Source organism: Bidens hawaiensis, unplaced genomic scaffold, assembly GCF_021521415.1.
Source record: "Bidens hawaiensis isolate Kalapana, Puna unplaced genomic scaffold, B.hawaiensis_p1.1 tig00025015_1, whole genome shotgun sequence".
NCBI lineage: Eukaryota > Viridiplantae > Streptophyta > Magnoliopsida > Asterales > Asteraceae > Bidens > Bidens hawaiensis.
This window is the reverse complement of record NW_027493978.1, coordinates 180,028-252,116: the sequence shown is the minus strand read 5'-3', so window position 1 is coordinate 252,116 and position 72,089 is coordinate 180,028. Positions and strand designations below refer to the sequence as shown.

Sequence of the window (72,089 nt, the reverse complement as noted above, 5' to 3'; positions counted from 1 at the left end):
TTTCAACAGGAACGCCGGTCGTATGAGACCAAGTGGCAGTGATGATTTGGCGGTTTACAATTTCACTGTCGAAGAGTGGAAGCAGGAGTGTTTGCGGAGGTATGGGACGGTGAAGACGTGGGACGATGTAAAGTTATGGGAGAGGTTGAAAAGGTGTTCCAAGTGGGTTGAGCTGGTGGCGCCGGACCATGATGCGGAAGTAGGGCCGAAACGGACTAAAACTAGTTCGTCTGGAGCGTATAGCACTTCTGCCGGGTCGGATTGCCGCGTTGGATTCGACCTAAACATTGCGGGGGAGGAAACGTCTTCACCGCCGAGGAGGCGGCCATTGGGACGGGACACCAAGGGGAAAAAACCGGCTGAGGGGGGAGCCGTAAACATCGTCGATCTTGTTGAATCCCTCAATAAATTCAACAAAACCATGGAGGTGGTCTCTAATGACAAAAAGGAAAAAAGTCGAATGAGAGATTTGGACTTCCTTACAAGAGACTTCAGTAACCTAAATCCGGTCGATCAAATGCTGATGAAAAAGCAAAAGGAACGTATCCGAAAGAGGTTGATCGAAGAAGACCAAGCCGAAGAATAAGAATAATGTTTTTTTAGTACTTTAAATTTTTTTTTATTTTTAGATATTAATGTGTTTTTTTTTAATGTGTGTTTTTTTTAATAATTTATGAGTTTTTTTAATAATACGTTTTTTGAATATATTTATAAAAAAATAAAAAAAAAAAATCCGCTGGAGCCCCTGCTGGAGCCCCTCCACACCAGGGCCAGGGGCTCCAGCGGGGGCTCCAACACCCATCTTATCCAGTTTCTCTCTCTGCCACACGTCATAATATTATTGGCTGGAGCCCCCACTCACGCCCCCGTTAGACCCCCCCACACCCCTCAGCCTAACACATTACAAATGTTATATATAACTATTTAAAGTCGTACAATTTTAAGTTAAAATAAATATTCTTTTTTTGCTAAAAAAACAAAATGATGAAGTACTGATGGGTATGTATAATGCAGGCTTTTTCAGATCAGCATCAGGGTTCATGAACATATTGGTGGCAGCACTGAAGACTATAGGGGAGCACTATCCTGGTCGCCTACACAAAGCTTTTGTCATTGATCCTCCTTCTATATTTCCTTATCTTTGGAAGGTAAATCACATGTAACATTTAAATAAATTTCACTCTAAATTAATATTCTATATTTCAAGTAATAAAATTTAAACTTATGATTAATTGTAGGGTGTCAAGGCGTTTATCGAGTTATCATCAATCACAACTACGATATCCTCACTTGATTTTGATGATTTTCCTGACTTCAATCACTTTACTCCATACCCTCGAGCTGCATCCCTTCGCTTTAATCCTTCATCAGTACCATCCAAAGGTTCCAAAGTTGGTTCTTGCTCGTCTTCTCGGTTTTCCTTCACGGTTTCCCACCATTTTGACTCGCTCAAACCCTGGTATCTTACTTTGACCGACAAACCATCGTTCAAAGTGGGTCCCACATCCACACCTGTACTGGGACCTGCCCTGATCTCGCCAATCAACGCCCGATCCTATTCATTTGCATCTCCCACTGCAAGGAACGTTAATACATTGAGGAAAAACTTCTTCCCATCAACCCCATTACCACAAAAAACACAAGTGATGGACCACTCGGGTGTCAACCAGCCAAGAACCCCTAAACCATCATTCCTACACTCACCAGCTTTATTTTTCAAAAAAGATAGTCAGTTCAGCAAGACCGAAAAGGGTCGGGAATTGTTTATTCCATTTCTAAGATTCTACCGACGACCATACGATGAAATGATATACAGATCAAAGATGAAGCCTCCACTCGAAGGCCTGATCTCGATTGTATCTCCACAAATTAGGCGCCGCCACATGTCCGTCTCTCAACGGTTTTGATAGCATCTAAAGAGTGGTACATAGAAGATTTCACGTTGACATTGACATTGAGAATATCAAGTGTACTAATCTATCTATATTTATTATTAATAGTTTTGAATTCCTATGTGACAAGGCAAAATCAATGTTGCTTTTAATATATATGTGTGTGTTGTGCATTTATTATTGATCGTGTTACAAATTAATGTTATGGTATAAAAAGAAATAGACGACGTGCAAAGTAGGTTGTGTGTAGGCGTGCAATATAATATATGTATGTGTTATGTGGAATGGCAAAATGCATGGTAGACGGCGTGGTCGAAACGGTGAACACATGATGCATTGGAATCTGTTTGTTGTTTCCAAATTAATAAATAATTAAGTCATTTACCAAGACGAAAGTCAATTTTTCCTTTGTTACTTTCCTACTGTTTCATATATAGATCTTGGTTTGAGTAATATATGTGTGTATGTTAGTGAAGAAACGTGGATCTATTCACTGGTAGCAGATCTACTTTCCTCGGGTTTTGATTGTACTATTTCACCGATGGTTCTTCTGGATCTGTGTTCTTCCACCTACAAAATGAACAACGCCGTTAACTTACCCCTCAGAAAGGGACAGAGGGGTCCTCTTTGGGGTAACCCTCCGGCGTGAGAATAAGTATATGGTGGAGAAGATAATAATGTGAGAGTAAGGGAATCTGGAGAGTATTGCTTAATAGCTGAATACTTTATGATTGTGTGACTGTGTGTTTGTGTGTAACTGACTGTGAGTGAATGTAATTCAATATGATTGAATGTGATATCACTGCCTGTAACTGTCAATGATTGAGTATGAATGTCCATCAAAGTGGAGTTGATGCTGTATTTATAGTGCTAGGGTTTCCACTGATTGGGCTCAGCCTCGTTGGCCTCCTCCAATCGCACTGCGCCACGTGTCCTCTGGGACACCTGGCGCTTTCTCGTTGGTTGTAATCACGTGGTAGCACATGTGTCATGCTGAGTTGTCGACCTTTCATTTGGCAGCTGTCAACATCAGCATATTCTTACTCCTTAAAAAGATACCTTCTGGAAGGTTGTCTGACGTGCACAATCAAGGTTGCCCTAATCCTGATTTGGATAAGGACGAGGTCGATTATGTGCATGTGTGATATGCGCCAATCCTGAGGATGCGCGAGGTCTTCTCTTTATTCTCACGCGCAGATGTTTCATGCGCAGATGTGATATGCACGAGCATGTGATATGCGCCGCGCGCTGATGCGCCGCGCGCATATGTGATGCGCGAGCATATGTGTGCCTGGGCATATGATGCCTGAGCATGTGTGGTGCCTGGGCATATGATGCCTGAGCATGTTTTGTATGCGCCATGCGCATAGGTTTTGGCTTTGTGCCTTCATAATGTCTTTATCTTGTGGGTTGACCCGCCTTGCTCGGTGTTGAGGCGGGTACATACCTCTTCAAGCCCCCCCAGTCTATTGTGTGTCTTATCTCGCGCTAGCGCGGTAAGATAGATATTAGACTTACTGATTTGGTCTTTTTAATGGGGTTTTGTCGTTTTCTTGGTTGTTTCCATCGTTGCGCGAAGTTCTATCCATTTGGTTGAAACGAAGGGTCCAAACACGTGGTTGGTTGGTGGTGACGTGCGCCGTAAACGTGTCAGACGTTTCGTGTGCTCGAGGTGCTACAGTTGCCTTTCATGTCCCCTCGCACAGCTGTCTGGAACACGTGTCGCGCTCGCATTGGTTTGCACCTGCGAGTGGGGGCGCGTCTCTGCTCCGTGGCAGGTCCGTTACGTTTTTATGTCCCCTCAACAGTGTTAGGGACACGTGCCGCGCCCTCGTTGGCTTATGCCTGCGAGTGGGGGCGCGTGAAATCCGATCAGTTGCCACTTTTCTCTCTCCTGGGCCTATAAAAGCAGGCCCTTAGGAAAAATTTTTATCTTCATCTTCATTGTTGTGTACTCCAAAGCTTCTATCTTTCCGATTTTCTGGTTATTGCTTCCAAATACCCTGTTATCTGTTGCTGTTGTTATTGTATGTCTGATAGCTCAGACTCCTCTAACCCCTCAATCACCTCTATTGCCTCTCGAAGACGTCGTGTGAAATCTGTGGTGATGTCGACATTGAAGCAAAAGGGCAAGGGGAAGAGGGTTGTTGAGACCACATCGGAGGAAGTAGGGAGGACCAAGGCCACGAAAATGTGGAATGAAATCCCCTGCAAACTGAGGCAGGCCGATCTCGACAGCCTCATCTCGTTACAGGGTTTTCTCCCTGTGTTTGGCTGCATGTTGCCTGTGGCCGGGCAAACGGCGGCGGACCCGCCTCCCGGCTATATTTCACTGTACACCCATTTTTTCACCCACTGCAACCTTCGTCTTCCGATGACAAGGTTTGTAGGCGCGGTGTTACGGTTTTTTGGGATACATATATCCCAAGTCCATCCGTTTGGACTTGTGCGCATGACTCATTTCGAGTTCATGTGCAAATCACAGCGCGAGGAGCCCACCCCTCGTCGCTTTCAATTTTTTTACAAGCCCAAGATCCAAGATTCTTGGATCTCCTTTATTCCTCGCAGTCAGAAGGTTAAGTGCAGCACCGTGTCATTCAAGAGCCTTCATGACTGGTCTGAGAGGTTCTTCTACATCAGGGCTGGTGTAATCCCCATCCGCATGACGATGCGCGCGATCGATTCTGCGCCCGCGGATGCGGATGTTATTAAGAACCCAACCGGCGCCTGGGTTAAGAAACTGACCGCCGAACCATCCCCCGCCAAGAAAATTCGCGAGGAGGCGCTGGTGGGGGTCGGCATGAGTAAGCTGTGGGCCGACAGCGCGGCGGAGCCTGTCATCCAAGTGGACGGCTTGCGTAAGTGATCGCATTGCTTTATTTCCGCGCTAATAAAATTTGCCTTTGCTGATATTATTTGTCTTGTTTTTGCGCAGTAACCAAGGAGTTTTTCCACGCCGCATACGACGATCAAGTGGAGGGTGGCTCCGTCCCGCTGGGCGCTGGGGAGGTGGGCTTCCCAGATCGCTTCGATGACATGTTCATCCCTGTGGATCTGGAATTTGACTTTGATAGCGACGCGCCTGGTAAGCCTTCGCACTTATGCTTATTCCTTTAGAATACCAAAGTTTATTAACAGTTCTGTTGCTTGTATTTGCAGATGCGCTCGAAAACTACGAGCTGGAGCTCGCGGAAGAGGAGGAGGAGGAAGAGGAGGCGCCCCTACTAAAGCGCAAAGCTAAGGGGAAATCTGGCGCAGGGGGCAGTAAGAGACAGAAGAAAGATGACACCCCTGTCGCTCATCCCCATGCTCAAACGAAGGGACCTGAGGAAACCCAGGTGTTTACCACCAAGGTTTCTTTAGCTTCCCTGCCTGTGAAAGTGGGCAGGCCTCCTGTCCACTTGAGGTATGGTGGCGTGACCTACTCCCTTCGCGCGGCTGAAGAGAGAAGCAGTGTCGCGCCTGCGAAAGGTATACTTTGGTTACCCATAATGGTTCAATGAGGGCGATTCTGATTGAATTATTATTAAATCTTTTCGCCTTTGAATGTTTGCAGGACCGGCGACGGTAGCAGATCAGCCGCAGGCGCAACAAGGTGCTGATGCTGCGCCGGGGGCTTCTTCGAAGCCCCCTGTTCTACCCTCAGAAAAGGGTAGAATGAACTTTATGGCGATGTTCGCTGCGCGAACAGAATTGCGCGAAGGTATGTTTTGCGCCATTGTCTTCTGAATTTTTTGTTTTGATCAAATTATAAACCATTTTTTGTTGTTGATTTGTCCATAGGAGTTGTAGCTGGCGTACCATCTGCTGGTGACACTCCTGGCGCCGTTGCCGGCGCCGCTGGTTCTGCTCCTGCTCCTGCTAGTGCTGAGTCTCCCCTTATTGGGATTACAAAGGAGCAGGAAGCCGTATTGCGCGCCGAACTGGCGGCGTCGAGACCTCCCTCGCCTCCTCCTACGCGCAGCCCTCTCCGCGAGGCTGGTTTGGGGCCCTCCAGGTCGCAGGAGAAGAGGCCGATTGAAGAAGATGAGGAGGATGAGGGAGCTCAAGCTGAAGACTCCTTCGGAGTCCGTGCCAGCCCTGTGATGCCACAAGACCTCGCAGCGCATACTTCTGGTGGGGCTGGCGCTGACTTTTCTGCTTCATCCCCGCAGGTATGTTTTAATTTATTGCTCCGCTGCGCGTACTTCCATATAAGTATGTTTTTATGACTTAGAACATTTCTTGTGTTTTGCAGGAAGGTGACCACGTTTACCGCCCGAGATGGAATATTAACGAAGACAGTTCATTCCAATCCATGGGTGTATGCGAGGACTTCTGGGCTCATGCCGTGCCTCCTACTGAAAGGAGGTATCAGGAGGGGCGCACTCGCGCTGACTTGCTCAACGATCATATTTTCGCTGGGTCGGCTTTCTTTTCTGCCTCCCAATAGCTTCATCGTGATTATATTAAAGTACGCGATGCTCTTGTGGAAGCCCAGCAAGAGGCTAAGGTGGCTGCCTGGAACCTTTCTGATGCTCGCGCACGAGCTGAGAAACTCCAGGCGGAGCTCAGCGAAAACCGAGCAAGTGCCAACACCGCCTTTATTAAGCGCGGGCATGAGCTCCAAGCTGCGCGGGAGAAGCAGCAGGTGGCGGAGGCCGAAGTTGCCAAGTACGCGCGGAGAGTGCGTGACTTGGAACTGGAGGCGGAGGCGCGTGACCAAGCTATCGTCCAGAGTATCACTGAGAAATCATCACTGGAGGGTGAGGTTGCGCGCCTGAAGAAGTATTTGGCGGCCGCGCAGGCCGATAGAGATGAGGCCTTGGCGACGGCAGCGTCTAGCCAGGAAGCACTTGATGCTGCGCAGGCGGAGAAAGAAAAAATTTTGGCGGCAGCAGCGTCTGATAAAGAGGAGCTAAAAAAGGCCAAGGAAACTGTTGAGTTATTAAACTCCCAGGTTCCTGCCCTCGAGACGTCTGTTGCTGGCCTCGCGCAGGATCGCCAATGGCTGGTGTCACAGGGCATGACTCGTTACGCTTTGGCGATGAAATATTCTGGCGAGTTTCAGGCCCTTGTGATGGACTGCAATGCTGCCGCGCGCTTGGTGGGTCGAGCTGAAGGGTTTACGGATGGCTATGAATATGGCATGTTGAAGAAGAACCCATCCGAGTACCCTTACAAGAGCGACGCGGCCTGCGCGGACATGGCCGCGGTGGGGGAGAAGTATATGAATACTCCCATCCCCATCCTTGTGCAGGTACCTTGACCTTAATGAGTTTTTCTTGATTAATTTTCCAAGTGTTTTGTACTCAATACTTTTATAATGATTTGCAGATAGCTGCGCTTGCTGACCAGCCCGACCTCGGCGCGCTAAAGAAGTTGCTCGATGAATGCGAGGGGGCTGGTGGCGCTGATGGTGGCGCGGGGGATGTTGCCCCTGCCAGCGGCTCTGGCGCGGCGAAAGAATCTGCTCCTGACACCGTCGTGATAGAAGACTCCATTGAGGAGGAAGAACTTGACTATGGTCAGTTTGGAGATGAGGAGCGGGCCGCGCCAGATGCTGCGGGAGATGATGAGGGTGATGAAGTGGCTGACGTCGACGTGGAGACTTGAGAAGCCCTTCATCTTTCTAATTTTTTTTTTTTTTTGTTTTTTGTTATACTTGTAATTTGTAACTCATCACACTTGTAAATTTCAATGCTATGGAATGAAATTTGTTTTCCCTTTTTCACATCTTGCGCATTTCCATTCATCTCTTCATGTTTGCTTGTATAGATATAAGATATGCTTGCACGTTAAAATAAGAACAAGGTTGTAAGGAAATTATTTACTTAACCATAGTCCTATTTTGTAAGTGGTTTCGCAGTATCTTGTTTATGCTGACATGCGCGATGACTTTTCACTATTCCTTTTTGCGCGTCGTTGTCGCGCGTTTTTTATATGGAATTATGAGTTTTAGCCATTACATGTCAGCATGTGTTACTCAGATATCCACTATGATTCCGCGCGCGACCTCGACCTGAGACCTTAACAACTATAATTTGGCATGTACTTTGCCTTAGTTGTGTTTAGGGATTTTTATGATCAGGCTGCGCGGGATGTAAGATGGATGTTTGTGAGTGTTTTGAGCTAAGGCTCTTTGTTTTGGGCTAAGGCCCTGACGTTTTTAGAGTTAAGACTCGTTAACGTGTTTGAGCTAAGGCTCGTAGGTTTGGGCTAAGGCCCTGACGTTTTAGAGTTAAGACTCGTTAACGCGTTTGAGCTAAGGCTCGCGCATGTATGTTTTACTTCGTTTTATTTTGTTTTGAAGTCAATATAGTGTTGTCATATTGCTCCAAATTAATAAAGGAAGTGTGAAACATGTATGCAAAGGTAATAGAACAAATATTGAAAGATAGCGCGAATCATCATTCATGATGGCTTAAAATCCTTGATTACATATTTGAATTTTTACATGAAGCATTTTCTAAGCTGTGCTGCGTTCCACGCGCGCGGTATCTTTTTTCCATTCAAATCTTTAAAGTGTACGCGCCTTTCCCCAATTCTTCTGAGATTTGATAAGGTCCTTCCCAATTGGGGGACATTTTTCCTGGGGGTATTGCGCGGCTAGCTTCATTGTTTCGAAGGACAAAATCATTTTTCTTGAAGTGGCATTCTTTAACGCGCTGATTATAATATTTTTCCAGCTTTTTCTTGTATTTGGCTTCATTGATGATAGCCGCTTCTCTGCGCCCTTCAAGCAAGTTGAGGTCCAATCTTCTTTCGCGCTCGTTATCAGTCTTGCTCATCATGAGTACCCTATGGGATGGGCATCCAATTTCTGCTGGGATCATAGCCTCTGTCCCATAGGTTAGGCTGAAGAGGGATTCGCCATTGCTAGTTTTGCTTAATGTCCTGTGCGCCCACAGGACATTAGGTAACTCTTCGACCCAAGAATGGGATTCTCCCTCCAACCTTTTCTTCAGCCCATTTAACAAACTTTGATTCGCGCGCTCCACTTGGCCATTTCCCTGAGGGTGGTAGACCGAAGTGAAGATTTGGTTGATGTGCAATTCTTTGAGCCAGCTGGATATCTTCCTGTCAGTGAATTGTTTGCCATTGTCGCTCACAATTTCCATAGGAAGGCCAAAACGGCAAATGATGTGGCTCCAGATAATTTGTTTCATCGCCTCAGATGTGATTTTTGCTAGTGGCTTGGCCTCAACCCATTTTGTGAAATAGTCTACCGCCACTACCAAAAATTTCACTCGCCCTTGCGCTTGCGGCAGGGGCCCCACAATATCAATGGCCCATTTGTGGAAAGGCCATGCGGAGGTCACTGGAATCAAGTTGTTCTTTGGCCGCATGGTGTTTGGCGCGTAGCTCTGACATGCCTTGCATTTTTGGATTTCTTTTAGCGCATCCAAGTACATGCCTGGCCAATAGTGTAACACCCCGACCAAAGGCGGATTATACATCGGGGCGCCACATATTGTTTCATTACTCGTGACACTATTGGGTGTCAATATTTAATAAATACATTCATTCGCGCACGCGCAAAGCAAACACATAATATAAATCAACATAAATCAATATATTATAAATCAAAATATTCGAACAGCAATAACTTGTCTTGATACATTTTAATCTAGGTCCAAAAGTAAAAACGTCCTATGTGTCCACAAGCTCCAAAACGGCTACTGCAAACCTGAACATGTGTTAAAATAAACGTCAAACACTTGCGTGTTGGTGAGAAATCAAGTTTAATACAATACATAGATAACAATAAATCTGCGCGCAACACGTGTATGTCTGGTGTTTAACAAGGGTGCAATCAGATTGTGATCAAGCCTAAATAGATCATAGCTCATAGTTCATAGTTCAATCCGTGCTCCCAATTGAGCACAAAAACGAGAAAACATCTGTGCAAGTGTAAACAAAGAAAACCGTAAACGATAGGTCTCCCGTGTTCATCTAATGGATCCATGAAAACTGCGGAATAGGCCGAACAAAGCGGTTAATGATACACACATACAAATAAACAGCCAAGTAAACGTCCTCAACACATGGGATACTGCGCGACTAAAGCTCATAAACAAGTTTAAGACTCTAAGTTTGTATGAACACATGAACATCCCAAAACATTAAAAGCAAAAAGGGATTAGGTACGAGATTACTCACTTGATAAAGATGCGATGATAGATAAAGCAAGAACCAACTTTAAACAAGCACAAGTTAACCTATAAACAAGATTATTGTTTTAATGATTTGTTTTAAGTCTTGATTATAAGTTAGCATAATTAATAAGTTATTATATATAATATATTACCGGAAAACAGGGCAGAACAGGGAGGAAGACGGAGGCAAGAGAGGAGGGAGGCGGCTGAAGAACAACGGCAGAGAGCAAAAAGGGAGGAAGAGAATAAGTGTAGTGTGTGAAGTGTTAAGAAAATAGTACTATATATAGGCAAACCCTAGGGGACACAAACCCTAGAAAAGATCTCCAAAAGTAAAAGAAAAGATATCAACAGTAAAAGATTCCAAAAGCAAGATATCAAAAGATATGGCAGCAGGAAAAGAGGAAAAGCAAAAGGGAAAGCTGCCAGGGAACAGTAAAAAGCATGGGCGGATCAGATAAAGGTACTGGATAAAGCATGGAAAAGCAGATCTCAAAAGATAATGTCAGTCACTTTTTCTACCAACCAATGGGGTTGGTACGCATGCTGCGCCGAAAGTAACTATTCAGACATTAGATAGGTTAGGTCAACAGCTCAGAAGATAAGACAACACAAAAGCATACAGGCTGGATAAAACAGAAGACTAGACTAAAGGGTCAAGCGCGAGAAGGCTGAGTGCGCGAGCGCGAAGGCTGGCACAACAAACCTTAGCGTGCTGCGGGAAGAATCACAAATCCTTAGCGCGCTGCGGGAAGGATCACAAATCCTTAGCGCACTGCGGGAAGGATCACAAATCCTTAGCGCGCTGCGTGAAGAACCTAGAATTCTAAGCGCATCGCGGGAAGAACATTCTTAGCGCGCTGCGAGAAGAGTTCTCTTCACGCATCGCAGGAACAAGATGTCTTCACGCAGGCTTCCATGTAAGGAGTCTGGCGCGTGGAGCTGCGCAGACAACCTTAGGTGGGAAGGAACAAAGGACAAGCAAAGAGTTAAAGAGGGAAACAAGGCGTAAGGGCGGGACGGCGACAAGAGGGAAAAGAAGGCGGAAAGAGAGGAGAGGGACGGGACGGCGGAAAGAAAGAGAGAGAAAGAGGCGGGAGGGAAAAGTATATTATTATTATTAAAAGTAAAATATAAGTATAAATATTAAATAATAAAAGAAAGAGATCGGGTCAGAGAAACGGGTACCTGGGTCGGGTCGGATCGGGCAGATGTCACAGTCTCCCCTACTTTAAGAAATTTCGTCCCGAAATTTATCTCGAAGTAGGTTGCGCAGAGAACAGGTGCGGGTACTTGATCTTCATTTGATCTTCCCTTTCCCATGTAAACTCGGCTCCGCGCTTGGACTCCCAACGAACTTTCACGATAGGGATACGACTGCGCTTGGTTTGCTTAACCTCGCGATCCATAATCTCAACAGGCTTCTCAACGAAATGCATAGATTCATCAACTTGAACTTCATCAAGAGGAATGTGAAGGTTCTCGTCAGCTAAACACTTCTTGAGATTGGATACATGGAACGTTGGATGCACATTACTGAGCGCGGGCGGCAGGTCAAGTCTGTAGGCAACTTTTCCCACACGCGCGAGAATCTTGAATGGTCCAACATATCGAGGAGCAAGCTTACCTTTCTTCCCAAAGCGGACAACACCTTTCCAAGGCGACACTTTGAGGAGAACAAGATCACCAACTTGAAATTCGAGAGGCTTCCGCCTACGATCTGCGTAACTCTTCTGTCGGCTTCTGGCAGTCAGCAGATGATCACGGATCTTGGCGATTTTATCGGTTGTCTCTTGAACAAGTTCTGGTCCTGTGATTTGAGTTTCACCCACTTCGCTCCAACAAATCGGGGAGCGGCACTTACGACCGTAAAGTGCTTCAAATGGGGCCATACCAATGCTGGAATGATAGCTGTTGTTATAAGAGAACTCGATCAAAGGCAGGTGTGAATCCCAATTACCTCCAAAATCAAGAACACAAGATCGGAGCATATCCTCAAGAGTTTGAATAGTTCGCTCAGACTGACCGTCAGTCTGGGGATGATATGCCGTACTCATGTCCAAGCGAGTTCCTAGCGCAGATTGGAGAGATTTCCAAAAGCGAGATATAAAACGGCCATCGCGATCGGATATGATGCTCAAAGGAGTACCATGGCGGCAGACAATCTCTTTGACATAAAGCTGCGCGAGTTGCTCAACACGGTAGTTTTCACGAATGGGCAGAAAGTGAGCAGACTTAGTCAATCGATCCACTATTACCCAAATGCTATCATGTTTGCTTGCTGTCAAAGGTAACTTGGTAATAAAGTCCATCGCTACACATTCCCATTTCCACGTAGGAATTTCTGGTTGTTCGAGCAAACCAGATGGGCGTTGGTGTTCAGCTTTTACTTTAGAACAAGTCAGGCATCTAGCTACGAACACAGCAATATCCTTTTTCATACCGGGCCACCAATAAGTAATGCGCAAATCCTTGTACATCTTATCGGAACCGGGATGAACGGAATATCGAGATTTGTGCGCTTCACTCAGGATATCAGCGCGAAGATTCTCATCAAAGGGAACCCAGATGCGATTGAGATAGCAGAGAATTCCACTCAGATTAGGGACAAAATGCGCTTCCGCGCCACACGCTAACTCGGCGCGAAGGTTACCATTACTGATGGATGCGCGCTGCGCGTCGCGAATGCGTGATTCAAGGTTGCTTTGAATCGGCGCGAAGTGAAGCTGGGTGCGCGGCAAGATACAGTTAAGCTGGCAGGGTTTTCGGCTGAGCGCATCGGCTACCACATTAGCCTTACCAGGATGATACCGGATCTCACAATCGTAATCGCTGATGAGTTCGTTCCATCGGCGTTGCCTCATGTTAAGTTCCTTTTGATCAAAGATATGCTGAAGGCTTTTATGGTCAGTGTAGAGGATACACTTAGTACCATAAAGGTAGTGTCTCCAGATCTTCAAGGCAAAAACAACTGCACCTAGTTCGAGATCGTGAGTTGTATAATTCTTTTCATGAATCTTAAGTTGCCTCGATGCATAAGCGATAACCTTGCCTCGTTGCATAAGAACACAACCGAGACCTTGGTTGGATGCATCGCAATACACGACAAAATCATCATTACCCTCAGGTAGCGCAAGAACAGGAGCTTCACACAACAAACGCTTGAGCGTTAGAAAGGCTTCTTCTTGCTTCGAGCCCCAAATATATGGTTTACCTTTGTGCGTTAGAGCTGTTAAAGGCAAAGCGATCTTCGAGAAGTTCGAAATGAAGCGCCGGTAATAACCAGCTAAGCCCAGAAAGGAACGGATCTCGGAAGGAGAGGATGGCGTAATCCAGTTCTTGATTGCTTCAATCTTGGATGGGTCGACATGAATACCCATCTTGTTTACAACATGACCAAGAAACTGTACTTCATCAGACCAGAATTCACACTTGGAAAGCTTAGCATAGAGTTGCTCAGCTCTAAGCTTTTGCAACACCAACCGAAGATGTTGCTCGTGCTCGGCCTTGGTCTTAGAATACACCAGAACATCATCGATAAACACAATCACGAATTTATCCAAGAAAGGCCTACACACCCGATTCATTAGATCCATGAAAACGGCGGGTGCGTTGGTTAAACCGAAGGACATGACCAAGAATTCAAAATGGCCATAACGAGTTCGAAAAGCAGTCTTCGGAACATCTTCATCGCGGATGCGCAACTGGTGATAGCCAGAGCGGAGATCAATCTTCGAGAAACAAGAGGCACCTTGGAGTTGATCAAAGAGGTCGTCAATACGCGGTAAGGGATACCGGTTCTTAATGGTGAGTTTGTTCAACTCGCGGTAATCAATACACATGCGAAACGATCCATCTTTCTTTTTAACGAACAACACCGGAGCACCCCAGGGCGAAGAGCTAGGGCGAATGAATCCTTTAGCGGTCAACTCTTGAAGTTGACTTGCCAATTCTTGCATCTCAGCGGGCGCAAGACGGTAAGGAGATTTAGCTACGGGGGAAGCACCAGGGACAAGATCAATACGGAACTCGACTTCACGAGCGGAAGGGATACCAGGAAGATCATCAGGAAAAACTTCAGGGAAATCACGCACAACAGGGATATCGCGAAGCTTCTTCTCTTCAGCAGGTTTAACCACATGTGCTAAGAATGCAACATACTTCTTCCGCATGAGTCTTTGGGCTTCGGCGCAAGACATAAGTTTAAGACCACTGGAGGGTTTTTCGCCGTAAATATGAAGATCACCATTTTCTCGAGGTATGCGAATCAATTTCTTGGCGCAAATAACTTCGGCGCGATTCTTCGAGAGCCAGTCCATACCAATGATAACATCAAAGCTTCCAAGAGGCATGGGGATGAGGTCGATCAGAAAATCGTTTTCGTTAAGGTTAAGCGTACAATCTTTAATCACTGAGTTTATTAAAACAGTTTCACCATTAGCCAATTCAACTGAAAAATCTTCTTTTAAGTCATCGCGCGGTCGCGCAAGTTTCTGTTCGAGGGCGCGAGAGATAAAACTTCGATCGGCGCCAGTATCAAAAAGTACAGAAGCATAAAATCCGTTAAGCAAAAATGTACCATTAACTACGTCATTATTCGCTTGCGCTTGGTGCGCGGTTATGTTAAAAGCTCGTCCACGCGTTACTTGGTTTGAAATCTGGTTCACCGGATTCGCTTGTGTAATCTGAACTTGTAGTCTCGGGCACGCGTTCCGGAAATGACTGGGATCACCGCAGTTATAGCACGACCTGGGTCGTGGGTTTTGGTATGTTGGTTGTGGGTTCTGCGGGTAAACTGGTGGTGTTGGCGCAATTGGATTGGCGGGAAGGATTTTACAGAACTCAGCAGAGTGACCAACGCGGCCACATCGGTTACATTGACGACACGGGGTTTGGGTTGGGTGGTGAAGTCTACAGGTTGGGCAAAAGGGTTGATTTCCTGTGTAAGGTTTCTTAGGTGGCGGGGCAGGGAGTGCGGGATTGGTTAAGGCATAGTTGTGGACTACAGGAGGTGTTGGGTAGGCTGTCAGTGGGTTAGGCGCGTAAACTGGAGGTTGATAAATGGGTTGCTGGGCAATGGGCGGGTTGGTAAGCGCATAGGCCTTGCGCCTGCGCTTGAGGTTGTTACGGTTTGAGGGTTCTGGTTTGGTTTCTGTTGGTTCAGGGGCAGTCTTGGTGGGTTTGGTTTTCTCAACTCCCCGCAGGAACAGGGTTCCTGCTCTGACATGGTTGTCGCTGAGCACAGCGGCCAACTCAATAGCGTCAGGGAGGGTTACTGGGTTTCTGGCCCATACAGAATCTTGAATTTCCATGGGGAGACCCCCAAGGAATTTCTCGATTGCTCGGCGTGAAGGAGTAACAAGGTGAGGGACAAGCAAACTTAGTTCATGGAAGCGCGTCGCGTACTCGCGCGCTTCGCCACTGTACTGCTTAAGATTCCAAAATTCTTCCTCCAGGCGCTTAACTTCGTTGGGAGGGCAGAATTCTCGCGTAAGAATTTCCTTAAATTCCTCCCAGAGCATGCTGGAAGCAGCTTCTGCGCCACGCGCATGAGCTACTCCATTCCACCATGTAAGCGCTCTGGATTCCAGGACACTGGAAGCATATAGGGTTCGTCTATCTGAGGGGCATTGGGTGTGAAGGAAAGTGTTTTCTATTTTCTCAAGCCACTGGAGCATCACGGTGGCTCCTTCAAGACCTGTGAACTTTGGAGGGTTACCCGCGTTAAAGGATTTAATGTTGTAACTGGAGGTATTATTTTGGCTCAAGGCTTGGGCTATTGCGGCGGCCATTTCCTGGGAACGTTGCTGTCTACGCATGCGCGAGGCTTCTCTTCTCTGAAATCGGCGAGATAGCGGAGGCATTCTATAAAAATTTTAATTTTAGTTAATATCTTGGTTTTAGCGCAAAGTTTTAATCTTACAAAGCTTGGTTTCACGGAGTCAGTTACTGTCAAGTAAAATAAATGATCCTAAAATGCAGACTTAATAAAGGTAACAAATTCGAATCAAGAATCGACAATTCATGTATCACCATGACTTTCCGAATTCCCAATTTAAAATATACGAGCAAACGAGTATTGGAGATTGATGATTCATGTATCACCATGACTTTTCAAGTCTCCAACCTCAGAACATAATCGTAAATTGGAAATTGAAAATCAACTATTCATGTATCACCATGACTTTTCGGATTTTCAAATCCAACAAACGAATATGTAAGTAAAATCAATAAAAATCGAAATTCAACAAAAATCGAAATATCGCGAAATAAAACATAAAATCATATACTGCGCAAGCGCGAGCATATTCATAAATAACGAGTAATTAACAATAAGCGCGCAAACATGAGATTTCTCTCATGCGCGAGAAGGGACTCTTAGGTATTCTAGGCCGTTACGTCTAACCACCTATCCTAAAGTCAACGAGCTCTGATACCAATCTGTAACACCCCGACCAAAGGCGGATTATACATCGGGGCGCCACATATTGTTTCATTACTCGTGACACTATTGGGTGTCAATATTTAATAAATACATTCATTCGCGCACGCGCAAAGCAAACACATAATATAAATCAACATAAATCAATATATTATAAATCAAAATATTCGAACAGCAATAACTTGTCTTGATACATTTTAATCTAGGTCCAAAAGTAAAAACGTCCTATGTGTCCACAAGCTCCAAAACGGCTACTGCAAACCTGAACATGTGTTAAAATAAACGTCAAACACTTGCGTGTTGGTGAGAAATCAAGTTTAATACAATACATAGATAACAATAAATCTGCGCGCAACACGTGTATGTCTGGTGTTTAACAAGGGTGCAATCAGATTGTGATCAAGCCTAAATAGATCATAGCTCATAGTTCATAGTTCAATCCGTGCTCCCAATTGAGCACAAAAACGAGAAAACATCTGTGCAAGTGTAAACAAAGAAAACCGTAAACGATAGGTCTCCCGTGTTCATCTAATGGATCCATGAAAACTGCGGAATAGGCCGAACAAAGCGGTTAATGATACACACATACAAATAAACAGCCAAGTAAACGTCCTCAACACATGGATACTGCGCGACTAAAGCTCATAAACAAGTTTAAGACTCTAAGTTTGTATGAACACATGAACATCCCAAAACATTAAAAGCAAAAAGGGATTAGGTACGAGATTACTCACTTGATAAAGATGCGATGATAGATAAAGCAAGAACCAACTTTAAACAAGCACAAGTTAACCTATAAACAAGATTATTGTTTTAATGATTTGTTTTAAGTCTTGATTATAAGTTAGCATAATTAATAAGTTATTATATATAATATATTACCGGAAAACAGGGCAGAACAGGGAGGAAGACGGAGGCAAGAGAGGAGGGAGGCGGCTGAAGAACAACGGCAGAGAGCAAAAAGGGAGGAAGAGAATAAGTGTAGTGTGTGAAGTGTTAAGAAAATAGTACTATATATAGGCAAACCCTAGGGGACACAAACCCTAGAAAAGATCTCCAAAAGTAAAAGAAAAGATATCAACAGTAAAAGATTCCAAAAGCAAGATATCAAAAGATATGGCAGCAGGAAAAGAGGAAAAGCAAAAGGGAAAGCTGCCAGGGAACAGTAAAAAGCATGGGCGGATCAGATAAAGGTACTGGATAAAGCATGGAAAAGCAGATCTCAAAAGATAATGTCAGTCACTTTTTCTACCAACCAATGGGGTTGGTACGCATGCTGCGCCGAAAGTAACTATTCAGACATTAGATAGGTTAGGTCAACAGCTCAGAAGATAAGACAACACAAAAGCATACAGGCTGGATAAAACAGAAGACTAGACTAAAGGGTCAAGCGCGAGAAGGCTGAGTGCGCGAGCGCGAAGGCTGGCACAACAAACCTTAGCGTGCTGCGGGAAGAATCACAAATCCTTAGCGCGCTGCGGGAAGGATCACAAATCCTTAGCGCACTGCGGGAAGGATCACAAATCCTTAGCGCACTGCGGGAAGGATCACAAATCCTTAGCGCGCTGCGTGAAGAACCTAGAATTCTAAGCGCATCGCGGGAAGAACATTCTTAGCGCGCTGCGAGAAGAGTTCTCTTCACGCATCGCAGGAACAAGATGTCTTCACGCAGGCTTCCATGTAAGGAGTCTGGCGCGTGGAGCTGCGCAGACAACCTTAGGTGGGAAGGAACAAAGGACAAGCAAAGAGTTAAAGAGGGAAACAAGGCGTAAGGGCGGGACGGCGACAAGAGGGAAAAGAAGGCGGAAAGAGAGGAGAGGGACGGGACGACGGAAAGAAAGAGAGAGAAAGAGGCGGGAGGGAAAAGTATATTATTATTATTAAAAGTAAAATATAAGTATAAATATTAAATAATAAAAGAAAGAGATCGGGTCAGAGAAACGGGTACCTGGGTCGGGTCGGATCGGGCAGATGTCACAAATAGTAGCCTGAGCTCATTGCCTTGGCAACCACCATGCGCGGTCCAGCGTGTATTCCGCAGATTCCTTCGTGAATCTCCCTAATCACATAGCTTGCTTCTTCAGCATCCAGGCATTTCATGAGCGGTCCAAGATAAGAGCGTCGATATAATGTACCATCAAGTAGTTCATAGTTCTGCGCCTTGTGTCTTATCTTTCTCGCCTGTGCGCGATCGTCCGGTAACTTCCCCTCCTTCAGGAATTCCATTATTGGAGTTATCCAGGATGAAGGAGTTGTATGAATTACAAGGACACATTGCGTTTGCACTGACGGGTTGCTCATCACTTCCACCCTGACATCTTTGCCAAAGTGATCAAAATTAGTTGATGCCATCTTACTCAACGCGTCAGCGGCCTTGTTTTCGCTGCGCGAGATGTGTATGATTTTGAAGAAGTCAAACTGCTCAACGAGCTTTTTTGCCTGCTCTAGATATAGAGGCATGGTGTTCTCCTTGGCATCATAAAGGCCATTGACCTGTGCAGCTACCAAGTAAGAATCAACATGGGCCTCTAGCCTTTTAACTCCAAACTTGCGCGCAATGCGCAGACCAGCAAGCAGTGCTTCATACTCAGCCTCATTGTTGGTACTCTTGAAGTCCAACCTAATAGCATAAGTATATTCATGATTATCAGGGTCCACCAGTTTGAGGCCTGCGCCGGACCCTTCGCTGTTGGAGGCTCCATCAGTGAATAGCCTCCAAACATCTTCTTCATCATTTGCTCGCGGAGGGTCTACCTCGCGCTGAGCTTCTTCAATCTTTCCCTCTGGGATTTCCGTGATGAAATCCGCTAAAACTTGACCCTTTATTGCTGGACGGGGCTTATAGGTGATCGTGTGTTCACCTAATTCCAGCGCCCACTTTGTCAGCCTTCCGGAGAGCGCGGGGCGTCGCAAGACTTGCTGGATGTTGTAACCTGTCAGAACTTCAATAGGATGACCATTGAAGTATCTATGAAGCTTTCGCGACGCGTGTGTTAGTGACAAAACTAACTTTTCCATGATGGAATAGGGCGTCTCAGGGTCTGTCAGCACCCGACTCACATAGTATATTGGCGTTTGGATCCCCTTGCGATCCACCAATAATACTGCGCCGATGGCGCGGTCTCCAGCTGACAAGTACAATGTAAGGGTTTCGCCCGGAAGTGGAGCTGTGAGCGCGGGCAGCTTTATGAGACATTCTTTTATCTCACTGAAAGCTTGCTCAGCCTCAGGCGTCCACTTGAATTGGCTCTTCTTCAAGCAGTTCCTCAAAGTGTTAACGAATGGAGTAGATTTGCTGGCGTGGTTCGCTAGGAACCTGTTGATTGACACCAATCTACCATTCAGCTTCTGAACCTCTTTCATGGTGGATGGTGAAGGCATGTCAAGGATGGCTTCCACCTTTTCAGGGTTCACCTTGAAACCATCCTTAGTGACCATTACACCAAGAAATTTCCCCTCTTCCGCGCCGAAAGTACATTTGCTCGGGTTGAGCTTCATGTTGACTTCCGTTAAGCGCTGAAGAGTTTCCTCGATGTCTTTGAGCATTTGTCTCTCCTCCCTGCTCTTGATCACCAAATCATCAACGTAGACCTTTAGATTTCTTCCGATTTGTTCACTGAAAACCGAATCCATAAGTCTCTGATAAGTGGCGCCCGCATTCTTTAAACCAAAGGGCATTTTTGTGTAACAAAAAACACCCTTGTCGGTTCTGAAAGCAGTCTTGTCTTCGTCTTGTGGTGCCATTTGAATCTGGTGATAGCCTTTGTAGGCATCCAGGAAACATTTGAGCTTGAATGGCGCCACGGAGTCCACCTTTGCGTCGATGTTTGGGAGGGGGTAACAGTCTTTCGGACATGCTTTGTTGAGGTCCTTGAAGTCAATACACATCCTCCATGACCCGTTGCTTTTCTTTACCATCACAGGATTGGCTACCCACGTCTGGTATCGGATCGGGCGGATGATGTTTGCGCGCAACAGGTCCTCAACTTGCTCATTCATGGCCTTCGCCTTTTCATCCCCCATGATTCTCTTTTTCTGAGCAATTGGCTCCACCGACTTGAAAGTGTTAAGAGAATGTTGCGCCAAGTCTCGCGGGACCCCAGTCATATCGGAGTGTTGCCACGCGAAGACCAACGTGTATTTTGTGAGCAACCTTTTCATTCTCAATCTCGTTTCATCTGAAATAGTAGCGCCAATTGTGACCGTTTGCTCTGGGAATTTTGGGTTTAAAATCCACTTCTCTGGCGCATTGTCCGCCATTGGAAGTTTCATTCTCCCTTCCCGCGGCGTACTTGTCACTGCGCACAAATGATCGCGGTAAACAAATGTTACGCCTGTTGGTGTAGGGAACCCCAATGCGCCGTGCGCTGGCGACGGTATAGCATTAAATTGGGCAATCGTTCCCCTTCCCAGGATCATATTGTGGCATGACGTGGTGGGCAAGACCAAGAAGTTGACAACTTCGGCTCGCTTGTGCTCATCATCCCCCATAGTTAGTTCAAACTGAATTTGACCTAGGGGATGGATGATTTCATTTGAAACACCACAGATTGGTGCGTTCACCATCTCGAGCCGCGCTTGGTCTGCCGGGTCTAACTTTCTGAAACATTGCTCATACATAATGTCAGATTCGCTTCCAGTGTCCACCAGGACCTTTGACACTTCGTAATGAGCAATGTGTGTGGTGATGACGAGAGGGCTGCTGATTGAAGGGCCTCCCCTGATTCTTGGGAAGATAACTTGCTGCTCGCGCCAATCTCCGCTGATTTGCGCGCTTCTCTTTTTTGTCATCTGCCCTTGTCGTCCCCCCTCAGCCACACAGATTCTTTTGTATTTCTTGCTGGCAGAGGCTCCTTCCGGTTGCTCATCTTCTATTCTTGGGTTTTTCACCAAGTGAGCCAGCCTGCCTGCTTTTACATCCTTCTCGATCGCATCCTTTAAATGATGGCATGCGTCGGTGTTGTGGCCCGGGGACCTGTGAAATTCACAATATTTGCCACTGTTTTGCGGTCCCTTGTAGTGTAGTTGCTTGGGGGGCTTGAATTGGACATTCTCAGTACTTAACACCTGTGAAGGTGTTTTAGTGAGGGGAGTCCATATTCTTGGCAGAGGTCTGCTAGGATCTCTGCCTGCCCTCCCTCTTGTCACCCTCCCCGCGATTACGAACATCTTTTTGGGGCTGGGGTGAGCTTGGTTGCGTTTGCTTTTCTGCGGAAGAAAAACTTGTTGGTTGCAACCTGGACCATACAGAGTTCTGTTTGGCCCTCTTCTCTTTGCTGCGCGGTGATTCAGCCTGATGCGCTCTTTCTCTTGCCCTATCTTGGGCAATCTGTTTTTCATTTCTCGCGAAGACTCGCGATGCTTCCATTAGTTTTGCCCAAGTGGTGGGCATACCATCTCTGCTTACGAGAGCCCGGCGGAGTTGATCACTGCGCGAGCCTTGTATAAAAGCCACGCGCAGGAGTTGCTCAGTTATACCCCCGATTGCCAGAGACTCCTGATTGAAACGAGTGATGTAGTCCTCAATCGTTTCATCATTCCTGCGCACGCAGTGCATGATGTCATCAGGATCGCGCGTGTGTCTGCGCTGCTGTACGAAGTGGGCTTGGAACTTTTCCAATAGTTCCTCGAACCCATCAATTTGCCCAGTCGGCAAGCTCTCGAACCAGACACGCGCCGCGCCCGTAAGGCAGCGGGCAAACATGTGACACCATGTTGGCATCGTCCAGCTCTCTAGGTTTCCCGAGTTATAGAAACCTTGCAAAAAGTCATCTGGATCTGTTGTGCCATCATATTTGCCCAGACCACTTGGCATCTTGGTCTTGTGCTGGATGGGGGCCTTAGCGATGCGCTCAGTAAATTTTGAGTGCTTCACTAAGATGGCCGGCCTGTACGGCGTGGTTACGTCCACTTGCCCCCTCACTGGCGGGCTGTACGGCATGTGCAGATCCAGATCTGCTCTGGCTCCAGGCGCCATGTTCACAGGCGCGCGGAGTTGTGAGCCTCCTGCATGAGTATCTCGCGTCTTCCTCATGCTATGCACTTCTTCATCACTGAACTCAGTGTGTGCAGTGTGAACAGAATGTTCGTCTTCCGGCGCGCGCGGCCTTTTTATAGTCTGCTTATCAAATGCTTGCCTTTGTGTTTGGTCGGCTAGCTTTTTCTGTTTGACCATTTCATTGTACTTTTCCATTAGACGCCGCTGCTCGTTTATGAGCCATTCATTCGGATCATTTCTTTCTTCTTCTGGACCCATTGGTCCTTTCAGTTTCGCGCCAGCAAGATTTTGTAACGTGAGATCGTCTGGAGGAGTTTCAGTCTGGCCGTGAGGGGTTGTGATGAAGGGACGGTTACTGGTGGCGCGCGTAGAATCACGCGGCACCCTCAGAAACTGCTGTCCCTCATTGACACCCTCACGTTCAATATCCTCCAGAGCTTGATCAGCGTTACGAACGCCAGAAACCATGGTGATTGATTTTTTTATGTAGATCTGATGAGATCTGATTGCCGTTTGTAACAGTGGATGGCGCCAATGAAGAAACGTGGATCTACTCACTGGTAGCAGATCTACTTTCCTCGGGTTTTGATTGTACTATTTCACCGATGGTTCTTCTGGATCTGTGTTCTTCCACCTACAAAATGAACAACGCCGTTAACTTACCCCTCAGAAAGGGACAGAGGGGTCCTCTTTGGGGTAACCCTCCGGCGTGAGAATAAGTATATGGTGGAGAAGATAATAATGTGAGAGTAAGGGAATCTGGAGAGTATTGCTTAATAGCTGAATACTGTATGATTGTGTGACTGTGTGTTTGTGTGTAACTGACTGTGAGTGAATGTAATTCAATATGATTGAATGTGATATCACTGCCTGTAACTGTCAATGATTGAGTATGAATGTCCATCAAAGTGGAGTTGATGCTGTATTTATAGTGCTAGGGTTTCCACTGATTGGGCTCAGCCTCGTTGGCCTCCTCCAATCGCACTGCGCCACGTGTCCTCTGGGACACCTGGCGCTTTCTCGTTGGTTGTAATCACGTGGTAGCACATGTGTCATGCTGAGTTGTCGACCTTTCATTTGGCAGCTGTCAACATCAGCATATTCTTACTCCTTAAAAAGATACCTTCTGGAAGGTTGTCTGACGTGCACAATCAAGGTTGCCCTAATCCTGATTTGGATAAGGACGAGGTCGATTATGTGCATGTGTGATATGCGCCAATCCTGAGGATGCGCGAGGTCTTCTCTTTATTCTCACGCGCAGATGTTTCATGCGCAGATGTGATATGCACGAGCATGTGATATGCGCCGCGCGCTGATGCGCCGCGCGCATATGTGATGCGCGAGCATATGTGTGCCTGGGCATATGATGCCTGAGCATGTGTGGTGCCTGGGCATATGATGCCTGAGCATGTTTTGTATGCGCCATGCGCATAGGTTTTGGCTTTGTGCCTTCATAATGTCTTTATCTTGTGGGTTGACCCGCCTTGCTCGGTGTTGAGGCGGGTACATACCTCTTCAAGCCCCCCCAGTCTAATGTGTGTCTTATCTCGCGCTAGCGCGGTAAGATAGATATTAGACTTACTGATTTGGTCTTTTTAATGGGGTTTTGTCGTTTTCTTGGTTGTTTCCATCGTTGCGCGAAGTTCTATCCATTTGGTTGAAACGAAGGGTCCAAACACGTGGTTGGTTGGTGGTGACGTGCGCCGTAAACGTGTCAGACGTTTCGTGTGCTCGAGGTGCTACAGTTGCCTTTCATGTCCCCTCGCACAGCTGTCTGGAACACGTGGTTGGTTGGTGGTGCCTTGCTTGGTGGTGCAACACGTGTTCCAGACAGCTGTGCGAGGGGACATGAAAGGCAACTGTAGCACCTCGAGCACACGAAACGTCTGACACGTTAACGGCGCACGTCACCACCAACCAACCACGTGTTTGGACCCTTCGTTTCAACCAAATGGATAGAACTTCGCGCAACGATGGAAACAACCAAGAAAACGACAAAACCCCATTAAAAAGACCAAATCAGTAAGTCTAATATCTATCTTACCGCGCTAGCGCGAGATAAGACACACATTAGACTGGGGGGGCTTGAAGAGGTATGTACCCGCCTCAACACCGAGCAAGGCGGGTCAACCCACAAGATAAAGACATTATGAAGGCACAAAGCCAAAACCTATGCGCATGGCGCATACAAAACATGCTCAGGCATCATATGCCCATGCACCACACATGCTCAGGCATCATATGCCCAGGCACACATATGCTCGCGCATCACATATGCGCGCGGCGCATCAGCGCGCGGCGCATATCACATGCTCGTGCATATCACATCTGCGCATGAAACATCTGCGCGTGAGAATAAAGAGAAGACCTCGCGCATCCTCAGGATTGGCGCATATCACACATGCACATAATCGACCTCGTCCTTATCCAAATCAGGATTAGGGCAACCTTGATTGTGCACGTCAGACAACCTTCCAGAAGGTATCTTTTTAAGGAGTAAGAATATGCTGATGTTGACAGCTGCCAAATGAAAGGTCGACAACTCAGCATGACACATGTGCTACCACGTGATTACAACCAACGAGAAAGCGCCAGGTGTCCCAGAGGACACGTGGCGCAGTGCGATTGGAGGAGGCCAACGAGGCTGAGCCCAATCAGTGGAAACCCTAGCACTATAAATACAGCATCAACTCCACTTTGATGGACATTCATACTCAATCATTGACAGTTACAGGCAGTGATATCACATTCAATCATATTGAATTACATTCACTCACAGTCAGTTACACACAAACACACAGTCACACAATCATACAGTATTCAGCTATTAAGCAATACTCTCCAGATTCCCTTACTCTCACATTATTATCTTCTCCACCATATACTTATTCTCACGCCGGAGGGTTACCCCAAAGAGGACCCCTCTGTCCCTTTCTGAGGGGTAAGTTAACGGCGTTGTTCATTTTGTAGGTGGAAGAACACAGATCCAGAAGAACCATCGGTGAAATAGTACAATCAAAACCCGAGGAAAGTAGATCTGCTACCAGTGAGTAGATCCACGTTTCTTCAAAAATGAAGGTTGGAAAAACACTTTATACATGTATATTCATAATTTAAAAAGTTTTCCGTTGTTGCGGAGATAAAATAAAAATATATTATATTAAACCGTGTCAAATTTGAATAACATTTATATGAAACCTAGATTGAAGAAAACACATTGTAATGGTGAACTAAAAAATTTATAAAACATTATATTTTAAAAGTTATAAAAGAAAAACAAAACATATTAAAATGTAATTATAATATGAAACTAAAATTAGCTTTAAAAACTTGTGCTTGGAGAGCTTGTACTTAATTCAGTATTTAAAAAAAATATCTAAACTCGGTTATAAGTAAAAATGGCACAACGATGTAATTAGACTCTTATTAAACATTATATCTTAAAAGTTATAAGAGAAACAAGTATGTTTAAACATAATTATAGTATTGAAATAATAGAAGGTTTGAGTAGGTGTACATAAGCTATATTTCATATACACACCTATACAAGCTAACAAACAAATAAGTATCACTGGCGGACATCTACTATTCGCATTTTATGACCATATTAGTTGGGTTGCCCGACTTTGTCTTTTTTGTAATTTAAGTACTCTGTCATCGGCACTTGCAACATCCTATCTTTGATTGAAGTCTTAAACCGAGCTCTTTATTGTTGTGATAAGCCGACGTAATACCCCAACTCTTGAGATTAGAGACATGTTGACACCCGGAGTTGGTTTCTCATTTGTGCATTCTTTAGCGCATGCACATATATAGAGGTAGTTTATTAGCATGTATTGCCACACCTAGCCGTTAGGTCTCAAGGGCACACATATGAATTAGTTTGTTCTTTGTGGGTTCTTCACTTCTTCTTGTTGAGATATTGGGTCTCGTAGTCGTAGGTGCACATGTAAAGTAAGTTTATTTGCAACATGCATGTTGAAATGTAATCTAGTTTATTTATTATTTGTGGAAGTGTAATGTTGCTAATATGTAAGACGTAACCAATGAGGTGGTGGTCCATTGACAAAGGCAAAACCTTTAAACACCTAAGTTTAAGAATGAGAGGTCTTGGGTTCAAGTCCCATAAACAACAAGGTTTAAAGAAGTTCACTTTTCAAAAAAAAAATGTGAAAATGTAATATAGTTTATTTGTAATATGTGGAATTATAAATGTAGCTATTTGTAAAAAATATGGATCGGAATGCCCAAAAAGTCAAATTATTCACCAAAACAACCCGTCAACACATGAAAAGTTCCAAAAGTCATATTACTCATCATTTATGTCTTTTGACGTTCGTTTATGCCTTAAACTCAATCTATTTGTTGCCGTCTATTTATGCATTTTTGGCCTTCATTTATCTATTTTCACCATCATTTATGCCTTTTCGCCACTATTTATGCCTTTTGACGTCCGTTAATGCCTTTTGGACTCAATTTATGCATTGTCGTCAATTTATGTATTTTGGCTCCATTTATGCATTTTTACCATCATCTATGCATTTTGACATTTCTTTATATCTTTTGACGTCCATTTATGTCTTTTCGCTATCATTTATGCCTTTTGACGTCCCTTTACGCCAAACTTTCTCTGAGAAATATAAATTAAATTATCATTATACTATATATTAAAATCCATATGTCGGTGCCACATAAATGCTTCAATTTCTAGAACAACTATTTTAGTAATTATTTTAGAGACAATACCAATTATCATTTGGTAGTGTGGTAGTTGTGCAACATGAACATTTGCTTTGCCCATGTTCGAACCCCTCCCATGTGAATTTTTAGGCTACTTTAGTGTGCTGCCAATATTGCCTTTAGAATATATTTTTCCTTTTCTTTTTTTTATTGTTTTGTTATCATTTTATAAAGTATGTTATATGTTAATTCTTTTTAAAAAATATGTCTTTTAACTTAATAGTTTTACGATTTAGTATCGTTAGCATCGCTACTGGCTACATTCGTGTTCAATGTCGTAGCGCACATGCATTTTTAATATGTTAGTTGTATTTTAGCGTTGACGAATTTAGCTTTTTTAATTTAGTTCCAGTTTCATATTCATATTGATCGAATCCACGACAACTAGTGGTCATATTGTGTGTGCATTACCAACCGACTACACGTGGTTTTAGGCATGTTTTTATCACAACTCTATTCCACATCATGCGGGGTTTTCCAACCGACTACACATCTTTTTAAACATGTTTTTATCACAAGTCTATTCGATTGTCAATGTTATTTTAGCCGTTTACTTATCCTTTTGGGTTTGTCACCGTAATGAATCTAACTAATACCGACCAAACACGTGTCTTGCATCGTCGCAACGCGACGGTTTATTACCTAGTTATATTATTATTATTTGAAATTTTTAACTCCTAGTTTAAAAAATAATAAATTTGATGCTATGAAGACAACTTAAAATGGTGATTTACTGATTTGGTTTGACTTTTATGTTGTGCTTATTCATTTCAAAAAAAGTATAAAAATATATTTTGACACATTTCTAAGATAATAATATTAAAAAAAAAGTCTTTCTGACCTTTAAGCGAACAAAATATGCAAGTGAGTAGGTGTTGAGAATTTAAAGATCGGTGGGTAGAACTGAATATTAAAATATGAGTTTTGTGTAAGATAGTCTTATTAAGTATTTGGTAGATGGCAGAGTGGGTAAGTAGGAATATGTGTCGTGTGATGTTTTTCTATTTTAATCACAAAGTCAATATGGACCCTGTCACACCCGTTTCTACTTGTCTTTTATTCATTGATATTTGAGATCAATTACATAGCCCCGTAAATAAATATATTGTTTATAATAACTTGATCGAATTTAGACTTCTTTATTCACTTTATTAGTTACTTCTTAATTTCTTCACATAATACTCCAAATAAAACTTCCAAAATAACATTTGTTTATCCAATTCTTTTATTTACTCTTACTGTATTTGTATTTTTTTTTTCAAACGGTTTTAATATTAAAATAACTTAAAGATGCCCGTGCGAAGCCCAATCCACAGACCGCAATCCATGCATATCCCATGCCAAATAATAAAACGTCATGAACCCAGAGGTTTCCATTGTTGGATTTACACATGTGACATAGTATTTGAACATAGAATTCACAGTACCATACAAAACATATCCAACATCGGATTACAAATCCTTAACTCCAAACATAAACATTCAAAAATATAAGATAGATAATGGGATGCCAGTCTTAAGTAAGGTAGCCTTCCCCAAATGCCCAAGATGCTCACGAATCCTTAACTCCAAACACAAAAATTCAAAAACATTAACCTTTACATCATATCATATAACATGCATAAAACATATAAAATGTGGGTCACGGGGGTACACAGCATTTAAACATGACATACTCTGAACAAAACTCACAAGTTAACATATTAGTCTCATATTACCTGTACACTGCATATTTGAACTATCGTCATCATTCCATACTATAACCATACACAGTTGTACAACTGTTGGTAAGCCGCAATGACATTTCCTGTACCATAGAGAGAGTCATAGTGGCCAAGCTATCACTCCTTTATCTTAAAGGGAGTCATAACGGGTCAAAGTTCCTTGCGACTGGACTGAGGCTCTATGTTATAAACTCCTTTACCATTCACTCCAGGATACTTTTTTCTGATACTGATGTACAATATTTGGTTCATAATTACTCGTTAGTGAGCATCGATGGATGCATTTGTTTGTGTAAATTATTATTTTTCTACTACTGATTACTTCCATACTTAAGTTTACCACTATTTTCCTTTATTATTCGCAAAAATTAAGTCCTACCATAAGAAAAATGTTTGCATGTGAGGCTGACCTAGTTAACCCATACTCCTATACCAAAGTTACCTATATTCAATCCATCACACAACCTATATATATTTCTTCTAAATTTTGCGACTTAAATGCATCGCTCTTGAAGCTCAACTTAAAGGATATAATCTTGATTACACATATTTATGAGGGTTAAGTATGAGCAACTGGAAATTATAAGGTACGAATTGAATAAAGAGTTTAAAGATAAATTTTAGAGAATAAATTAAATGATTAATTTATTGTTATGTGATAATTGTTAGAGTTAGAGAGAGATTTTTTTATTAGGAAGGAGGGGTGGTCAACCTAAAGTACCCAAGCTTTTCGCTTGTTAGTTTTGTTCTACTCTTTGGGTTTGGCCACGTTATGGGTCAAGCTTTGGGCCTTGTTTATAATATATAGTCGTTCAATATACATACATATATATTTGCCCGATTGAGGGTAGTCGAGGGCACCCCTCTCCTCCTTATGTGTTTTGAGTGTTAGTAGGAATCAGAGTCGAAATAGGATACAAGTTTAGGTTAGCATAAATTAAAGTGTAATGTCATTGTATTTTGTGTGGTTACGTTCTTAGTAATACTAAAAGAGTCGTGTTAAGTTACCACAAATTATTGGTGTTGTTCGATCCAAGTAAGTCAAACACAACTCACCTTAAGCAACAATATGCAATCAAAGCAAAAGTCAAAACACTAAATTAGTTGTGTCCAAATTCATTTTACTAGACTCAGATGGACAGATGGTTACATGTAAATTGCTGTGACATGATCATGATTAATTAGTAGTGATATCATCTTCGGAATTGATTTGATTGCTTCTTGTTTCTATTATAAAATCCAAGATCACCATTACTTAAAAAAGATACCCATTCAAATTCAAAATACGTCCAGAGCATATAATAAGAAAATGGCAGTCAGATATGATCAGTGTTTGTGATTATGATGCATATATGGCAAGTAGGGATAATGCCATTTTGATCCCTTGATAGGGCAGAATATGCTTTGTTCCTATTCTGATAGTGATGTAATTTTAGGGTCTGATGGTACAACTACTTGATACTGTGGGACACCTGAATATTATTATTAGTACATGTATACAGGTTAAAAACATTCAGAATCTCAAAACGTTTTTTGGCTTCAAGCCAAATCTACAAAACATGATATACAAAAGAAACATTTTGTTCATTTCGTAAATTGAGAATATAAGTGTCACTAAGTTTTGTGTATTTGGCCTAACATTATCATTAAATTTGTGCATTCATTGGTTAACGAGAATCAAAACGATGTAACTCTCTTCTTTGTAGTATAACTCATGTACAAATCACAACCAAGGATACAACACATCCACCTATACTCGCGGTTGATACACCCCCATGAGCAATTACTTGTACATTTACGTCGTACTTGAATGATTTGGTGTGTATCTAACTTTAAACTCGTTATAAATGAATGTTATGTCCAACATGAATTACATTCCATAAATCAAACGCAAATCAATAGTCGTATACTTTTTTGTTCGTGCATTACAAGTTTTATATGCTGAAATGGAGATAACTAGTGTTTCGTATGTTATACATTTGATATACTTTCTTGTACGTAGTCACACTAAAATTTATATGCAGAAGATTCATATATTGATCATTCAGTATAATGATTATCAAAGCTGAAGTTAAATAAGAGTACAATATACGTCCTGAAAAAGCTTTGGACCAGAGCAACAGACTCTTTCTCGGGGATATATATGAGAACTTCATTACATAACATATTCATTACATCACATGCTATCTTATTGTAATCACAACTCAAGATTAACTATCATTCTAAGTAAGTGCCAACAGCATTTTATGTCGTACATTGTGTTACTGAAAACATTTTTGCTTGATGTTAAGTTGATATCGCCTATAAGTTATTTTAACATATATAACTATTAACAATCGATTTTAACAAAATAACGACAGTGCTAAATTAGTTTTAGCCAAAGAGTGAAGTTTTGGTGGGATGAAACCCAAGGTATAATTAACTTTGTGCGTTAAATAAGAGATGTATTGTGTTGAGAATCACGCATCACAAGAAGAAACCTGATACAATACGAGTCCATGTCACGTGTAGATAGAAAAATTTCTACTAATACATGAGTGAAAAGTTGACACGCAAGAGGTGGTTCATGAATGATGAATCCCATGACTTTTAGCCGGAATTGGTGATTTGATTGTGCTACTTAGCCCTTTGTTAGGTTACGTATGAGTTCATGAATCGATTTTAACAAAATAACGACAGTGCTAAATTACTTATGAGTTATGGCGAGTGGCGACTGTTACATCTGTGGGCCGATAATTACTATGGTAAATGTTAACAATGAAAGTTGGGGTTGTAAAGAAGGGCTTATTGTTTTATTCAATTGGGCCGCGTTATGCAAGATAAGATGTTGGTATAACTTATAAGTGAAATACAAGTCGGGCCAGACAATAAAGTCTCAGCAAATTCTACATATTGGGCTTACAAAAATGGGATGATTTAAGTGTGGTACAAATTTTAATCTGTTAACCGAAGCAAAACCGGTTGGAGCCAATAACAGTTATTGAGAAATCAGTTTGTAGGTTTGGAGTTTTGAATCTGGAATCAATTTTTTAAGGGAAAATTCTCAAATTAAGCGTTTATGAATACGTTTTTCAGGTTTTAGGTGTCATTTCAAACAAATTCCCAAAATAGGTATTATAAACTAGTCGTGACGAATAGTTTATGATTGTCAACGAGTAGTTTGTATAACCAATAAAAATTTGCCACGTGTCTATAAACTAACCATAACGACCAGTTTCACTAATCATCTACTCGTAAAGATTAAATAAGTTTAAAGCCTCGTAATCAACGCTCACGAGTAAATAAGATATCCTTTAGTCACGACGAGCAGATTATAAAACCTTAAGAGTCGCGAGTAGTTTATCAAACTAACCATGACGATGAGTTTGATAACCAAATGCATCGAACCGGTTTGTTTTTCAAAACACTAACCGGAATGGTTAGTTTGTTTGGTCAACTAGTCATTACGAGTAGATAATGGTCAACGATCACTTTACATCCATTATACGAGTTTTTTATTGGTAATTAACTCGTCTCGATAAGTATATCTAGTTAACTCGTCCTGACTGGTTTACCTTGTTTATATTCCCGATACGAATATTTTATTAGTAATTAACTCGTTCTGATAAGTTTACCAGATTTACATTACCGATACGAGTAATTTATTGGTAGTTAACTCGTCGCGTCTAGTTTACCTTGTTTACATTACCGATACGAGTAGTTAATTAGTAACAAACTGGTCTTGACTAGTTTAATTATGTTTGGTAGTTACCGATGCCTTTTTTGTATCTTCACCATTTACGAACACCTCTCTCCCCGCTGTCAACCTGTCCAAAAAGATGCACGTCCATATTCCACAATCACCCGACCCATCTGCCTGAACCGGAACTTTTTCAGAGATATTTCTTAAAAAGGCGGTTTCCTAAATGTTGGGCCCAGATCATAGCCTACTCCGCATACCCATGTGGGAAAACATGAATCAAGGAAAGACAAATACCCCTCTAGCTCTTGTGGCCGGACACCTGGTAGACTGTTTACAAAAAAAACACACAAACATGAACAAATTATCAAAATTAACATAATTGTTGCGTATTTATTTCAAAGTTAACTACCAAAAATAAGTATACATACATACGTACCTATCGTATACCGTCATCGTCCAAGAAGAGTTTGTTACTAATTAACTAGTCAAGACGAGTTTGTTACTAATTAACTACTCGTATCGGTAATGTAAACAAGGTAAACAAGACGCGACGAGTTAACTAACAATAAATTACTCGTATCGGTAATGTAAATCTGGTAAACTTATCAGAACGAGTTAATTACTAATAAAATACTCGTATCGGGAATATAAACAAGGTAAACCAGTCAGGACGAGTTAACTAGATATGAACTACTCGTATGAGTAATGTTTACCAGGTAAACTTATCGAGACAGAGTTAATTACCTATAAAAAACTCGTATAATGGATGTAAAGTAATCGTTGACCATTATCTACTCGTAACGACTAGTTGACCAGACAAACTAAGCAGTTCGGTTAGTGTTTTGAAAAACAAACCGGTTCGATGCATTTGGTTATCAAACTCATCGTCATGGTTAGTTTGATAAACTAACCATGACGATGAGTTAACTAGATATGAACTACTCGTATGAGTAATGTTTACCAGGTAAACTTATCGAGACAGAGTTAATTACCTATAAAAAACTCGTATAATGGATGTAAAGTAATCGTTGACCATTATCTACTCGTAACGACTAGTTGACCAAACAAACTAAGCAGTTCGGTTAGTGTTTTGAAAAACAAACCGGTTCGATGCATTTGGTTATCAAACTCATCGTCATGGTTAGTTTGATAAACTACTCGCGACTCTTAAGGTTTTATAATCTGCTCGTCGCGACTAAAAGATATCTTATTTACTCGTGGGCGTTGATTACGAGGCTTTAAACTTATTTAATATTTACGAGTATATAATTAGTGAAACTGGTCGTTACGGTTAGTTTATAGACACGTGGCAAATTTTTATTGATTATACAAACTACTCGTTAACAATCATAAACTATTCGTCAACAATCATAAACTATTCGTCACGACTAGTTTATAATACTTATTTTGGGAATTTGTTTGAAATGACATCTAAAATCTGAAAAACGTATTCATGAACGTCTTTTTTCATAATTTTTCCATTTTTTAATCTAAAGGGTATACCCTTCATTCTTCACAAACTCTTTTTTTTGTATATACAAATACTATTATTAATTTTAAAACAATCACCTATTAAAATAATGTTACTACTTTTAAAAATTGCATAGTTTAAAAAGTAAAGAACAAGTATAAAAAAGCAAATATGAAATATATAAAAATATATATAGCAATCAACGTGGTCCTCGGTAGATGAAATAGAAATTACCGCTCCAAACTCATGCCAGCTAAAAAATATTTTATTTTGAATATAACTATAGTTTTAATAAAATGTACATCGTAACCGTTAACAATAAAAGTTTACATAAATGAAAGCGGTTGTGTGACAAATTCTGGTGTGGTGTTCCCAGGCGGCGGCGCAACTTTGCGGTTTTTGTGTACCCGGTGATCTAAGCGGTTTTGTCGATGAATTAGACACCATCAACAACCGGTATATTTAAGAGAAATAGTAACAAAGTGATAGATTTGGGTTCTCAAATGTAGGCTAATAAACTCAAATATCGTCAGAAGATATTGAAGCACTTACTTTTTGGCAAAAAATTGAAAATAAATAATCTCTCGTTTTGTTGTATTGACCGATAATAATCCTATCTTTAAAAATTCATGCCAACCATCCAACCTTTCGACTATATTTTCTACCAATGAACATTCGTTAAAAAACATTTAACGTCGTTAAAGTTTTTTTTATGATTTCAGACCGAAGTTTCAGAGCTTTTGATCGAAAGAATGATACTGTTCGACTAATGTAAATCTAATCACGAAACGGTGATCCAAAAAATGAAATTGTGTTTCAGTTTGGGTGTTCGAAATTTCAATTAACAAAAATCATGTCATTTGAATCATTGTTTCAAGATAAGTTTTATATCAGATGACTCGTATCCTTTTTCTGACATTTAGAAAAACACTTAACGACGTTCGTGTCTTCGTGAGTACTCTTAATGTAAAAGTATTTCCACAAGGGCCACATTTACCAAAAATGAATTGGTAGAGGGACTATTTGGTAATTGATCAACAAACTAGCTTATATAAAGTCAACACAATTCTCATATCATCAATAGCTCTGATTCAAACCCTTTCAACTGAAATTATATCCATCAACCAAAATGAGCACCGATCAAGATTCCGGTGGCTTCTTGCCACCTACAACCACCGTATTTACAAACCAACTCCACCGCCAACCACCCACATCCTCAAGTACCGGATTCATCTGTTTACCACTCCCACAACCATCTCCAACGTCACCCAAAACCACCCAAGAATCAGAGCTCACCGCCGCTATTGACCGTGCCATTATCACGATTCAATATGCAGTAGCATCCGCCACAAATCCACCGCCGTTAATAAATCAGACACCTGTACTGGCCAAGAACACCCAACCAGAACAAACCCACCTCGCCGGACGCCGCGGACAACAAGAAGGCGAAAGGTGTGGCCACCCGCAAGTTCAAGAAACACCGTTCCAGAGTCATCGAATCGAGAAGAAGGTCCCAAACTTAAGGTTGATTACGCATGAGTTCTTGAATGTATATTAATATCTTTTTTGAAGTTTGTTGTAGTTTTTCATGTTTTTAGGGTTTTGTTTATTAATAAAAATGATGGGGTTTTTTTTTGCATGCATGCAGAGATTGAGGAAAATGGAAGAAGTAGTTACTGAGATCGAACAAAGGTTTCGGGATCTTAGACGTGAATCTAAAGACGAAGATGAACAAGAAAATGTTGGAGATGATAATCCATCTAAGGTAAAATTAATCTTTATGTTTTACAGTGTTTTGTTAAATAATTAATGGTTTTTGTAGTTTTGATTAGTATGTAAAAACATAGGTAATGCATGGAATATATACATGAAAATTACATAAATAAAGTAAATGATTTAATTTCACTTATTTTTGGTTAATTCTTCAAAAGTTATGAACTCATCAATCACTCTAGAAAACTTTTGAAGTTTGTAATTTTTCCAATAAAATTCTACAAGTTAGAATTAATGATTCACACATGCATACAAAGTTTACATCAAATAAAAGGTTATATGGTTAGAATTCTAGTTTACTATTCTTGTTGACTTTTGTAAGTTAATACCCGTGTGTGTTGAAATGCTAATCAATACATTAATTCCTAAGGATTTGTTTATGTGTTAAATTTTAAAGGCAACCCTGGAGACCAAAGAAGGCGGAGAAGAATGTGTAGGTTTCAAAACACTTAACGAAGATGAAGAGGAATGTGTTGGATTCAATCGACTTGATGATGGGAGCTTAAGGATCAAGATGCGTTGTTCGTGTCACAAACACTTTGAGATTTTGCATAATCATATTGGGTGCTTCTACCGGTTGATATAGCGTGCATATAGTGAACCGGTGAATAACAGTTGATGGGTTGAGTTGTTATGTTAGTATTTTGATCGATGAAGTTTTCCATGTAGACTACATTTTTTTTTTCTTTTTTCACTCAGTTTGTTCATGATTTGCTAAGTTGGCCGCGGTTGTATCAATAACTAAGTCGTATTATATTGGAGTTGATTTTGTTTGGGTTTAGAGTGTTTATTTTCGAAAGAATACCAATTGCATAAACTCATATTAATTGTATTAGGAATACACTTAGTTGCACCGCTAGAGAACATGTTTTCATAATTTCATCGGGGAAAGAACCATTGAAAGAAGGAAACATAAACGACGAAGAATAAAAAAACTAAAAACTATAGAATTAGATATCGATATTGATGCACCGAAAAGTTTCATCAACCATCTTTTTTTTTTTAATGTAAACTTTTATAAACAAACGAAAACACTAAGAAAACCGCTACCTCCACAAAAGAAGTGCAGCCACCAACAAAACAAAACCAGAAACTACATGATCAAAAATTTACACCACATGGACCGATCAATATATCTATTTTTTGGTCTATTTTTGTACCAAAGTAACTCATTTGACTTTATATCTCCAATTATATCTTCGATTTTCACATGTTTACCTTCAAACATATAATCATTTCTAGCTTTCCATAATCTCTAGCAAGTAATAATAACCAGTGTTTTAAAAACTGGTTCAAACCGGCCGGTTAAACCGGATTTCACACGGTAAGCTGGTATTTTGAGTCCGGTATTTTTGACCGGTTTGTTAGAATATCTTACCGACGGTTTTTGTCTAAAATACCGGTTTTTACAGGCAAACCAGTTTTAAGCCCGAGAAATTTTTGATATTTGTGGCCCATATTTTTTTTAAATTGTTTTTAACCCAACAATTAACATTCAAACGTGTAAACTTTATGACTATGGTTATTTGTTTTAACTCTTGTTTAAGATATAATCAACATCTCCCATTCCCCTCTTTCTTGAACAGAACTAGGATGACTCGACCACTTCCATTTCCAACTGTAAGACCCTCCTTGCCACCAAAATCTATCGCTTACTTTACAATTCTTCAACCATCTTAACATAGTATTTGACCGGCCTGTGTGCTTTTATTATCAATATTAGATACTAAGATTAGATGTTGATGCAACCAAATTTTTTTATAAATAAAATTTTAGATTTTCAATCAAATCAATAGTTAAGGGTAATTAAATTAGTAATGGTAGTATCCTTGCAAATGCAAGGTTTGATGGATTTTATGATGGAATAAAATTGCTGTAAATAATTTAAAAAAGGAAAAAAAAAACAAATTCAGTAACGGTAGTCATAACTCATAACACAATTTCTCCATAAAACTTAATTGTAAAATTGGCCAAAATTAAATGAAAGCTTAATTTACTCTTTTGCACCTCAATCTTATGGATTTTCTCTTATTGCTTGCTTTAGGTCCACACACACACTTTATGAGTTCAATGTCTCTACTTTTTCTTTATTTGCAAAGACCGGCCCAAATGTGGGCAACCATTTACATATCCCATGAATTAAACTTTTATCTCAATAGAAATTCAAGTCCCTGGCCTCATGTGCTAATAATTTGGACTTTAACAAAAGGGTTGTGTACTTTTAATTCTAACCTCAACGGCTCAACTAACTACTTTTGTCTTTTATTCTAGAGTAAAGTGCTAAAATGGTCACTGAGGTTTGATTAATAATGCGATTTTCGTCCAAATAGTTTTCTTTTTGCAACTGGACCCTTAAGGTTTCACATTCGTTGCCAGTTTCGTCCAAATCACCAACTCTGTTAGTTTTTTAAAGTTAAGTTAGGGGCATATTTGTCTTTTCATATTATGTCTATTATATTATTTTTTAACTCAATTATTAATATACCTATATACATGTTTAACTAATTACTTACATGTGGGGCCCACCTTCACCCATCTCCTTCCCATTCGCTTCACTGGTTCTTATATTTTCTTCTCACACCACCATATTCTGCCACCACCTCCGAATGATAGCACTACACCACATCTCTCTCTCTATTGTTGAAAAAAATGAAAAGAAATGGGGATGGAGATTGAACAAATACTTATTCGATGGGTTTTGAACTACCACCCCCTACCTCAATGTTCTTCTCCGGAGATTATAGATTTTGGGCAATGATTTTCCTCCGAACGGAACTGCAACCTTCAACTTCGTCAGGGAACTTAGATCTGGCAAACGGCGGTGGTTTTAGGTGGTGATGCATTGATGTCGACTACCGGTGGTGGCAGGCGGCCATGGCCGTTTTAGATTTGACACTCTACTCCTTCCGATTGTCCCTTCTGATTTGCCTTCCTCACCGAAGTGGAAACCCTTGTCATTTGCAACAGTCGCCGTGCAACGAATCATGGGGTGTGGGGGATGGGGTTAGGTTAGATTAAACTACTTAATAATAATAATATGAAAAGACAAATATGCCCTTCAGTTAATAATAAATATAAACGGAGTTTACAATTTGGACGAAATTGGCAACGAATGTGAAACCTTAAGGGCCCGGTTACAAAAATAAAACTATTTGGATGAAAATCGCATTTTTGAGCAAACCTCAGGAACGATTTTGGCACTTTACTCTTTATTCTAAATAAAACTCAAAAATTTTGATTAAAATTAGTTCAACACAATTTAAATAAGAAATTCTGCTTATTATTAAGGACGAATACCATATAAAAATTCTAACAAGTTTTCCGGTTTTTTTTTTCAAAAAATTTAGTCAGCAAACTTTTTAAATGTTAAAGTCACTCTTATATATTAAAGTTTAATCAAATTGTGAGCTTTTATCCTTAGTTTTCTTAAACAATTTTGATGTATTACTTCCAAATTGTTTTAAATATTGTTTATTTTTTTTCACAATTTTGTTAAAATTTAAGATGTTAAAAGACTTTAATATTATAAAAATACAGATTGAGACTTTTGTAAAAAGAAAAAGTAAATATGTTACATTTTTTTCTTTTATATTATTTCCTACTAAGAATAAGTTTTGATGAACAAATATGTTAAAAGACTAATATATAGTTTGGATTATTTATATCTAATTTTAACCATCACTAACAATATATAGTTTGGATTATTTATTTGAATTGTTATATTACCTTTTGTCAATAATATATAGTTTGGATTATTTATATCTAATTTTTCAAGATTAAAAAACTCCAAATTCATACATCAAAGTTTAGAAATATTGAAAGTTTTGTTAAAATATTCTTCAAAATATTGAAGTTTATTTTGGTCGGACAAACAACTCCACATCACATGCATTCCATATCTACTCGAGGTGATTGGTGACTCTAGAATCATAAAATCATCCTCCCCAAGTTTCCTAAACAGTAAACCATCATCTCACAAACATAAAGTTAACTCTTTGAATCTTCTTTTAGAAAGTTCAAGGTCGCACTTTTAATATTTCCTATTTTTTTAAACAATAAGTTCTTCAACATAATTCAACTAACCAATTGTTTAACCAAAACTATATCATGATGTAGACGTGAAAAATATATTCTCATCACCTTCAACAACACATTTAATCCTATCTTTTTTGGATTTACTTGTTCAACCGACGAATTCCAATAACAAGATTCGGTTTTTATCAGTATTATGTTCCTTACTACAACTTTTCAGCGTTGAAGTTTACGAATATTATCCAAAAAAGTTATTTAGATGAGATGGCATTTATAGAGCCAGCCATAGCCTTTCCTTTTGAACATCACCTTGTGGCCCTTAATCGTTGGTCATATGACTCATATCAACCGTGTCCATTTGCCAGCTGCACTGCTGAAATGCTCACCAGCAATTGTTTTCATGAGTCCCACGTTAAGGCTGAGGGGTGTGGGGCTTCAACGGGGGCGCTAGCGCCCCTCCGCTCGCGCCCCCAGGCGCTAACACCACACCACCGGGACGCTAACGGGGCGCTAACGCGAAAAACAATGCAGGCGTAAGCTGGTTAGCGGGAGAAGAGAGAGAGGAGCACACCTTTTGAGGTATTTTGGACCGTTGGGAGCCGAAAAAACAAAAAAAAAATATATTTTCTATATAGGTTTACGGAAAAGAGCCGTTGAGCTCATATTAAATTAAAAAAAAATATTTTCTTAAACTATAAATATATACCTTTATAAAATATACTTCATTTCACAATTATACACCTTTCCTCCTAAAATCCTCTCAAGGTGACATTCCGCCACAACCGTCCACAATCAGTGATCAACAAAGACTTCATAACATAGCAAATATCAAGAGCCGTGAGATACACGGGAATCTTCGACATGAGTTGGTTGAACATTTGTGGGCGAGGCGACCCGATGATCTTGTATTAGATTAGTGTTATTATTAAGTATTATTGTTTGTTTAATTTTTAGTATTTTTTTTTTGTAATTTGAATTTTAGATATTAATGTGTTTTTTTTATTAATGTGTGTTTTTTTAATAATTTATGAGTTTTTTTAATAATACGTTTTTTGAATATATTTATAAAAAAATAAAAAAAAAAATTTTCGCTGGAGCCCCTGCTGGAGCCCCTCCACACCAGGGGCCAGGGCTCCAACGGGGACTCCAACAACCCCCTTATCCAGTTTCTCTCTCTGCCACACGTCATAATATTATTGGTTGGAGCCCCCACTAAAGCCCCCATTAAAGCCCCCCACACCCCTCAGCCTAATAATGTGCCTCCCTGTGATCAAACGAACGCCCAAACTAGAAGTCTAAAAAACATTATCCCTACACCATGATTTGACATGTTACACCCATGCAATAATATATGTACTTTCAACTAAATCTTAAAAAAAAATAAAGAATAAATCAGTTCATATCAACACACAATCTTCACAAGAGTTTTCATAGGTTTAATTTAAGTGAAAGTGTGGTTTAGTTTTGTTTGGTTTCATGGTTTAAACTTATTGAGCATTTATAACAAAACGAAGTATAGACAAAGACGACCTAATCTAGATTTGGATAGGATATATGACAATTTTGAATTTTAAGATATGTACTAGATAAATATAATACCCCCCCCCCCAGTCGAGAAGGAGATTGACAGATGTTGAGACTGTCTCGGAAATCATCGAACAAAATTTGGGGCAGTCCTTCTGAAAACAGGGGTAATTTTTATGATGAGAAGACACGTGAAGTACACAAACCTGACCATAAGTGACATTTTCTCGAAAGCCACATATATTCATTTCAATATGATTTGTTCGTTTGGTGCAAATGGGATTGCCGGAAAGATATATTACGTTGACATTTTCATGGTAAACTAGACTGGCAGTAGTTGGCAAGCGTTTTTGCCCCGTTAAAAGTTTCGAAGCCAACAATTTCTAAAACAACATTTACTACTCAACAATACTCTAGCAATTTATCAAACGTTTGCATAATTGTTGCCTAATCTATATCTGGATATGATTACAATTTATAAGCTTGATATATATAAAACATATATTCCAATAATAGCATTCCAACAACAAAAGTCTTGCCTACTAAAATGCTTCCCATAATCAAGCCATAGACAAGGTCTAAGTACTCTGAAATGTGAGCAACTTAAAATAAACAAAAGCCCAAGATAAGGTTTAAACACGACTAAACCGACCAATAGACAATAAAAAAAATTAAAAAAAGTTTCAGAATTCAAAACCAAACCACTAGCACTCCTTATCCTTAACACTATTCACACAACTAGAAAAGAACACAATGATTCAAATATAGTAGTTCACCACACACACTTATTATTCCATATGAAAAGCATTGGGACCAGCCAGCGAATTTGTGGGTTGTCACGACCAGGTTTTAAAAGTCGAAAACAGGACGTGACATACACGAAAGAAAGAAAGAAAGAAAGAAAGAAAGAAAGAAAGAAACTCACCCCACTCCATTCTCATTTCCTCTGACAAAAGCTTTTATTATTATTATTATTATTATTATTATTATTATTATTAATTATTATCATCATAATAATACTATTATTTTATTCTTTTTCCAATTCCATTGTCCCCAAATTGTTTTAAAATCCATTCCTAGATTTCCTTCATCAAAAATCCTAAAAAACATGAAAGATTTTCCTTCTTGTTTCGGTGAAAACGGAGTTCAAGTAGCAGATGCATCATGTACAAGTGCATTATCATTATCATTATCATTACCATTACCAACAACCACCGTCGCTAAAGCCCAAAACCTCGTCACTAATGTCTACCAGACCAAAATACTTGGCAAATCAAGATTAATAATCGTCACTTGGAGCAAGAATCTTGTGGGTCATTGCTTCACTGTCGAAATTGAAGATCTGTCACATAAAACTCTCTCAAGAACCGATGTTAAGCCTTCAATCTTCTCCAAAAGAAAAGGTTCCAAGAAACTTCAACTTGATTTCGTCACAATTGATCTGTTTTGGGATCTTACTAATGCCCGGTTCGGATCCGGTCCGGAACCGGTTGATGGGTTCTATGTGGGTCTAGTGTTTAAGGAAGAACTTGTTTTGTTAATTGGGGATCTGAGGAAAGATATTATGAAAAAGACAAAATGTTGTTCGAGTTCAATGAGGTTGTTGAAAAGAGAACATGTTTTTGGGAAGAATAATGTGTTTGGTACTAAGGTTCAGTTTAAGGATAACGGTCCGATCCATGACGTTAGGATCGAGTGTGACGTGTGCGAGCCGAGGGTTACTGGTACCGGTACTGATAACCCTCGGCTCGTTGTTCGAGTTGACTCGAAAGTAGTGATGCAAGTGCATCATTTGGTGTGGAAGTTTAGGGGGAATTGTACTATTTCAGTTGATGGGTTTCCTGTTGAGGTGTATTGGGATGTGCATAATTGGTTGTTTGGGTCTTCGACTGGGTGTGCGGTTTTTATGTTTCAAACGTGCTCGGGTTTTGAGAAAAGTGGCGCGTTTGGGGGTGATTGGTCGATGGCTACGTGGTCGAGTTTGCAGAGTTGGTCTAGTTTTTGTTTGACACTTTATGCTTGGAAGAATGAATGAATAGGTTGAGAATTCGATTTGTTTCAATCTTTTGTTTATGGATTTTGTGTTAAGTTTTATACAACCACATTATATGCAATCTTTGCAATCTTGGTTTTGATTCTATATACTGACTATCTGCAATTTTTTTTGTTAGCATATGAATAGTTTGTTTGTAGCAGTATGCACAGAATTGATTAGATTTGTTAGTGATTTTGGGCTATAACTTTCTTTTTTAACTCCTTGAATTTTTCTTTAACTGATTTATAATGTAAGGGTAGTGGGTGTCGAGTCGGGATCAGGAAAAGGTTGATAATGTGACTGAAACTCATCGAGGGGAACGATGTCCCCTATGCGGTATTGAGAAAATGGAAAAGCCTTGCGGCTTTGTGTACCCGATGTTACCGTTTCACAAAGCTATTTAAAACGATACATACATAGTTTAAATTTGTTAGGAGGCGTTTGGGATAACTTATTTAAGCTCCCTTTTAACTTAAGTTGTTTGATAAGTCGGAATATTGTGAGTTATAAATTAATAAGTCATGATATTTTGATTTATTAATTTTTGACGAAAAGTTATAAGGAGGTAAAATCAGGAAAGCCAAACACCCCCTTATTAAATCATTATCTTTTCAACCATTTTTTACATATATTTTACATGTATATCTCTCTAAAAACTTGAGAACATGGAATAAGGATATCTCGATCCTGAATTGAGTAGTAGAAGGTCAAGGGCATGGAACTATCAAGAAGAAGTGGCACATGCGAAGGATTGTGTACATGTTTCTGAAAACCAAGACACCTGAAAGGCTGAAACAAATAAAGAACGGGTAGTTTTTCTAGACGAGTCTTCATTATTTTGTGCAAGAATGGGGAGCAGCGGATAGTGTTTTCCACCTAATAAAATCGAAGCGGAAGAATACGTTAAGAGATATTAACAGTCGCCAGAAGATATGCGAGATTTGATGGTGGAAATCTCAAGTAGTTGGAAGTGGATTTAGTTTTAATATAGTTGTTTTGTGTTTTTTTTTTCATTTATCATATCATTGAAATGCATTTTATATTTATATTTAGTTGTTTTTTATTATTGAATAAATTTAATCTTTATTATTATATGATTTAATAGTATTTTATAAAAAAAAATTGTTTATGAAATTTAGGGACCGCACCACTTTTAGAGAAGGAAAATATAAAAATTGAATAAGTGATGTAATACTTATCTTGTTTTCACTAGTTTATACAATAGTCTCTTGAAATTATTTATCCAACAATAACTTTTTTTTAATGACATGTTAATATCCGAGTGAGCTTTCTAACACGGGATATTACTTTGTTATATTGATTTTGACATCCTAGGCTTGATTCACATAAAAACACTTTTAAGAAACTCATCACTATGAGAAAAACCTTTGAACACCTTAAAAACCCAAGTCTTAACATCAAGCTATTGTATTGGACCACAAGGCCAATTGCACCCAACAATAACCAATGACATAATCGAGATATTGTTATAGTATAAATTAATAAAAGTTAAGAAGTTTCGAAATTTGATTAGGTACTAAATGATTTAGATATTAGAATTTGTATAAAAATAATTTATTGGCACTTTTAAATATACAAACAAAAGAGAAACAAACAACCATGTACAGCATTGGTTCTATCATCTAAACAAACAACGTTGTTAGTAACACAAAAAATTAATAATATCCCAATATAATTTAATCACCACGGGGGGTTATACTATGATATCCGGCCAATGTAATGGGATAATGCGTATTGGAACATTCTGTAAACATGCTGATAAAGTTTGTGTGAGAATATAAAAGCAAAATGTTATTGGCATTTGTGGATGATTGATGATCATAAACTCTTCCGGTGTACGTAAACATCAAGTGTGACAATATCCTCATCTTTAAAGTTAAAAAGATAATTACTTTTAAAACACCAATTCATTCATTCACATCTCTATAGTCTATGCTACGTCCCAATAATTTTGGAAAAAATTAAATTCATCCCTCAAATTTTGCAATTCACTATTCATCATTAAAATTTAAGAAACCAATTATTTGTTGACACACATACATATGAGATAAATTATAGGAAAATAAATATTAAAAAAAACACTATAAAGATAGAAGTATAGGACAGAAAATGGGATTAAGGGCCGGTTTTGTATCTGTATAGACTAGGCAGCTGTATAGGGCCCATAACTTAAAGGGGCTCAAAGTTTTTTAAGCTGAAAGTCTGAAACCATGTATCTGTTAAATTACACAACTTCACTTTATGGTTCAAAAGTCAACACGTGTATTTGGAGTGTTTTTAATTGTTTAGTTTTATTTTAATTGTTTCTATTTTTCTTAAAGCATGTTGAAGTTTGTTACTTTACTTGGTCAAGTTTTACTTAGTCAGTAGGTAGATAGATGTGGGAGGGGTGGTCCTATTATTCAGCTTAGTTTCCTATTTATTTTCCATGTATCTGTAATTTCCTATCATTCCGTTTACATTGAATAAACAACAAAAGAGATTAGTTCTCAATCCATTTTCCTCACTGTGTGTGACTTTGCTATTGCTTTGATTAATCCACTTTGTTTATCTGTATCAACCCATCAAGAGTATACTGGTCCAAATCTCAAATAGTGAAATGGCTCAAATAATATAAATCAAATTAAAAAATATATAATTATGCTACAATGGTATTGTTTTGTTTATCGCTATGACATTTATCGACTTGTCGCTTTACTATGATTTTTTTGTATATGTATTTACGTTAATTTATTGGGGTCTGATTTTTTTTATTGTTTTGATTTGCAAAGATATTGAAGTGTAAGTTTCCCATTAATATATCTAGATTTACCGATTGGTGCTTATAATATGAACCGAGTTTACAATTAGTGACCCGTGATCGATACTTTTGAAAAACGATTAACTAGTTATATGGAAAGCTAAAAACTTATCCATATATAGGAGGTTGTTTAACGTTGATTAAAACCGTGTTGGGGAGTATTCTTATGTATTATTTCTCCATCTTCAGAACTCCGGTTAAAATATTACACACTTTATAGAAACTTCGCCATCGGTTTCTATGGGGAGTTGAGTAGGATAAATCGAAAATCCATTGGGACAAAGTCATTCTTTCAAAAGATGTTGGTGGTTTCGGCATTCGTTAATTCTTAACAAGCTGCAAATTTAGGCTTAATGGCAAAGTGGTCGTGGCGATTTAAACCGAGCAGAACCAGTTGTGGAGGAAGGCCATCCAAGCTCTTCATCATTGCCTGAGGACTTGGAATTTCATTCCGGTAAAATCAGTCCATCGGTTGCCAGTGATCATTTTTTAAACTCTCATATAACTTGAACATGAACCACTTGATTCGCACTGGCAATCGGAACTCGGGGAACACTATATACGATTGGAACAATTGGATACACATATATCAAAATTAATATTTTTAATCGGCTGAACATCTTTCGATGTCTTGCGAAATCTAATCTTGAGTTCCATAGGTACCAAATTAATTATAACATCGACCGAAAGAAATTAATGAACTTACTAATTACATTTTGTTTGTTTCAAAAAGATATATAACTGTATGAATTACGACTAGCCTAGCTTAGAGAATATATTACCTTTTCACGTTATTTTCTTGCAAAATAATCATCCTCATATTTCGTTCTTGGATATATATCTGAACCAATGGATTGTTCATGACTTGATGCTATGATGCAAGTTAAAATATCTAAAGATTGACTGATGTAAGTATATCCGTTGACCATTGTCAAATTAAGTGGTGGTCTTTAGACTATGTTCTCTGACCAACTAATTGTAATTAAGGAAGCTTCTTGACATGCATGCAGCCATTTTATACACATACAGTCGTCTTAATTCCTTTTATTCATCTTCTCCAAACATACAAAATTGATTTCTTATAAGATGAACATGATGGATTGAAACAGACACTGCATATATACTAATACTATAATCGAGTACGAGGGTCATACAGAAGACCCGGGTTCTTTTTTTTCCCATGCATGAAAGATTTGATCTTCACAGAATTAGGAAAGAAAGCATGCAAGAATAGGGTATGCATTTCAGTACACTAGGTAACCTTCTTAAATCTTAACCTTAAACATTAACACGTCGCTTATCCACATCTGCCCGCTTTCCGACTGTTCCAAACAGTCTAAGTAACATATCCAACTTGATAAATATATCAATGCATTTTATATGATAATTTTAATTCGGTCTAACATTGAAAAAGACAGCCATATAGATTATAGATATCATTCTGTTTTTACTCGATTTTATTAAATATATTAGTTAAACTGGGTAGTTTTAAAAATTCAAACTATAATCTATTGCCCGGTAACAATTAATACCGGCTATTTGACCTACGTAATTCGTAACTTTCACTTTTAGTTGCCAATACTGCTCCACACACGGGTAGTATTTGACCAATACTACGTAATTCGTAGCCACATCAGGCCCACACAGATGCTTGCTGACCTTATGGATAGAATTGAAAAATCTTAATCTTAAACGAAAGCTTACGATCTGTAACTTAAATAATTAAAAGATGAAAATGAAATTTAATTTGGTATAGCTAGTGCAAGAAGAAGAAAAAAAATACCATTTTAGTATTTGTTTCATAAATTTACATATAATCAATCAATCATTAAACGTAATAACTGGCCGGCCCAACTGAACTACTCGAGTACCCTCAACCAGACCAGTTATGTTGGTGGTTCTAGATCCGAATATCAGCACAGACATTGTGAAACATACAGAAGGCAAGACATGAAAAATACAATTACCGTTACATTAAATTTGCAGTTTGTTATCACATTAATGGTTTATACGAGACGCTTTCAACTGTACTAACACCAAATAACCACTATCATGGGACGATTTACAACTGAAAAAGACCAAATACATCTCATCCCGAGACTGAAATCACCATGCGGATAGTAATGAATGTTGATGCTTCCATAATAGTCAATGCAAGAAAGTCAACACTTTCTTGTTCTTTACGTAGTCATAGTTTCTTCAATACAAAAGGTTTTATCAACATTAATCAAAACAATCACAATTAAATCAACTTTAAAAAGTTAAATGAATGCTTATAACACAAATTAAGCAGAGACTAGCTAACTTACGGCCTCCACCTTCTTAAAGTTGATCTTTTGTGTCGGCAGAAGTTGACTGGTTGAGGCTCTTGTTAGCATCTTGAGACTGGCATTAGATATGGATTTTGATTAATTTCATGAATAATAATAATAATATATAGAATGGTACACAGAGCCTACCATGTATAAACTGTATATTTAGTTAAATATATATCATCATCATCATCATCATCATCATCATCATCATCGTACTCAGTATATCCCACCAATAGCAATGCTATGGTAAGGTCTGAGGAGGGTAAGATGTAGACAGCCTTACCTCTATCCCATAGGGATAGAGAGGCTGCTTCCGGTGAGACCCCCGGCTCGATAGTAGTTTTGCATCAAGCCTTGGACATAAGGCACATAGCACTCAATCATCAGGAACACCGGCTGATTGGTGCATGTGCCCTTGTCTTTCGGCTATCAACGCCACCACATGATGCCTGATTAACCTTCCGCCACCTTTAACGTTATTTTCACGAGATTGGTAAAATAACGTCAAAATTAGTGCAATTTTACTTTTGCCCACCAGAGGGTTCACACATATATACTTTATATGTGCGCACCGCAAGCAGGGCGTTAGTTAAATATATATCTACATAGTATATACCATTATACATAAAATTATGATAAAAATAACTAATTATATATAACCGATTAACCGGTATGTTGAAGCTGTTAAAAACTTGAAACTATTGAAAACATAAAATTTGATATTTCAAGTTGGTGTTAGAGGCGAGTTTAGGATCGGGTAATGTGAATCTCAACAAGTACTTTTTAACTACATAAGACTGTAAAAAAGTAGTACCTCACTACATACGTGTGTCAACGGATCCTTAGAGCTGGGACCGACATCTGGAACATTGACTTGTCGAACATTAGGATAATAAGGTATCCCGGGCATTGGTGGTTGAGGTAACATGGGCATGCCTTGAGTTGGATGCCCGTATACAGACGGTGAAGGGACCGTGTGTCGTGACCCTTGCGTAGAAGAAAACGGGAACATATGTGGGCTCCCACTCATCTCCATTCCCATTCCATAATTCATTCCCATTCCCATTCCGTAATTCATTCCCATTCCAATATTGCCCATGGGGGAGAAATGAGGAGGATGCATTTGTTGCATTCCGGTCTGGAACATCATCGGCGGCATGCATAATCCAGCTCCCATTGACATAATCTGCAATGGTTGTAAAAGTAAATCATTACGTAATTTTAAAAAAATTTAAAGCGTAAGATGAATATCATTAGAATCCAACATATTTCCTCATTTTTCAACAAAAAGTTAATTTTGGCATATAAAATTCATGTCATAACACGAAAAAGTCCATCAAGCTAGTTTGTTATCTGAAAATCGCTACACTTTTCTCCTATGCGTGTACATGTAAAATTATTTTAAATAATGACTCGTTAATCTTTAATGTCAATTCATCAAATTTTGACATATTTAAGAGGTAAGATGTCACGATTTTAAATACTTTTCGCAAGTACATGCATTCTAGACAAGTGTAGGGACTTTAATATAGCAGCATCGGATTGAGGAACCTTTTTTTTTGTTTACATGTACAAAGACTTTTATATGCGAAATTATGTTCAGAAAGAATGTTAGGTTTTATTAGCCATATAAAGTTTAGAGAAAGTTTGAACACTGTACCTGTACTTGAAGTTGAAGTGTCTTTAAATACTCGATCGCCTCATCAAGCATTGATGCTTTATCCACCTTTAAATTCAAAAACCAAGATTCAGTTTTAAAGCACCATCAAAAAAACATTGGTGATCATGGGAGCCCATTACTGGTAAACGCACTGGACCCCACAAATAGCCTGCTTTAACCAATTGTATAAGATGAAATGTAATTAATAATTACATTGTGTACCTTGTTGCAATTCGGTATGAGTTCTTGTAGTGCACGCATCTTTTCGTTTATTCTATCTCTTCGCCTCTGTTTCAACATTTAAAAAACAATTATTGATACATTTTTCAAAACGAAAGTAATAATTTATACTTGTTTACTTATGAATAGTTTGATTTGGGACGTGTGTTTGACCGGTCAAACGAAAAAATCAACTAAAAGGGAACAAGCCAAGCAGGTAAAACAAATAGACATTCTAGTTTTAACTTTTAACCATAATTATCACAATAGTTATTTATAGTAAAAATATTGCAGTTTAGCAAGAATTATAGGAATTTGCTCACCCTTTCAGACAAATTATGAACCTCAGCAGCTCGGCTTCGCTTAGAACCTGAACCGCTGCGAGAAGCGCGTGCGGTTTTAGTGCCCAAAGATTCTTCTTCATCATCCTAGTAAAAACACTATTTACAATCAATAAACTAAACAATAAAATAACATAAAAAACAATTAAAAATAGGCTTTCAACATACTTGACTTTGACATTCAAAATCTTCCATATCGCGCGATCTTTTCTTATAATTTTTGGTCAAATCATTCGACGCTCGGTCAACACTATTACCCGAGCAAACAGAAGAAGCTGCACCAATTGGCTCATTACACTTTACAGTTTCTTTACTTCCATTCACATCATTGGCTGACTTGTTAAAATCAACACAAGGTGGCGGCACCGGCTTGTCTACCGGCTTACTTGCAGACGGGTTTGACCCTATTTTGACTACATCCGAACTCGGTTGACCAACTTCTTTCTGTGCATTAACCTTAGCCATAACCTTAGCAGCCGGTCTAGAAAAATGAGAAAAATTGAACACGGGTTTACTTCTAATACTAATGTTACCAATATCCGAAACGCCTGATCTGACCGTTGGATCTGAAAATGAAAACAAGTGACTGGTTCTTGAACCTGGATCTTTATTAACTTTTTTTTCGATTACATTCGGGATATTATGCATGGCGGGTTCGTGAGCAGTGACACCGGATAACTCGGGTAACAGATCGGGGCAATAATCATCAAGTGGATAATTCAACCAAGGTACTATATCATCATCTTGATTTGATCCAATCACATCCAAAATAGCATCTTTTTCATGAATTCTTGATGTTTGAAACTGAAAGTTACTTGAAACTGGTGTCTTTTTAGCTTTACTTGACTGACCTTGCATCAAGACCTGACCTTTTTCCCATACTAACTCTACAAACTCATTGTTCGGTCTGCGATTATCAAAGAATCAACACACCCATGAACCAAAACTCAATAAAGATTACAACTTTATTCAAAAAAAGTAAATTAATAAAAATCAAGAAACTTACATATATGAAATATCATTTGGTTTTTGTTGGGATGATTCATTTTTTTCATCAACAGATGCATACAACTCTGAAAGTGGCATCTTTGGATCAAATTTATCAAGATTTCTCTCAGTACTCATACACAGATGCATACAACTCTGAAAGTGGCATCTTTGGATGATGACATTTTTTATTATTTATGCATAATTTTCCTGACAAGTATAAATTATTTTATCTGTGTCCATACATGTCTGTATTTACAATTTTATATCATTTCTTCTAATATTGTAACGTCTTTATCTGACAAAATACTATCTGGAGCAGCCATAAATATATAATATATATAAACAATAATAATAGTTATAATAATAATCCTAGTATTAACACTTTGAGTCAAACCAATTCTTTAATTGTGCCCTAAAGCTGAAACTCAATCTAATTAAGTTTATTCTAATCATCAGTCATTAGTCAAACATAAGTAAACAGGCCCACAACAAATCTAACCATGAACTAATAACTGATAACTGTTATTAATATTAATTAATTAATGAATAAAGAAACAAACCTCTGCAAAACAAAAATCCCCAAATAAAGAAAATGTACGTCTTCACAAATTCAGGGGTTGTGATGGGAATGAAGTGATGATCTTGAAGACCCGGTTGTTTTCCGGGTCGGGTCGGGTGTTAATTAATTTCTTGGTGTTTTGAGTAGAAAGAAGAGGGTCAAGTGTTTTTGGTAAATGGAGGAATAATAATAATAAAGAGAAGAGTCACACAACAAAGTTGCAACACAATTGTTGCATCCATTCCTTATTAACCTTTATATAAAGTTTCTAAAAATTGTTCACAATTTTGTTTTTTTCTTCTTATTCTTTAGGTATCTATGTCCGGGCCCACAACCCGTCCCCAACCGTCGATATTTGTGAAAATCCTTACTGGTCTCACCTGACCTCTGGTTTGTATGAACCGACTTTCGTATTTGAAATCGACAAGGTTCGCCAGTTGTCACGCTTCTTCACCAGCTAAACGTGAGGTCATGTAAAGGTGAAAGAACCTCTTATTGACGATGAAGTTTGGAACATTGTGATTGATGTATTTGAGTTTGCTTTCATTTGAGAATTTTGTTTTCATATCGTTAACTTTATACTAGATGAAAGATAGCGTGAAATTGAATGCTAATGTTAACTGTTCAAACAGATCGTTTGATCTTAAGAAGATTGTGTTTATATTCATTTTGGGTGTTTTCAGTTGAAAATTTTGTTTTTATATTGTTAATGTTGCTACTCGATGATAGATGACGTAATATTGAATGTTATCATAGTGCGTATAATCAAGTCCCATATCGATAATCAAACACGGTAATAATAAACAGAAGAGTCACACAATTAAGTTGCAACACAATTGTTGCATCCATTCCTTATTTGTAACCCTTATAAAGTTTCCAAATTTTTTCATTCTAGTTTTGTTTTTTCTTTTTATTCTTAAGGGTATCTATGTTGGGCCCACCCCACCCCCTTTTCTCTCCCTCTCCTACTGTCGATATTTGTGAAAATGCTTACGGGTCTTACCTGGCCTCTGGTTTGTATGAACCGAATTTCGTATTTGAAATCGACAAGGTTCGTCAGTTGTCACGCTTCTCCTCCAGCGCACCTTGAGGTCATGTAAAGGTGAAAGAATCTCTCATTGGCGATGTAGTTAGGAACATTGTGATAGTCGTATTTGAGTTGTTTTCATTTGAGAATTTTTCTTCAATATCGTTAACCTTATATTCATTTTGGGTATATTTTCAATTAAAAATTTTGTTTTTATATTGTTAGTGTTGCTATTCGATGATAGATGACGTGATATTGAATGTTACGTAGTGCATATAAATCGTAAATCAATAAACTCACTTTAGAATAATGTTATATCTTAGTTGTATTACAATACTAAATTTTACATGTTGGAAATGCCATGTGTATGTTTATGCACCTATATAATACACTGTTAGTTATAAATACATACGTGACATGGGATATGAATAGACTTTAATACTTGTTAAAAATTCATGTGCTAGAATTTATTAAATACCAACTTATACAAGTAGTGTAATATACTTATACTTAGTTTTTGATTAAATGAAGTAATTAATATTTTTGTATTTTTCATTACTTGTATATTTATTTACACGTACCAGTTGTGAGCTAAGGATATTTATTATTTCAAGTAAATAGAATTATTTGAGCTAAAAATTATATATAACGCATCTTGTTTCTTAAAAGTACAATTTGGTGATTTTCAAGAACTATGGAATATATTTTCACCAAAATATTACAAATATGTAAATTTTACTAATTCTTGTAAAACATAGATGTTGATTGTAATACTTTGTGACTAGAACTTTTAAACATGAGGATCAAATTCCAACATGAATGTATTTTGGTTTGCAACAATCAAAGGCTGAAGAAACACTAATTGACCCCGGGCAGATTACGGATAATCTGGGGGTTAAATAGATGTTTCCCACGAGGGGTTAGGTCCGGCAAAGATGGTTCTTCTGATGACCTGCAAAACAGACACCGTGAGCTAGTCACTGAGAAGGGGGGGTACCTCCTTGTGACCACCCTCCGGCGTGAGAATCAGACTAGATTGCTCTTGAATATAAGTGTATATTAAGAGATTGCTAGAGAAGATAAGATAATGAGATATAAGATAATGTCCTCCATACCATTCCAAGGTATTGGAGTATTTATAGCCGAAGGTAGGTTTCCAAGAAGGTACAGCCGGCTGAATAGTATTCCTGTTCTGCCAACTGTGGGCTACGCACATGCCATGCTGGTGGTTGGTGGGTAGGCAGCGGCTGATAGTGACCAGGGCGGCTGTGTACTATTCCTTTTCCACCAACTGCAGGCTATGCACGTGCTACGACAGGTTGGTGAGTAGGCAGCGGCTGATAGTGACATTAAGTAATAGAGCATGTTGCTTGTTGTACTGTTGTCAGTGAGCTGTCGCAGCTTTGGTCAGATCTTTTGTCCATACCTCGTCAGGTACAGTACAAAAGATCATCCAGTAGCGTACGGACTGGCTCATTTGGGCGGGAGTTTTCCCGGCTTTGGGCGGGAATATTCTCGGCTTGCTCACTCCTTCTTCAGGTGACATTACTGAATTATTTAAGAGTTAAGTGCCTTGTGCGTGTAGCCTTGCTGCGCGGGTAGCCTTCCCTGATGGCTAGTATTCGTTGCTGCGGGAACAGGCGGAGTACGTCGACCATTGGGAGGCTTTTCCTGCGGGAACAGCTTGCGTACTGCGCGTAAGGACGTCACGTCTCTGAGCATGGTGGGTCCTGCGGATCCAGTTGGTTTCTGCGCAGACGTCTCTCTTCAAGGTGAGTCTTGCGAGTTTAGCCTTTGCGCAGACGTCCCTGTTGAAGGTGAGTCTTGCGGGTTCAACTGCGCAGACGTCCCTCTTTGAGGTGAGTCTTGCGGGTCCAACTGGACTCTGCTGGGACCTACCTCTTCAAGTCCCCCCAGTCCAATGTTCTTCTCATGAATTGTTAATAAGTGAGGTGAACTTTTGGACTTAAGCAAAGGGTTTTGAAAAGGGTTTAGTTTTAAGGTTTTCCATGGGGATTCTTCCCGCGGAAGTCCTAATGTCACATGCAGAAATTCCCGACTTTTCTGCTTGATCTTTGGGTATGATGCGGGTGCGGGTAGGTCTGTAACCTCCTCGCAAGTCAGGAGCGTTGAGTTCCACTTGTGTAGATTCTCTATGAGGTTTTGGTAGTTTTGAACATAGTGATCAATTATGTTTAAACAACCAATTCCATCTTGGAGCTTCAATCTAGTTCTCGAAGTTCCCGCTATGCGGGGATGTTATTCCCGTTTCCGCAAGCACGGCCCAGAAGATCCTTCTTGGTTTCAATTCCCTGCGGAGTGCTAAGTATGTGAAGGGTTTCGCCTTGACACTATACCCGCACTCGTCTTATAGTTACTTTACTTCCAAGGTATTCCTGGTTTCAATTCCCTGCGGGTGCTAAGTATGTGAAGGGTTTTGCCTTGACACTGTACCCGCACCCGTCTTATAGTTACTTGGTTGCCGAGGTATTCTTGGCTTCAATTCCCTGCAGGTGCTAGGTATGTGAAGGGTTTTGCCTTGACACTGTACCCGCACCTGTCTTATAGTTACTTGGTTGCCAAGGTAAGGGGTATAGTCCCGCTTACTTTTGAATCTTTTTGAATATTTTTGAAATTCGAAGAGTTGGTGAAAGGATAAGAACAGTCCAAACTGTTGAAACGTCGTCCGACGGTTTCTTCTGACAGTGTCAGGACGTGCAGGAAGTTATGGCGACGTGACAGTATATGGTCATTCAAGACGCTTTTTCAGGCGCGTGGGCGCGAGTTTTCGGGCGCGTGGCCGCGAATTTTACGGCACGCGTCCTGTCAACAGTTGTTGCCAGCTTGCATATTCCACGTGTCATAGTTTCATTGCACCTGTGCTTTCCTCTCTCTTCCGCATTAAATTCATCGCATTCATTGCGATGAGTATATAAAGGGAGGAGAGGTTGCATCTCAACTCACAGTTTCACCTTTCTTCTTCTTCTAAACGATTTCCGGCGAATACTCTAACTTTTCTGTCGAGCATTCTCCTGAAATCGTTCTTCTTTACATTCAAAACATGTCTTCCGTTCATGATCTTGAGGCTACCGCCGAGGAGTCTGACGTGTATGCCGAGAATCCGTCGTCTACTTCTGATAAGGACGATAAGAGTACTGCTGGTGAGTGTCAGTGTGCTCTTACCGTCGACCTGTACCAGTACATTGTTAGGAAGTTCATGCTCGAGCCTTTCGAGCCAGAGTTTCCTAAGCCTCATCAGACTGGTGTACGATGCCCCCAAGGGCAAGATAGGGGTGTATGCCGCATTCTTCGTTTATGGGAATCTCAGGTTCCCATTGACGAAGTTTGTGTACCGTGTTTTGGAGAGACACGGTGTACATCTGACGGAGGTACACCCAATGGCGATCGCCAAGATTCGCCATTTTGAATGGGTGTGCCTCATTCTGGGCGTGGAGCCCCATGTCGACCGCCTGATGACCTTCTATTCCTGGAGGTGCATCCAGGGGTGGTATACCTTGGTCACTCGGATCAAGGGTTTGAAGATCTGCGCTACCGAGCGCAGTCTTCGGTCTTGGAAGCGGGAGTTCTTCTATTCTTGAACGTCATCGCTATGGGGACGACGCGAGCAGAAATATAGAAGAACTCCCGCTTCCAAGACCGAAGACTGCGCTCGGTAGCGCAGATCTTCAAACCCTTGATCCGAGTGACCAAGGTATACCACCCCTGGATGCACCTCCAGGAATAGAAGGTCATCAGGCGGTCGACATGGGGCTCCACGCCCAGAATGAGGCACACCCATTCAAAATGGCGAATCTTGGCGATCGCCATTGGGTGTACCTCCGTCAGATGTACACCGTGTCTCTCCAAAACACGGTACACAAACTTCGTCAATGGGAACCTGAGATTCCCATAAACGAAGAATGCGGCATACACCCCTATCTTGCCCTTGGGGGCATCGTACACCGTCTGATGAGGCTTAGGAAACTCTGGCTCGAAAGGCTCGAGCATGAACTTCCTAACAATGTACTGGTACAGGTCGACGGTAAGAGCACACTGACACTCACCAGCAGTACTCTTATCGTCCTTATCAGAAGTAGACGACGGATTCTCGGCATACACGTCAGACTCCTCGGCGGTAGCCTCAAGATCATGAACGGAAGACATGTTTTGAATGTAAAGAAGAACGTTTTCAGGAGAATGCTCGACAGAAAAGTTAGAGTATTCGCCGGAAATCGTTTAGAAGAAGAAGAAAGGTGAAACTGTGAGTTGAGATGCAACCTCTCCTCCCTTTATATACTCATCGCAATGAATGCGATGAATTTAATGCGGAAGAGAGAGGAAAGCACAGGTGCAATGAAACTATGACACGTGGAATATGCAAGCTGGCAACAACTGTTGACAGGACGCGTGCCGTAAAATTCGCGGCCACGCGCCCGAAAACTCGCGCCCACGCGCCTGAAAAAGCGTCTTGAATGACCATATACTGTCACGTCGCCATAACTTCCTGCACGTCCTGACACTGTCAGAAGAAACCGTCGGACGACGTTTCAACAGTTTGGACTGTTCTTATCCTTTCACCAACTCTTCGAATTTCAAAAAGATTCAAAAGTAAGCGGGACTATACCCCTTACCTTGGCAACCAAGTAACTATAAGACAGGTGCGGGTACAGTGTCAAGGCAAAACCCTTCACATACCTAGCACCTGCAGGGAATTGAAGCCAAGAATACCTCGGCAACCAAGTAACTATAAGACGGGTGCGGGTACAGTGTCAAGGCAAAACCCTTCACATACTTAGCACCCGCAGGGAATTGAAACCAGGAATACCTTGGAAGTAAAGTAACTATAAGACGAGTGCGGGTATAGTGTCAAGGCGAAACCCTTCACATACTTAGCACTCCGCAGGGAATTGAAACCAAGAAGGATCTTCTGGGCCGTGCTTGCGGAAACGGGAATAACATCCCCGCATAGCGGGAACGTCGAGAACTAGATTGAAGCTCTAAGATGGAATTGGTTGTTTAAACATAATTGATCACTATGTTCAAAACTACCAAAACCTCATAGAGAATCTACACAAGTGGAACTCAACGCTCCTGACTTGCGAGGAGGTTACAGACCTACCCGCATCATACCCAAAGATCAAGCAGAAAAGTCAGGAATTTCTGCATGTGACATTAGGACTTCCGCGGGAAGAATCCCCATGGAAAACCTTAAAACTAAACCCTTTTCAAAACCCTTTGCTTAAGTCCAAAAGTTCACCTCACTTATTAACAATTCATGAGAAGAACATTGGACTGGGGGGACTTGAAGAGGTAGGTCCCAGCAGAGCCCAGTTGGACCCGCAAGACTCACCTCAAAGAGGGACGTCTGCGCAGTTGAACCCGCAAGACTCACCTTCAACAGGGACGTCTGCGCAAAGGCTAAACTCGCAAGACTCACCTTGAAGAGAGACGTCTGCGCAGAAACCAACTGGATCCGCATGACCCACCATGCTCAGAGACGTGACGTCCTTACGCGCAGTACGCAAGCTGTTCCCGCAGGAAAAGCCTCCCAATGGTCGACGTACTCCGCCTGTTCCCGGAGCAACGGATACTAGCCATCAGGGAAGGCTACCCGCGCAGCAAGGCTACACGCACAAGGCACTTAACTCTTAAATAATTCAGTAATGTCACCTGAAGAAGGAGTGAGCAAGCCGGGAATATTCCCGCCCAAATCCGGGAAAACTCCCGCCCAAATGAGCCAGTCCGTACGCTACTGGAGGATCTTTTGTACAGTACTTGACGAGGTATGGACAAAGATCTGACCAAAGCTGCGACAGCTCACTGACAACAGTACAACGAGCAACATGCTCTATTACTTAATGTCACTATCAGCCGCTGCCTACTCACCAACCTGTCGTAGCACGTGCATAGCCTGCAGTTGGTGGAAAAGGAATAGTACACAGCCGGCCTGGTCACTATCAGCCGCTGCCTACCCACCAACCACCAGCATGGCATGTGCGTAGCCCACAGTTGGCAGAACAGGAATACTATTCAGCCAGCTGTACCTTCTTGGAAACCTACCTTCGGCTATAAATACTCCAACACCTTGGAATGGTATAGAGAACATTATCTTATATCTCATTATCTTATCTTCTCTAGCAATCTCTTAATATACACTTATATTCAAGAGCAATCTAGTCTGATTCTCACGCCGGAGGGTGGTCACAAGGAGGTACCCCCATTCTCAGTGACGAGCTCACGGTGTCTGTTTTGCAGGTCATCAGAAGAACCATCTTTGCCGGACCTAACCCCTCGTGGGAAACATCTATTTAACCCGCAGATTATCCGTAATCTGCCCGGGGTCAATTAGTGTTTCTTCAAAGGCCAACACATATATTGTGTATCAGATTTAATCTATGACAATCCCAAACTCATTTGTGAGATCCGTGGGATTCATGTTCTTGTCGAAGAGACATGTTGCGAAAGTTGGAAGGGATCAAGTTAACCTTGACAACCCCTTGTATGTTAATTATTTAATTCTTAATCAAATTCTACTTAAATAAATATTCAATTCAATTATTTTTTTAAATCTACTTTTAATAACTTTTATTTTTTAATTTTCTTATTGTAAACACTAATCTACTATCAAATTTTTAAACTTCATAGTTTGTTATATGAATTATATATAACAATTTTTCTTTATACAAAATCTTCTACTTTATGTTTATTCATTTCTTGAAATAGTTCCTTATTGTTTGTTTGTTTGAATTGTTATAAATATAGATAATCAAATTTTGATAAAATCTGTAAATATTAAAAAAAATATCTTTTGTTGTTTGGTATTATTATTATTATTATTATTATTTATTTGTTCTGTTGCGAATTTCAAATCACAATAACCATAAAACTTTATTCAGATTCTATTTGTGTCAATTGTAACTTTTGGTTTGAAGTGGAAAAGAAAAAGCTCACCAAGACAATTTTGTCGTTACCCCAAGATGAAGATTTTTTTTCTTTCTTAAACTCTATTAGTTTCTGTCATAAACTTTTCAATTAATTATAAAATCGTTACATAAAAATATATATTGTTGGATCAATTGAATGAAAACTATGATATGTTTGATATATGTATTTTCAACACGTGGGTGATTTGTTCACAAGAAAATTTGTTCATACGATCATCTGTAGACAATCAAATTTCTATTACGGATTATTACATGCAATAACACATACTCTAAATATATATTGGTTAATAATATTTTGAACTATTAACATTCGATATGCTAATACAATAATCACTAAATCTATATCATTTTCAATATTATTTAATATGTTAATATAGTAACCCCGTAATTTAGGACACGACACAACTATAATCACTTTTATTTTTCATATTAAATATTCCTAGATTTTGCATTTATAATTTTAGACTATGTGACACTATCATGAAAAAGAAATATTCTAATTCAATGTATATATAAATGAATTCATACAGTATAACTAAATTTAAATTAAAATTAAATATAATCTATTTTCTTTTAACTTTATTCTTTTTTCCTAATTCAATGTATGCATAAAAGAATTCATATAATATCTACAAATTTACACAAAAATTTAATACTTTTATTTTCTTTTAAACTCTATCCTTTTTAAAGAAAACATTTTACTATCATACTTCGTGAAATAAAAATCATTAAAATTTTCGTTGATAGGAGATGAAGTTATTTATCCGTTATGGTATAGTTGTCATTGGTAAGTGGTAACAAAAATGAAACTTGGAATGTCATTAATCAAATCACTAGCATAAGTTATTACCAGTTAATAACTCATAACTTGAATCACTACAATAGTTTTTTTACCACTAATTATCAAACATCTATTTCAATTTTGGAACATGACAACAATCATCACCAAATCATAACCATTTTCATTTTTTTTTTTCCTTTTTTCTACCTTTTTTATTTTTCTGTTTAAAGACAAAACTCGAAAAAAATGTATTTTCATTTTCATATATAATATTCCAAATTGACTATGTGACATTTTCATGAAAAAGAAATATTCTAATTCAATGTACTTGTATAGTTGAATTCATATAATGTGCATAGGTTTAAACCCAAAAATGAAAAAGAAAAAAACAAATAAGAAGGATTAATTAATTAATTAATACTATCAAATAGCTTTTCTTTTCTTTAAAATGAAAACTTTTTCCTTTTTTAGACGAAACTTGGGCCTTGGTGGATGGAGATGAGGACACGTGGCATACTGCTTGGTCACGACGCACTTGCCAGTTTTTTGGATTCGTCAAAATTTTGGGCCCACTGCACCCTATTATTAGGCAGGTCTCTTGCCACGTGGACCTGGTTTTCAACTAGAAACGGATATGTTGTAATCCCAGTGGGCCCCACTTATCTTACATCTATTCACCATGCTAATTTATTATTCTCGACCGGTGTTCCAAATAGCGAAACAAAAATTGAATAAATTTCAATTCAATTAACCCAACCCAAGTCATTTTCAGTTTTTTTGTTTTAGTTGTGATTTGTGGTTTATAACAATTTGGATTTTAGTCATTTTCTATGTTGTTTTGTCTGTTAGTGTACTCTTTTCTGAATGCACGCAATGGAGATTTGAGATGGTCCAAAATTTAAGTTCCTTTGATAATGGGATGTATTTCTTGCACGGTTATTTGGCCGGTAAATTGTAAATAAACTAAAATTTACTTAATCATTCAACGAAAAGTTTGTTTATAACAATTAAGCGAGTTAGAAAACATTTGATAACGAAAAATGAAGTTAAAATTGTTTCCGGTTTAATTGTTTGTGTGAATTGGTATTTTGATTAATAAGTAATAGTTAAATTATTACCAAATATGTTTTAAAAAAAACATATGAAATCTAATTTCAAATATGTTCTCACATTTTCCACAAACACTTCTCATTGTCAAATAGTGGCATAAATAGTCAAAACATGCCAAACATTTAAATTACAGTTTGAATTAGTTATATGTCACACTCCTGTCTAGGGCCTAGAGTATGACCCATAAGTTGGTATCGTGATTGTAAATAAAGCAGAGTTACGTTTAATTACGGAAGACTTATAAACTTTAGGATCGAAAATGTAATATTTATATTTACAGTCAAAAGATGGGGTTATAAATACACCCGTTAAGTTGTACAAAAGATTACTTGTTTATGTTTTACAAATCACCATATATTTAAGTTTTCAAAAGAAATCCGAGTCATCGGATATATCAATAGCACTTCGACATTCCAAGTGCTAATCTTGTTCACCTGCAAAATGTAATAAAATACGTCAGCAACGAATGCTGGTGAACACGCTGACGCAAAATAATTCTTTTACTTAATTACCCCTCGAGGCTACGCCTGCCTCGGCCCAACGTGGCTTAGGAATAACCAAGTCAAATAACACATTATAAACTAGAGCCTCTACACTAGGTCACCTCACAAACACCGCAGCGTTTGACTTCAATTAAGTACCCGTAAATATACACATACGGTCGTACTCCCTGCAGGAGAGCGTCCTGCGACCAAGGTGGTGCAATCATGCCCATACATCGCATAGTACCACCTATGTAAGGATCCAGACATATGTATACCACAGATTGAGGGCTAGGTTTATACCCATAGTTATAACGGTTTTAGGAACACATAGTCCCTTGTAAACAATTTCATATAACAAGTTGACTTATTTTGAAAACAAGTTTAAAAGTTTGGAGGCGCATTCACCTTATCTCTTTAGGATCGGCTTCACTCACCGTCCAAGAGTCTTTCCCTTTCTTTATCTCGAACATATAGTTACGAGTATTAATATTTGTTAGTCGGATACACGATCCGGCTTAAGACCTTTAGTATTATATCTCAATCCTCGATTGAACCTCTAGTTCAATTTTTATTTACTTGAAAACCTCTTGTTTAAAAGTAAATTATAAACCTTTAGTTTATATTCAAAATCCGACGTTTCTTCTTCTCCAAGAAACGTAATCTTTTATTATTTAAGAATACTCTTTATTCATTAAATAATATTTTCATAACAAAGAATATATACATAGATACTTACACACATATATATGTTATCACATATTGTTGGTGCATAATGTTAGTAGTTCAGTGTCTAGTGTCTGTAATCGCGTTTGTAATATTTTATGTTTTGTATAAGCGAAGTTGCTAACAAGTTCGCTGATATGGGCGAACCTGTTAGTCAAGCGAAGTTAGTGACAACTTCGCCTGAACATGCCAGGCGAAGTTGTCGTGATTATATAAGCCATCTGTTACGGCTTATTATTAATTAATTCAGTTTTACAGTTTTCGTGTATTCGAGTCAGAGAGAGTCTGTAATCAAGTGATCTTCGTATCACGTGTTTAAGGTTGGTATACAACGTGTTTGATTATCGTGTGTTAATCGTATTGTTTTCTATACTCGTAACGTCTTACGTAGGGATTCGGCACCTGCGTAGTACGTGATATCTCGTGTAGATCCGGCTGGGAACCTACAATTGGTATCAAAGCGCTTGCTCGATTGTGTGGTTCGGGATTATCACGCGGGGTATAGAAATCGTTCCGTTCGACTATTCGCGGGACGAGTTTTCTGAGTTTTTGTGTCATACTCATTTCCTACAAGCTTAAACAACCCATAACACCTTCACAAACCTCGAAAAACCCAGAAATTTAATCTGCAGAAACTTCGTGTTCATCAGGCGAAGTTGCCGTCACTGTAAGTAGGGTTTCGGCGAAGATATAAGGTTAAGCGAAGTTATCCACAACTTCGCCTACCTCTTCAAGTTCGCTTACCTCAAGCGAAGTTACCCACAACTTCGCCTACCTCCCAAGTTCGCTCAACTTAAGCGAAGTTATTCTCAAGTTCGCCTATCCAGCGAATTTAAGAAAGTGAGCGACGTTACAAATTCACGCGAAGTTAAGCTTTAAGCGAAGTTATCCGCAACTTCGCCAACAGTGCTGTTTGAAAATAAAATTTTTTATTTTCGGATTTCTTTGAGTTTAGAGAAAGATGTATTCGATAAACATTACTGAACTAGTAAAGATGGAAGTAGAAGCAGGTTCGGCTACAAAGGCACCTAAGATGCTCAAGAAAACTGATTATGTAGCGTGGAAAGATCGTTTTGAACAATATGTCAAGTATCAAGATGCCAAGATGTGGGTGTGTATACAAGATGGTTACATTCCACCAACTACTGAGTATGAAGGTTGTGATCAGATCAAGAAGTACAAAGAGATGGAAGATGAAGAGAAGAAGATGTATGAGGCAGAAAGTAAAGCTCATGCAGCAATTACAATGGCTCTTCCACAAGAAATTTTGCACACTTTCAGAAAGTACAAGACTGCTAGAGAACTTTGGGAAGCTCTTGAAAACCGTTTTGAGGGCAATGTGGGAATTCGTGCTTCGAAGATTAAACTTCTAAAAACCCAATTCTCTTTCTTCAAGTATCTGAAAAACGAATCACTTGATGATATTATCACCAGATATTATCATCTGATGACTGAACTCAGCAACTATTCAATTGCATACAAAGAATATGAGATTGTTGAGAGGCTTCTTGATGCTCTTCCACCAAAATGGGAGATGTATACAGTGTTGATGAGAGAAGATAAAGACTTTGCTGACTATGACCTGGAAACAGCAGTTAACAAGCTAAGAACGTTTGAACTGAACATGGTACGAAAGGAGACACCTACCGATCAGGTTCAAGATCCGGGTATGTATGGTGCAAAGGTTAACTCGGGATCAAGTTCGAAAACGGAATCATCTGCTTATTACTCTAAGGGAGAGTCAGGCGCGAGCTCAACACATGAGGGACATGTATCTCTCAACATGAACGGTGATGTGTGCTATGTAGCTGGAGGGTCAAATGCTTCTCAACCACAAGCGACCAAGAGTAGTTATTCCCCAAGTGTTTCAAACAACAACTACTCGAAGATGCCCATGAGTGTCAAATCTGCTGAACAGCAGTTTGCTCTCTATGCATCTTTTATTGCTTCGTATGAGAATTACATTCAGGGTAAGATCGTTGATCCTGCAGTTTTGGATGAAGACTATGACCAGATCGATGCTGATGATCTGGAGGAGATGGATCTGCAGTGGCAGATGGCTATGATTGTTAGAAGGGTGAAGAGGTTCATGAAGAAGACTGGCAGGAAGTTTGTCGGTGAGAGGCCAGGGTTTGATAAGTCGAAGGTTCGCTGCTACAACTGTCAGCAGAATGGCCACTTTGCAAAAGAATGCAAGAATGAACGTGTAGAACGCAGTCAGAACAGATCTACACAGCAAAGTGGGAGTGGTAATGACTATAGAGCCATGATTTCCAGACAGAATGAAGAGTACAACTGGAATCTGCATGTTGAAGAAGTATTTGAACAGGCCAACTTGGCAAACATCAAAAATGCAGATAGTGAGAAGGGAACTGGCGAAGATGAAGCGTACATGGCAGATGTAGCAGACCGGCTCTCCGAGGTAAGTACCGAACTCCCTTGTATTAAGTGTGAACTTCTGTCTGAACAACTGACAACTCTAACTGATCAGTTTGTTAGTTTGGATGTGCAATATAAAACTTTAAAAGAAGATCATCATTTCACTAAAGCTAGAGAAAATAGTTACAAAGTAAAAATTAAAGCTAGTGAAACAGATATTAAAAGTCTTAAAGCAAAGCTTGCTGAAAAAATTAATATGATTGATCTTAGCTATGAGGTTCTAGAAGAAAAAACCAAACTAATAGCTGAAAGAGAAAAACAGATAGCTGATCACCAGGTAAAAGTGGTGGAACTTAACAGGAAACTGGAACAATTCAGAAATTCCTCCGCTATACTTGATCACCTTGTTAGTGATCAAGGTTCTCCAAAAAGGGGAGGAATTGGTTATCATGAAGTTCCACCACCTTTCAATCATAATTACACTTTTAACCCTAGTAATCAGAAATCTGTCGATGTTGACTATGGTCAGACAGTTCCAGTTCCAGTTACTACTAAAGAACCAGAAGTTAGTAAGCCTGTTGCAAGTGTTAAAATTTCTGCTCCGAGTCCTGTCTCATCTAACTCGGACAAGTCTTCTGAGTCGAGTGAGACAAATCAAGAGGAAGTATTACCAAAAAGTGGAGAGAAAAAGAAAACATCTGAAAAAAAGTCTCCACTAAACCCGTATGTCCCACCATATGTGAGACAAACGGGCATTAATACAGCCTCAACATCTAAGACAACTTTTGATAAGAAAGTTGAAAACAGGTGTTGTTTTAGATGTAATCAACAAGGACATCTTGTTGCTGGTTGCCCTCTGAAGCAAAAATTCAGAGGTGTGAGGCCTTTAAAATCTGAGAAAAGAGCTAACAGTAATCAATTTAATGATAAAACTGAAAACCCATCGAATTTCAGAAAATGGACTAATCCAGGTTTTCAAAGAAATAGATATCAGTTTTTCACTTGTAACACCCAAACCATAACTAATAATTCATTTAATTCAAGACGGTATGGATGGCCTCATAGACAATCCACAAGAAGGTATCCTGTTAGGACTCACAGAAATGATTATGATACTAACTTTGGACAGCCAAGGTACGGGATGTATCGACCCAAGACCAATCGGTCTTGGGTCCCCAGATTTTAACTCTCTGCTTTAATCGTGCAGGAACAGTTGAACAGGGCTGCCAACAATCAATGGGTTGTGGATAGCGGCTGTTCCCGGCACATGACGGGTAACAAGAAATTGTTACAAGACTGGAAACCTGTTCAAGGTGGTAGAGTGAGTTTCGCAGGAGAGAACGGTGGAAAGATCACAGGAATTGAGACTGTGACTAACGGGAAGATGACGCTAGAGAAAGTTTTTCAGTTGGATGTGAAGAGTGCGTTCCTAAACGGTAAAGTCGATGAGGTTGTGTATGTTGAGCAACCTCCGGGTTTTCCTGACCCTGACTTTCCCGATCACGTGTACAAGCTAAGTAAAGCGCTGTATGGACTACATCAGGCACCTCGTGCCCGGTACTCAACGTTATCCGATTACTTGCTTGAGAATGAGTTTGAAAGAGGTAAGATTGATAGCACGTTGTTCTTCAAGAGAAAGGGAAGCGACTTTCTGCTGGTGCAAGTCTACGTGGATGACATTATCTTTGCTGCATCAAAGGTCACCATGTGTCAGGAGTTTGAGGCCGTCATGAAGAAGAGATTTGAAATGAGTGCTATGGGTGAACTAACTTTCTTTTTAGGATTGCAGGTTGATCAGAAGAAAGACGGGATGTTCATTCATCAGACGAAGTATGTCCATGATGTTCTCAAACGCTTCAAGATGGAGGACAGCACTCCATATGAAACTCCAGTCTGCGTCAATCACAAATTGGGTGCTGATTCAGATAACGATGCAGACGTGGACCCAACCCAATATCGGGCTATTATAGGTTCTTTAATGTACTTAACTGCTTCTAGGCCTGATATAATGTTTGCTGTTTGTCTTTGTGCACGCTTTCAGGCAAACCCAAAAGAATCTCATTTGAAGGGTGCGAAGAGGATACTGCGGTATCTCAAGGGCAAGCCGAAGCTGGGGTTGTGGTACCCGAGAGGAGGAGACTTGGAGCTAGTCGCTTACACAGATTCTGATTATGGAGGGTGCAATCAGAGTCGGAAGTCTACAACTGGTGGATGTCAGTTTCTTGGTGGCAGATTGGTGTCGTGGCAATGCAAGAAGCAGACTTCAGTTGCAATTTCAACCTGTGAAACAGAATACATGGCAGCATCCAACTGCTGCTCCCAGGTTCTTTGGATTCAACAACAGTTGCGCGACTATGGTCTGAATTTCTCACTTACTCCTATTTGCATTGATAACACTGCTGCTATCTCAGTAACTAACAATCCCGTGAAGCACAGTAAAACTAAACATATTGACATACGTCATCATTTTATACGGGATTGTGCTGAGAAGAAGCTGATTGAGCTCGAAAAGGTTGATACGTTAGATAATTTCGCTGACTTATTCACGAAAGCGTTTGACAAAACTAGATTTCAAAACCTTGTTGAGCTGAATGGGATGATCAATCCCGAGTAACCATGCTTTGTGTTTTTGATTAAAAAAAAAAAAACCGTCACTATCGCTTAGAACTATGTCAGTTGCATCAGTTTGAAGGACATGTCTTAGGATATGTTTGGTCCTTATTTCTACTTGTAGAATATGAGGATAGCCATTAACCAGATGACTGAAAGTGACCGGGGCGGTTTATGATGAGTTTTCATTCTTTCGCTGAAAATTAGTCGATCATACTTAGTTAGAAGGACACATACTAGTATGTGGTCGGTCCAGCTGATCCATTGGATCTTCGGGATAGCCGTTAACCTGAAGACTTTGATCTGGTCGGGGCGATAGAAGTTAAATTTTTCTTTTCGGGAGATGAAATTATTTTTCAAGTCTACTACTTCGTAAGAAGTTACTTTACTATGTTTAACAGAAAATTGATCCAACCTTGGAAAGTGATAGATATACTGATTCTGTGTGCTTAACTAGTGAAGTTATTAGGCTTAAAAGTCTTTAGAACAGTCATTGTATGTCATGGTAGCTTTTATGGTGCGTAAAAGTAGAAGTGATACTAACTAAATCTACTCGATTTTATGTGGAAACTCCTTAAGAGTTGTGCATGTCTTCATACATATCTTTCCAAATGATAGGCAGAAAAGCGATTACCCAGTCATACACGAGCCCGTGAGTGTTCTGAGTCCCGTGAAGATAGCGTGTCAAGACACTGCAGTGATCCAAATTCGGGACTTGCAGTTATTTTCTACTTGAAGTTGTGTATATATATATGTTAGATTAAAAAAAAATGTGTGTATTCTAGAGTTCATAAGGTTAATGATTCTCAATCAAGACGCAAGAAGGTGAACGGGAAACAGAGTCTAAGATCGAAGTGTAATCACTACTTAATCAGACACTACGGGTCAAGGTCAATTCGGGGTGACTTGGGGAAAGCCAAATACGCTTTGAGAATAGATAGGAGGCATCATAATCTCTGAGTTGTTGCCCACTTAAGTTTTGAGCTTAATTGAACCTAACTCGTATCACAGAAACGATGAAAACCATTCTAAGTAGATTACCTGCTTACAACCTGTTTCTTTATGTCATAATACAGCTGAACACGGATCTGTGTGACAGTCACGAAATTAGTATGATTCCTGTTCGGATCTTTTCTAAAACATGGTAGTCCCTGTCGAGACTGAAATTTGATCCCGTGTACCTTTATTTTAAAAGTTTTTTATTTTTGGAGTTGTATGATTTTATACCTGGTTACTTGGTCTTGATCGTTTCATTTAACGCTTTAAAGGATGTTTTCTAACTTAGTTGCAAATTGTTCAAATTATGGGGTTTGTTTTGAAAAATTTTTAATTTCAGCGAAGTTCTGCATAACTTCGCCTGATAGGCGAAGTTATCCACAACTTCGCCTGATAGGCGAAGTTATCCACAACTTCGCCGATACATCTGTGACCCTATATAAAGGACTTTAAAGGTCAAACTGTTCATTTATTTCAAAACCCAGCGAACTTATACTCACAGAAACCTCGGCGAACTTATCGATTCTATTATCATCAATCATTCTGTGTTTCTTTCTCGTTTCATTGTCGATTAAAGGTGTGTAGGGTTCCATATTCGTATAATCATTGTTGTTAATGATTATCACAGGTCGATACGACCCGTTTCGTGACCTCGATTATTTGAAACCTAAAAACCCGATTTTCAAACTTGTTTTTACGTGATAGTAAACCACTTGAACGTATAAAACTTCATAAAATCATGTATTTCGGAGTCCTTGATCTCCGAAATCATCATCTACACGTCGTTCAAAATCCTAACTGTTGCCGATTCAAATTCGGCGAAGTTACAGTTTAGGCGAAGTTATCCGTAACTTCGCCTGAGGTTTAACTTCGCCTGATTATTGATTTTGAAACAGTTTATGAGGCGATGTTGTGATTAGGCGAAGTTATCCGTAACTTCGCCTGGACCATTTTACTTAAGTATTTTCAGACGAAGTTCAAGTTGAAGTGAAGTTGTTTTCCAACTTCGCCTCACCTTTAACTTCGCCTATACAGAATTGATCACAACATCGCTCATGGTAACAGGCGAACTTGTGATTCGCTTTGACGTTTATCTAACTTAACCTGTTTGTTGCAGATATGGCTGCTATTGCTGGAGCAGGTTGTAACGATTCCGACGAAACCCGGTATACCCTAACCGGTAGATAATAGTTACGTCATATTTAATGTCGGATACATGAATCACCATAGTAATTATACGAGAATACAGGGTTCACTGTATGGATTGTACGTGAATATATAATTCATCGTATTGAATATGCGATCAATCTATCGATAGTTATTGAAACCCGAACGAATCTAGGGTTCAATTATAGACGAGATATATGATATGTAGTGATTTTACGAAGCATTAATGCTTCGGGATAAGTAAAGTACGGCACAGAAAAAGAATTTCGATTTAATGTACGTCGGTACGTTAAACGAAACTTTTAATACCAAACCGAGCAAGAGACGATCGATCAAGCCGAAAAAGATGTGCAATAATTAATGATATGATGTTTTAAGTTAATAAATGTCATGATTTAAATTTTTAAAGTTTTTAAATCGGTTTTATATAAATTTCATTTTTTGCCGAAAAACAACCGCTTTGGCCTCGTTTTAAGCCGAATTAAACGTTTAACCGAAAAACGAACTGAACCAGATTATCCAAAACATTATCCGGATTACGAGAATCCAAACATGTGGCCTAAAATGAAGAGGTGGGTCCCACCCCACCCCTCCAAGAGACCGATCGGACCTCCACCCCCACAAACCCACTTCATTTTCTTTTTTTACACAAACTCATCCAACAATCTCCAATCCTCTCAAGATCATGATCCAAAACCGAGAGTTTTTAGCAAGAAAACAAGGTAAATAAGCGAGTTAATCACATTTCCATCTTCGTTTCTTGAGTTTATTTGCAAGAAAATGAGGTTTCAAAGATGAAAACCGATTCTTGCATGATCAAGTGATGTATACGGGTTATACAAGGGATCTTGGTCCAAGAAAGGGGTTAAACGAACCAAGAACGAATTTTTACGGTTTAAATCTTTGTTTTTGAATCATAACCGAAACCATGAAAGAAATGGCTTGATCGTGAGTGTAACTTGCTTGGTATTGTGGTATGTTGTTTGTAGGCTCTGTGTTTAGTGGTAGATAAGGCGGAAAGACGAGTTTGTAGCTTGTAGTGGCGGAAAACGAAAGGTATATTCGGTTTATGTCGGTGTATGTGTTTTTAGACAGATTGTTGGTCGTTTAAAGTTAGGTCATGAAATTTTACAGAGGTGTTAAAAACATGAAAATAAGAGTTATGTGAATTTTTGGTAATTTTTGGATAAATGATGAATATTTGGTGAATTTAATGCTCGGTTTTGGCCAAAAATGGTGAAAAATAGTTAAATATCATGAAAAATTCTGGAAAATTGCAGATAAGCTTTTTATATCATGTATAAGTCACACACAAAATTTGAGGTCAGTTGAAGAAGTCTAAGTAGGCTTTTCGGTTAAACGAGTTCTAGGGATTCTAGCTCGGTTTTAGTGAAAATGGCATGTAAAAGAAGATTTTGGTTCTGGAAAAATTACAGGGGACTATGTGGATGTCAGGGGACATCCAGGAAAAATTTGGGATTTTTCTAAGGTCATTTGGTATTTACGACATA

At 39.6% G+C, this 72,089-nt stretch overlaps 3 protein-coding genes across 3 annotated transcripts in view; 2 read left to right on the top strand and 1 right to left on the bottom strand.

Annotated features, from left to right (window-relative positions):
* Positions 1–2,258, top strand: part of LOC143570667 (uncharacterized) — a 6,343-nt gene extending 4,085 nt beyond the window's left edge. Inside the window, exons 3-4 of the mRNA XM_077056261.1 lie at positions 1,015–1,148; positions 1,239–2,258. Coding sequence (XP_076912376.1) covers positions 1,041–1,148; positions 1,239–1,907 — 777 coding nt within the window. The 5' untranslated portion in view covers positions 1,015–1,040 and the 3' untranslated portion in view covers positions 1,908–2,258. The remainder of the gene's footprint in view (positions 1–1,014; positions 1,149–1,238) is intronic.
* A 40,175-nt stretch (positions 2,259–42,433) lies between these two features.
* On the top strand, positions 42,434–43,937 carry LOC143570666 (uncharacterized). Its single transcript, XM_077056260.1, has one exon. The coding sequence runs from the start codon at positions 42,525–42,527 to the stop codon at positions 43,449–43,451; it is 927 nt and encodes a 308-aa protein (XP_076912375.1). The 5' UTR covers positions 42,434–42,524; the 3' UTR covers positions 43,452–43,937.
* Positions 43,938–48,150: 4,213 nt separating this feature from the next.
* LOC143570664 (transcription factor PIF3-like) lies at positions 48,151–51,934 on the bottom strand. Its single transcript, XM_077056259.1, has 7 exons — positions 51,814–51,934; positions 50,976–51,714; positions 50,790–50,894; positions 50,470–50,535; positions 50,248–50,313; positions 49,402–49,773; positions 48,151–48,657 (listed from the first exon to the last, which is right to left on the bottom strand). The coding sequence occupies exons 1-7, from the start codon at positions 51,930–51,932 to the stop codon at positions 48,595–48,597; spliced, it is 1,530 nt and encodes a 509-aa protein (XP_076912374.1). The 5' UTR covers positions 51,933–51,934; the 3' UTR covers positions 48,151–48,594.
* Positions 51,935–72,089: the final 20,155 nt, after the last annotated feature.

What these genes read in the sequence shown, in the direction of transcription:
- LOC143570666 (XM_077056260.1), top strand. Translation starts at nt 42,525, where the DNA reads ATGAAAGATTTTCCTTCTTGTTTCGGTGAAAACGGAGTTCAAGTAGCA.
- LOC143570664 (XM_077056259.1), bottom strand. Translation starts at nt 51,932, where the DNA reads ATGAGTACTGAGAGAAATCTTGATAAATTTGATCCAAAGATGCCACTT. An exon ending in TTCATAATTTGTCTGAAAGG is followed by an intron (nt 50,536 to 50,789) that starts GTGAGCAAATTC and finishes ATGTTGAAACAG; the next exon opens with AGGCGAAGAGATAGAATAAA. An exon ending in TGACACACGTATGTAGTGAG is followed by an intron (nt 48,658 to 49,401) that starts GTACTACTTTTT and finishes ATCTAATGCCAG; the next exon opens with TCTCAAGATGCTAACAAGAG.